General features: G+C 43.8%; 1 long non-coding RNA gene across 1 annotated transcript; it reads left to right on the top strand.

Annotated features, from left to right (window-relative positions):
* The first annotated feature begins 31,647 nt into the window (after positions 1 to 31,647).
* LOC132429172 (uncharacterized) lies at positions 31,648 to 54,977 on the top strand. The gene is made up of 3 exons (XR_009520302.1): positions 31,648 to 31,672; positions 41,623 to 41,788; positions 54,790 to 54,977. It is a non-coding gene; the product is annotated as an uncharacterized lncRNA (long non-coding RNA).
* The last annotated feature ends 17,112 nt before the right edge of the window (positions 54,978 to 72,089 follow it).

The raw sequence follows: 72,089 nt of genomic DNA, 5'->3' as shown, positions 1-72,089 counted from the left end.
CAGCTAGACTTCCCAACCTCCTTCTCGAGGAGTACAGCCCAGGGAATGGTGGGTCTTGTCCCCAGGGCCACGGAGCTCAGGGACAGTTTTGTTTAGACAGAACACTGCCCCTATGCCACATACCGTCAGGACTACCGTGCCTGCCCAGTGCCCTGGCTGGGGCCCCCTGCTTCTTAGATATTAGCTAATTTATGCTTCCCCAAAGGGCCCAAATACCACAGGAAATGCCATCATACATCGAAGGGGCACCTCCATGAGGACAGCTTCTCTTGTCCCATAAAGGGTGGGTCTTACCACATCTTCACATGGTAGTGACAAATGCAGAGGCAGCCCAAACAATCAAGTCTGAGAGCACCATGGCTCTGCTCTCCTCTAGCCCATCTCCTGGGCCGGTTACCAAACATCCCAGGAGAAGTTGGAAGATCAAGTTACAGAGATTGGATCTTCATTCTGCCACCAACTGGCTGTGTGACCTGGGGAAAGTCACTTCACCTCTCTGAGCCTCACTTTTCCTCACCTATAAAACAGAATAATGATAACAGCTGATGCTTACATTACCCCTTGCTGCGTGCCAGATGATACTGCATGATGCCACATGTCACATCGGTCACTTATTTAGTCCTGACAGTTCTATGAGTAGGTACTATCATCACCCCATTTATGGGCAAAGAGAGCTGAGGCAGTGGGAGGGCAGGTGAGCTGCCCAGGTTCTGTAGCCGGTCAGAAGTGGGATTCAGGCAGTCTGTGTACGAGTCAAACAGGCGCATCACTTGAGTGCCTCAATAGCTACTGCGAGCCCTCAGGCTTTATAGCCAACCTGGGAGATTCAACTGAGATAGGGAATCTGAATGCTTTTCATGACAAGTTCTAAAATGACATGAACTCTTTTTATCTTGCAAGAACAGAAAGGGATAATGTTTCCAAATCTCTCGCCAGTGGTGGCATTTCAGAGACTGTGGCAACACCTGAACGGAAGGAGACATTCGTGGGTAAGAGCGAGCCCTGCCTGGGTGGTTCTATTTCCTAGCTCTGCCAGGAGAAAGCAACCAGCTCTGCTCCCAAAGCCAGAGTGCTGTGTTATTGAGAGCTGTTCCCAGCTCACCCTTGACTGATAAACAGGAGTCACCTTTCTCCTCGGGTGATGGGGACACTCCGGCACCTTTCCCGCCCTGATGTGGGTCTCCACCCAGGCACTTCTCCCTGCCCCTTTTGTGGAGGAAGGGCCCCAGCTCCTCAGCCATGAGTGCTGTGTCCCAGGCTGCCGAGGACGCACCTGTGCTGTAGAGGTCTCCCCAGCTTCCCCCGCAGCCGGCCCTCAGCCCTCCCTTCTGCCTCTCACTCCCACATCGGCACAGGGATGAGTGGCAAGGGCTGGGAAGTCTGTGTCTTGTCTTTTAGTCTAATTAATACACATGAGGGCTCTTGCTTGGCTGGGAGGGTGGGGAGCTGGCACTAAAGATGCAGCACATGTGGTAAAGGGTTAACAGCCTGAGCTCCACAGTTGAAATTCCTCCATCACTTCCTGGCTGTGGAACCTTGAGTAAGTTACCTAACCTCTCTGTGCCTGTTTTCTAATGAGCAAAATGGAGGTTGTTGTAAAGATTCAGGGACCTGCAAAGAGCCTGTGATCATGCCTGGCATATACTAAGTGCTCAACAAACATGCACTATGATTATTTCTTTCCCTCTCTGCAACTACTTCAGATTAAGGTACCTCAAGAAGGTGACAGAAGCTTTTCCCACATGCTTTCATAATATCCTGCACCATAATGCATCCTTGATTCATCCGGTATGTGTTGAGGGCCTACTAAGTGCCAGGCACTGGTTAGATCTAGAGAATGCAAGGATCTAACACTCAGGGGGAGGGAGGAAGAAGACATATACACAGATAGTACACTGCAGCGGGGGTCGATGCTTTGAGACCCGTGGGCCCTGGGGAGGGAATCCTCCAACACTGGTGAGCCTGTGACGGTGGAGGGGGCAGGGGGCAGGGAAGACCTGCCAAAGGAGATAAACTTGAACTGAATCCTGAGTCATGCATAGGCCTCGCAGGAGCTGGGAGAGCATTGCAGACTGTGGGAAGGTGATGAGAGGGACAGCTCCGCGCATCCCGTCCACACAGCTGTCTTCGTGAGACTCCGTGGAGACCCAGCTTGGTCCTGAGCTTAGGGCCCAGGCATGGTCCATGGGGAAAGTGTGAAAGTTCCTCTTAGCAACTAACATCGAGATCGTGGCTGCCAGGACTGGACAGGGTTGGGGAGACAGCCAGAGCCACGGCTGGGAGGGAACGGAGAGAAAGTGAGAGTGCTGGGGGAAGGCCAGGGCCGTTCCATCCCAAGGCTGGCTCAGAGCGGCTCCGCCCTGAAGCCTGCTTACAGCCAAGGAGACTCCACAGGAACTGAGAGCAAGAAGGGACTGAAGAGAATAAGACCAACTTTCCCAGGTCTTCTGCGAAGGGAAAAGAACCAGTGGCGTTTGACTGGGAAAAGAGGGGGAACTTGTCCAGGGAGGTGCCATCCTAGAAGGCCAAGGATGGGAGCACCTTCCCGAAGCTTATGACCACAAGGAAAGCCGCCACCGTCTCCCCTGCAGGAACTGGAGGGGACCAGCGCAGTGGGGACCGATCAGCAAAGCTGGCAGATACCATGGCTGACGGCTCCGATGCCTGCGGCCCCCAGCTCGTCCGTCCTCCTTCTCCAATCCTCCTGCTTACCTGAGCCAGGCTTTCAGCTCAACCCTGCTGAACGTGGGCAGCTCATAGGCATCCACACCAGGGCGGGAGCTGGCTCTGGACAGGAGAGAAGCGCAAGCCCAGCATCTTGGTCCAGTGTTTGCCCCTAACCTGCAGTGTGGCCCTGGGCAAGTCTCCACCCTCTCTGGCCTTCTGTTTCCTTATCCTTATAATGAGACCACATACTTGCTTTCCCTTCAAGTTTGCTGGGAGGAATTAATATAATGTGTGAAAACAGTGAAATGCTTAAAATGGGAATGGTTGTGTTTTTGACGTCTTCACTGAATGCGGAGCCTCGGGGAAGGGGAATCTGTCTGGTTCCCTGTTGCAACCAACATGGAGCACACCCAGCCTGCTTGCAGGTGGGTCTGCCCGAAATGGGGGGAATCGGAGGAAGCGATTTCAGGCTTCAGCAGGTCCCCGTACCTGCTCCTGCCTTGTGATCACCTGCAACTGCTAGAGCAGTGAGAGCTGGAAAAACAAAAGCAAAACCCATGGAGGCTACAACACAGTGGCCAGGAATACAGCGCCTGCTTCCTCTACGTAACCTGGCCCCTGGGACAAGTGGTTGGAATCGCCTTCCCTGTAGCCACTTTGCCTTCTTCCTGATGAACGCAAGTCCACTTCAGCCTGACTTGGCGAAGTTTTGAGGCAAAAGCTACATTTCTCACCACCCTTGCATCTAGCGTAGCCATGGGACACAGCTGTGGCCAAAAAGACAAGAAGGTGCTGGATTGAGACTCTGGAAAACCTCCAACAGATTCATCTGGCATTTTGCCATCTGATCTTCCTCTTCTTACTACCTGGAATGCAGAATTGCGCCTAGAACTCTAAAAGCCATTTTGCAGCCACGAGGACACAATCCATACGCCAAGAATGACTGAGCAAAGGCTCTGATGGCATCTTTAAGCTGCCATATAAGCCTGGACTGCCTGCTTCTGGAAATATAAACTTCTTAGTTGTTAAAGCCACTGTTCTTTCCCCCTCCCTGGGGAGAGGTCAAGGTGAGGGGATGGAGTCTGCTATTTGCAGACCAATACACCCTTTCCTCCAAAGACTAGGTCAGTGCCACCTTGGACATCCTCTAAGACTCCACAAAGGTCTTATCATACTGCACTATAAGAGCCAATTGCTCATATACCATCCCTACCAGACGCAAGCTCAGGGAAAGCAGGGTGCACATTCTGTGTTGATCACTGGAGCATCCCCAGGGCATGACAGTTTCTGGCAAACATTAGCTTCTCTCTGTACTTTTCTTGAATCAATGAATGAAGGAACACTTTAGATTGTAATTCCAGGAGATGTAGCTAACTTGCATTAGAGCCAGGAACCATCATTTCTGGCCAGTTTTGAAACCTCTGTTGACGCATCTTTGAAAAAGTCAGTTTTAGAATGGTTTGCCTAAAATACCTAAAGCTTTGTAAATAACTCTACCAGCCTCCCATAGAACCACTGCCTTTTCCTAACCACCCACAGCCCATCATGGCTGCCCTCAACTTGCCACTACATGACCCAGAAGGCAACTCACGCAAACCCTCCGGCAGATTCTGATGCCAAGTGATTATCATAGCTGAGAAACGGCACATCCCACGATACATGGAGAGCTTGACTGAATAAACATAAATGTGTATAGGGAAACATTCACAGACATAGTTGTCAGATTGTCGTCCTATCCAAATATCTCAGTTATTTTTAGACTTGTAAAACTACTTTCTTCAAGACATCTGGAAGGTTCTAACAGTCTCCTCCTCCTCTTTCCTTTATTGTGACTTTATCCTCAAAACCTGCTGTTTTCACTGTGTCCTCAAAATATTCACACTTTTTCCGGATTCAAGTTATCCAACTTGGAGATCCAACTATATAACTTCTTTTTTTGTTTTTTAATATTTATTTATTTATTTGGTTGCACCAGGTCTTAGTTGCAGCAGGTGGGCTCCTTAGTTGCGGCTCCAGGGCTCCTTAGTTGTGGCTCGTCAGCTCCTTACTTTCAGGCTCCTTAGTTGTGGCATGAAAACTCTTAGTTGCGGTATGCATGTGGGATCTAGTTCTGTGACCAGGGATCAAACCCTGGCCCCTTGCATTGGGAGCGTAGAGTCTTAATCACTGTGCCACCAGGGAAGTCCCTATATAACTTCTTTATTTGCCTTCTTTTGGAAAAGCATGGGAAGTCCATATATAACTGATGGGAATGCAGAGTTCATGTGTTTCCTACAAACTTGAAGTTCATTTGTTCAAGATGTTTGATGACAGTCCCTTGAGGAAAATCACAGATGATGCAGCAGGGCTGCCTGCTAAAGCTCTCTCAGGTTCTTCTTTCTGGGTTCACACCCTCCCATGAAGTTTGGTGAGGGCCATACATCCTGAGGTCCTTACTCTCCTTCCTTATCCACCTGCTGAATGGGGAGGACTCCAAGGACTTAGAGGAGGATGGAGCCACAAGATGGAAGGAGCCTGGGTCTCTGGAGCAGCTGCATGAAGCAGAGAGTTGCAGATCTTGCACTAGGCTGTTGCAGGAGTAAAAGAAATAAATGTTATGGTACCAACGCTTTGGAAGTGTATCTGTTACAGCAACTAGCATTATTTCAGATTACTCCTTACTTATCTATAGCCTGTTTTAGTATCTTTATTCTAAAATGCTGTCCCACTTTGCTTTGTATTAGAGCTCCATGACTATACTGAATGTGAGCCTTTAGATCATTGGTCCCAACCTTGGCAGCTCAACAGAAGTAACTGAGGAGCTTCTGAAATCTCCCAGTGCTTAGGCCTTACCCCCAGAGGTTGTGATTCAATTGGTCAGTGGTGGGACCCGGCCTTTGCTATTTTGAAAGAGCATCCCGGGTGATACTAAGGGCAGACAGAATTAAGAGCCATTGTTCTAGAGCAAGTGTTCTCAAAATTGAGTGTGCACCAGAACACGTGAGAGACTTGTTCAAATACATATTTCTGGGCCCCACCCCCAGAGTTTCTGATTCAGTAGGGTCTGGGGTACAGCCTGGGAATTTTCATTTGTAATACATTTCCAAATGAAGCTGATACTGCTGGTTCAGGGACCACACTCTGAGAACCACTGGTCCAGACTTTTAAATCCCCCCTTAATAACAACAGCAATCACTGGTGTCATCCCTAGAAAACACTAGCCACTCAACAACTGAGTATATAACTGAGTTGAAATGAAGGCACATAGGCCTTTATACTTGATGACTCTTACTTTGTTTTTCAATAGATTCAGATTGAGTTTGCTTAGTTGTGCAATCCAACCAAGACACTCTGTAGGAACAGGAAGAGGGGAGAATGTTTGGATGAGGAAGAATTTAATACTTGGGTTTGAGCTGGCATGTGGAAGCAAATATTTATTTAGTATCATGTATGGTCATGGTACTACGTTGACCTCTCCCTATTTTATCCTTTAGTGAAGGGAGATTTCCAAAACAGAGAGGGACTTCCAGCCATCTGTGACTGAGTAGTAAAGCTCAATGAGATGGAGGCAGGAAGGTCTCCGTAGGAGGAATGACCTAAAATAATACACACACACAAACACACACACACACACACATATACACACACACATTGGATTTATAGGGAAAGTGGGAGAATTGGATATGATATCTCAAAGAGGCACAAAATAAATGATGGAATGAAGTAAGGAAGTCTGAGGACCCAACCATTATCATCTTTGTGAGTCCTTTAACACTTGAAGTTCTTTATTCTCCCAAAAAGGAGGACACACTCCCAATCAGTGTGTGCTCTAAATAGAGCACCGTTCATAGCCTACAGTCTTCTTTCATACAGGAGGACCTCACTAATGCATAATTTTGTACTTGTGATATATATACACACACATACATATACATGTACACATTATACATACAGACACATATGATATAAATGATCACCCGGCAGGCAGTAAAGCTGTTTAAATTTAGTGGACCAGACAACTTTGCACTTAGAATTTCTAACACTGTTTATTTTACTCATTAATTCTACTACAAATTCCAATAATTATTTTTATAAAATACTATGTATCTATAAAAGGCTATTAATGAAACCCTCCTTCATATTTGAAGATACTTATTTACAAAATACAGAAATGGATTCTGGCTATTAAAGCAAAAAAAGGGAGGGAAGAGGGAGAATTTATTAAAAGGTATTGATTAGCTCAAAAAACTGCAAGGGCCAATGAACTAGGATTAGAACCTACACATCAATGGACAACATCACAAATCGAAAAACTGCAAGGGGCAATGAACCAAGGTTAGAACCTACACATCCATGGACAACATCTGAAATCAAAAAGCTGCAAGGGACAATGAACCAGGATTAGAATCTACACAGCTTTGGACAACATCCAAAATCATGCCCAGACTGGTCACAACCAGACACCTCTACTGCCAATGCTCGGCACCACTTGTGCTGCTTCTACCTCCAATTCTGAGCATGGAACGTTGCTGCTCTCATTGAAACACTGCTGCTTTGAGGAAACAGATGAAGCTGCTCCTGCTGCCACCATCTTTGCTACAAGGATTCCTGCCTCTTTGCCTCACTAGCTCTCTCTCTGGTGGATGCCACGTATGGGAGTGTCTGAGTGGTGGAGCCTGAGTCACATGCAAATTTCCTTGTTGCAGAGGAGTCTGGGAAGTAGTCTCTCCTTTCTACTAAGAGTCATAAGGTGGGAAATTCTCCATACATAGCAAAGAGGTTTATATCCTGGGCAGTCACACAGAATGATAGATGTCAATGTCGCTAGTTTCAGGGAATTAAACATTATATGATTTTCATTTCCTTAAAAAAAAACTTCTGTTCCTGAGATATTTCAAAGTCATACAGAAAAAAATTTTTAATAATAAATTTGCATGCTACCTCTAAAAGAAAGCATGTGTAAATACTAGCAAACAGATCCAACAACACATGAAAAGGATCATAAAACATGATCAAGTGGGGTTTATCCCAGGAATGCAAGGATTCTTCAATATATGCAAATCAACCAATGTAATAAAACATATTAACAAATTGAAGGATAAAAACCATATGATCATCTCAATAGATGCAGAAAAAGCTTTTGACAAAATTCAACACCCATTTATGATAAAAACCCTCCAGAAAGTGGCAAAAAGTAAACTTTCCTCAACATAATAAAGGCCATATATGACAGACCCACAGCCAACATTGTTCCCAATGGTAAAAAACTGAAACCATTTCCTCTAAGATCAGGAACAAGACAAGGTCGTCCACTCTCACCACTATTATTCAACATAGTTTTGGAAGTTTTAGCCACAGCAATCAGAGAAGAAAAAGAAATAAGAGGAATCCAAACTGGAAAAGAAGAAATAAAGCCTGTCACTGTTTGCAGATGACATGATACTATACATAGAGAATGCTAAAGATGCTACCAGAAAACTACTAGAGCTAATCAATGAATTTGGTAAAGTAGCAGGATACAAAATTAATGCACAGAAATCTCTTGCATTCCTATACAGTAATGATGAAAAATCTGAAAGAGAAATTAAGGAAAGACTCCCATTTACCATTGCAACAAAAAGAATAAAATACCTAGGAATAAACCTATCTAAGGAGACAAAAAGCCTGTATGCAGAAAACTAGAAGACAATGATGAGAGAAATTAAAGACGATACAAACATGGAGAGATATACCATGTTCTCAGATTGGAAGAATCAACATTGTGAAAATGACTATACTATCCAAAGCAATCTGCAGATTCAGTGCAATCCCTATCAAACTACCACTGGCATTTTTCACAGAACTAGAACAAAATATTTCACGATTTGTATGGAAATACAAAAGACCTCAAATAGCCAAAGCAATCTTGAGAAAGAAAAATGGAGCTGGAGGAATCAGGCTCCCTGACTTCAGACTATACTACAAAGCTATAGTAATCAAGACAGTATGGTACTGGCACAAAAACAGAAATATAGATCAATGGAACAGTATAGGAAGCCCAGAGATAAACCCACGCACATATGGTCACCTTATTTTTGATAAAGGAGGCAAGAATATACAATGGAGAAAAGAGCCTCTTCAATACATGGTGTTGGGAAAACTGGACAGCTACATGTAAAAGAATGAAATTAGAACACTCCCTAACACCATACACAAAAATAAACTCAAAATGGATTAAAGGCCTAAATATAAGGCCAGATACTATAAAACTCTTAGAGGAAAACATAGGCAGACACTCTATGACATAAATCACAGCAAGATCCTTTTTGACCCATCTCCTAGAGAAATGGAAATAAAAATAAACAAATGGGATCTAATGAAACTTAAAAGCTTTTGTACAGCAAAGGAAAACATAAACAAGACAAAAAGACAACCTTCAGAATGGGAGAAAATATTTGCAAATGAAGCAACTGACAAAGAATTAATCTCCAAAATGTACAAGCATCTCATGCAGCTCAATATCAAAAAAACAAACAAACCAATCCAAAAGTGGGCAGAAGACCTAAATAGACATTTCTCCAAAGATATACAGATTGCCAACAAACACATGGAAGGATGCTCAACATCACTAATCATTAGAGAAATGCAAATAAAAACTACAATGAGGTATCACCTCACACCAGTCAGAATGGCCATCATCAAAAAATCTACAAAAGATAAATGCTGGAGAGGGTGTGGAGAAAAGGGAACCCTCTTGCACTGTTGGTGGGAATGTAAACTGATACAGCCACTATGGGGAACAGTACGGAGGTTCCTTAAAAAACTAAAAATAGAACTACCATATGACTCAGCAATCCCACTACTGGGCATATACCCTGAGAAAACCATAATTCAAAAAGAGTCATGTACCACAATGTTCATTGCAGCTTTATTTACAATAGCCAGGACATGGAAGCAACCTAAGTATCCATCCACAGATGAATAGATAAAGAAGATGTGGCACATATATCAGTGGAATATTACTCATCCATAAAAAGAAATGAAATTGAGTTATTTGTAGTGAGGTGGATGGACCTAGAGTCTGTCATACAAAGTGAAGTAAGTCAGAAAGAGAAAAACAAATACTGCATGCTAACACATGAATATGGAATCTAAAAAAAAAATTGTTTTGAAAAACCTGGGGGCAGGACAGGAATAAAGACACAGACGTAGAGAATGGACTTGAGGATATGGAGAGGGGGAAGGGTAAGATGTGATGAAGTGAGAGAGTGGCATGGACATATATACACTACCAAATGTAAAATAGATAGCTAGTGGGAAGCAGCCACATAACACAGGGAGATCAGCTCGGTGCTTTGTGACCACCTAGAAAGGTGGGATAGGGAGGGTGGGAGGGAGACGCAAGAGGGAGGGGATATGGGGATATATGTATATGTATAGCTGATTCACTTTGTTATAAAGCAGAAACTAACACACCATTGTAAAGCAATTATACTCCAATAAAAATTAAAGAAAATAAAAGAAATCATGTGTTTCCTTGGCATGAAAAGTGCTTTCTCAAAGTCTCTGGATCTTGAGGAGCCAGAAAGTTGATTCTGTGGCTCTGAACATTTCAATAAGGAGCAGATATGTGCATGGTGGGTGGCTGTAGAAATACTAGGCCTTGTTTAGTCTAGCTGTCTGGATTTTAGCTCATTTTATGTTCACTTCTGGAGACTCACTCATTCTATCTGTTAGAATTTTGGCACAAAACAGATGGCCACTCCAAAGGATGATTGGAGAGGGTTCAAGGAGGGGTTATTTACCAAAGCATAGTGCTCATAAGTAGAAACAAACAAGGGATGATGAAGGACCCTAGGGTTAGTAAGGGCAGAAGCTGTTGTGATGATGGGTCTGAAGGGGCAAAGGGTCCTGTAGCCATGAGAGAGTGAGAAGACACTGTGACATATTCCATCATAGACCCTCAGTCCACCTGACTTTAGCACAACATGGTGGACAGTTCCATGCATTTTGCCCACATCAAAGTCCCACATCAAGGGCAAAGAACTGAAAATAGAGATACCATATGATACAGCAATCACACTCCTGTGTATATATCTGGAGAAAACCATAATTGGAAAAGATACATGCACCCCAAAGTTCACTGTAACACTGTTCACAATAGTCAGGACATGGAAGCACCTTAAATGTCCATCAACAGAGGAATGGATAAAGAAGATGTGGTACATATATACAAATGGACTATTAGTCATAAAAAAAAAAGAGAGAGAGATTGGTTCAAGATGGCGGAGTAGAAGGACATGTGCTCATTCCCTCTTGTGAGAGCACCGGAATCACAACTAACTGCTGAACAATCATTGACAGGAAGACACTGGAACTCACCAAAAAAGATATCCCACATCCAAAGACAAAGGAGAAGCTGCAATGAGATGGTAGGAGAGACACAATCACAATAAAATCAAATCCCATAACCACTGGGTGGGTGACTAACAAAATGGAGAACTATTATACCACAGAAGTCCACCCACTGGAGTGAAGGTTCTGAGCCCCACATCAGGCTTCCCAACCTGGGGGTCCGGCAACGGGAGGAGGAATTCCCAGACAATCAGACTTCAAAGCCTAGCTGGATTTGATTGCAGGACTTTGACAGGACTGGGGGAAACAGAGACTCCACTCTTGGAGGTCACACACAAAGTAATGTGCACATAAGGACCCAGGGGGAAGGAGCAGTGACCCGATAGGAGACTGAACCAGACCTACCTGGTAGTGTTGGTGGGTATCTGGCAGAGGCAGGGGGTGGTTCTGTTTCACCACGGGGACAAGGATGCTGGCAGCAGAAGTTCTGGGAAGTACTCCTTGGCATGAGCCCTCCCGGAGTCTGACATTAGCCCCACCAAAGAGCCTGTAGCCTCCAGTGCTAGGTCACCTCAGGCCAAAAAACCAACAAGGAGGGAATTCAACCCCACCCATCAGCAGACAAGTGGATTAAAGTTTTACTGAGCTCTACCCACCAGAGCAACACCCAGCTCTACACACCACCAGTCCCTCCCATCAGGAAGCTTGCACAAGCCTCTGAGATACCCTCATCCACCAGAAGGCAGACAGCAGAAGTAATAAGAACTACAGTCCTGCAGCCTGTGGAGCAAAATTCACATTCACAGAAAGACAAACAAAATGAAAAGACAGAGGACTATGTACCAGATGAAGAAACAAGATAAAACCCCAGAAAAACAACTAAATGAAGTGGACAAAGGCAAGCTTTCAGAAAAAGAATTCAGAATAATGATAGTAAAGATGATCCAGGACCTCAGAAAAAGAATGGAGGCAAAGATCAAGAAGATGCAAGAGGGCGCAGTGGTTGAGAGTCTGCCTGCTGATGCAGGGGACACAGGTTCATGTCCCGGTCTGGGAGGATCTCACATGCAGTGGAGTGGCTGGGCCCGTGAGCCATGACCACTGAGCCTGCATGTCCGGAGCCTGTGCTCCACAACAGGAGAGGCCACAACAGTGAGAGGCCTGTGTACCACAAAAAAAAAAAAAAAAAAGAAGATGCAAGAAATGTTTAACAAAGACCTAGAAGAGTTAATGAAAAAACACATAGAAGAATTAAGGAACAAACAGAGATGAACAATAAAATACCTGAAATGAAAAATACACTAGAAGGAATCAATAGCAGTATAACTGTGGCAGAAGAACGGAGAAGTGACCTTGAAGACAGAATGGTGGAGTTAACTGCCACGGAACAGAATAAAGAAAAAAGAATGAAAAGAATTGAAGACAGTGTGAGAGACCTCTGAGACAACATTAAATACACCAACATTTGCATTATAGGGGTCTCAGAATAAGAAGAGAGAGAGGAAGGACCCGAAAAAAATATTTGAAGAGATTATTGTCGAAAAAAAAAAATATATATATATATATATGCTGAGACCCACTTCAGACCTAGGGACACATACACACTGAAAGTAAGGGGATAGAAAAAGATATTCCATGCAAATGCAATGGAAAAATGCAAAAAAGATATTCTATGAAAATGTAAATCAAAGGAAAGCTGGAGTAGCAATTCTCATATCAAATAAAATAGACTTTAAAATAAAGAATGTTACAAGAGACAAGGAAGGACACTACATAATGATCAAGGGATCAATCCAAGCAGAAGATATAACAATTATAAATATATATACACCCAATACAGGAGCACCTCAATACATAAGGCAAATGCCAACAGCTATAAAAGAGGAAATTGATAGTAACACAATAATAGTGGGGGACTTTAACACCTCACTTACACCAATGGATAGATCATCCAGACAGAATATTAGTAGGGAAACACAAGGTTTAAATGACACAATAGACCAGATAGATTTAATTGACATTCCATCTGAAAACAGATTACACTTTCTTCTCAAGTGCACACTGAACATTCTCCAGGGTGGATCACATCTTGGGTCACAAATCAAACCTTGGTAGATTTAAGAAACTTGAAATCATATCAAGCATCTTTTCTGACAACAACGTTATGAGATTAGAAATAAATTATAGGGAAAAAACACAAACACATAGAGGCTAAACAATACGTTACTAAATACCAAGAGATCACTGAAGAAATCAAAGAGGAAATCAAACAATACCTAGAGAAAAATGACAATGAAAACACAACAATCCAAAACCTATGGGATGCAGCAAAAGCAGTTCTAAGAGGGAATTTTATAGCAATACAATCCTACCCCAAGAAACAAGAAAAATCTCAAATAAACAATCTAAACTTACACCTAAAGGAACTGGAGAAAGAAGAACAAACAAAACCCGAAATTTTAGAAGGAAATAAATCATAAAGATCAGAGCAGAAATAAATGAAATAGCAACAAAGAAAACAATAACAATGATCAAGAAAACTAAAAGCTGGTTCTTTGAGAAGATAAATAAAATGGTAAACCTTTAGCCACACTTATCAAGAAAAAGAGGGAGAAGACTCAAATCAATAAAATTAGAAATGAAAAAGGAGAAGTTACAATGGGCACCACAGAAATACAAAACATCATAAGAGACTATTACAAGCAACTCTATGCCAATAAAATGGACAACGTGGAAGAAATGGACAAATTCTTAGAAAGACTGAACCGGGAAGAAATAGAAAATATGAACAGACCAATCACAAGCAATGAAATTGAAACTGTGATTAAAAATCTTCCAACAAACAGAAGTCCAGGACCAGATGGCTTCACAGATGAATTCTATCAAACATTTAGAGAAGAGCTAACACCCATCCTTCTCAAACTCTTCCAAAAAATTGCAGAGGAAGGAACACTCCCAAACTCATTCTACGATGCCAACATCACCCTGATACCAAACCAGACAAAGATACTACAAAAAAGGAAATTACAGATCAATATCACTGATGAATATAGATGCAAAAATCCTCAACAAAATACTAGGAAACAGACTCCAACAACACATTAAAAGGATCATACACCATGATCAAGTGGGATTTATCTCAGGGATGCAAGCATTCTTCAATATATGCAAATCAATCAATGTGATAAACCATATTAATAAATTGAAGAATAAAAGCCATATGATCATCTCCTTACATGCAGAAAAACATTTTGACAAAATTCAACATCCATTTATGATAAAAAAAAAAAAACTCTCCAGAAAGTGGACATAGAGGAAAACTACCTCAACATAATAAAGGCCATATATGAAAAACCCACAGCAAACATCATTCTCAATGGTGAGAAACTGAAAGCATTTCCTCTAAGATCAGAAACAAGACAAGGATGTCCACTCTTGCCACAATTATTCAACATAGTTTTGGAAGTCCTAGCTACAGCAATCAGAGAAGAAAAAGAAATAAAACAAATACAAACTGGAAAAGAGGAAGTAAAACTGTCACTATTTGCAGATAACATGATACTATATATAGACAATCCTCAAGATGTCACCAGGAAACTACTAGAGCTAATCAATGAATTTGGTAAAGTTGCATGATACAAAATTAATGCACAGAAATCTCTTGCATTCCTATACACTTACAACGAAAGATCAGAAAACGAAATTAAGGAAACAAACCCATTCACCAATGCAACAAAAAACCTAGGAATAAAACTGCCTAAGGAGGTAAAAGACCTGTACTCAGAAAATTATAGGATGGTGATGAAAGAAATCAAAGATGACACAAACAGATGGAGAGATATACCATGTTCTTGGATTGGAAGAATGAATATTGTGAAAATGACTATACTACACAAAGCAATCTACAGATTCAATGCAATCCCTATCAAATTACCAATGGCATTTTTTTAGAGAAGTAGGACAAAGAATCTTAAAATTTGTATGGAAACACAAAAGACCCCTAACAGCCAAAGCAATCTTAAGGGGCAAAAAGGGAGCTGGAGGAATCAGACTCCTTGACTTCAGACTATACTACAAAGCTACAGTAATCAAGACAATATGGTACTGGCACAAAAACAGAAATATAAATCAATGGAACAGTATAGAAAACCCAGAGATAAACCCATGCGCCTATGGTCAACTAATCTATGACAAAGGAGGCAAGGATATACAATGGAGAAAAGACAGCCTCTTCAATAAGTGGTACTGGGAAAACTGGACAGCTGCATGTAAAAGAATGAAATTAGAATACTCCCTATACACAAAAATAAACTCAAAATGGATTAAAGACCTAATGTAAGACTGGACACTATAAAACTCTTAGAGGAAAACATAGGAAGAACACTCTTTGACGTAAATCACAGCAAGATCATTTTGACCCACCTCCTAGAGTAATGGAAATAAAAACAAAAATAAACAAACGGGACATAATGAAACTTAAAAGCTTTTGCACAGCAAAGGAAACTATAAAGAAGATGAAAAGACAACCCTCAGAATGGGAGAAAATACTTGCAAAAAAATCAATGGACAAAGGATTAATCTCCAAATACAAAAACAGCTCATGAAGCTCAATATTAAAAAAACAAACAACCCAATCCAAGAATGGGAAGAAAACCTAAATAGACATTTCTCCAAAGAAGACATACAAATGGCCAAGAAGCACATGAAAAGCTGCTCAACATCACTAATTATTAGAGAAATGCAAATCAAAACTACAATGAGGTATCACCTCACACCGGTTAGAATGGGCATCATCAGAAAATCTACAAACAACAAATGCTGGAGAGGGTGTGGAGAAAAGGGAACCCTCTTGCACTGCTGGTGGGAATGTAAATTGATACAGCCACTATGGAGAACAGTATGGAGGTTCCTCAAAAAACTAAAAATAGAATTACCATAGACCCAGCAATCCCACTACTGGGCATATACCCAGGGAAAACTATAATTCAAAAAGACACATGCACCCCAATGTTTATTGCAGCACTATTTACAGTAGTCAGGTCATGGAAGCAACCTAAATGCCCATTGACAGACAAATGGATAAAGAAGATGTGGTACCTATATACAATGGAATATTACTCAGCCATAAAAAGGAATGAACTGGGGTCATTTGTTTGCCCTGATGGAATCCATCCAGACGTGGATGGACCTAGAGACTGTCATACAGAGTGAAGTAAGTCAGACAGAGAAAGAGAGACTGTTTAAGAAATGTCTCTGCTTTGCTGCTTGGGGCTTTCTCCAAGGCTGCCGAAGGCCACTTAACCAACATAGGTACAACACAGACAGTCATGGAGTTGGTATTTGCAGGAGCAATTTCAATCAATAGTGACTAGGAGTCAATGGATAAATGGCCAAACTTCTCAGTCTCCATGGAAATCCTTCTGGGACACAGGCTAACAGTTCCTCAGGGAATCCCCAAAGTGACTGAGCCCCAGTTGCCAAGGGCAGTAACCAGATTATTAATAAACACTCTATTGTTCCTTCTGCCTCCTGAGATCAATTCCCAAGTAAAGTTCCAACACTCAAGTTCTCTTCTCAGGTGCTGCTTTCAAGGGCACTCAAAATTAAACACAGAAAACCAATCTTTGCCAGAGAAGCAGAGTCACTGCCAATCTGAGAACTGACCTGGCAGGAACTGGAGGAATAAGTAACCCTACCTATCTCCTTCAACCCTGTGATGTCCTGCCAGGGCATCTCGGAAGCCAGAGGCAAGAAAAGCCAGTGATAGGGTCTCTAGAAGTCAGTCTCACAGGGAACAGAGAGGGAAAGATGAAGAAGGGCAGAGTGGATTGGGACAGGAAAATAGAAACTATTCACTTCAGCCCACCCCTTCTGTCTCTCAGCAGTTTCCAAGTCCTTCAAATATTGCATCATTTCAGGGTGAAGAATTCCATCACACTGTTGCCTGAAATCTAAAACGTTAGTCACCACCAGAGCTATTCTGATAAGGTAGTGAGGAAAACAGAGGCAAAGGAACAATTAACATCCTTCCTGCCCCCATTCTGTATCAGCACCCCACTTTTCCCTTAGAAATAATAGTGACTATCTTCTCTGTTGGTTCATGTATACGAGGCACCCCTAATGATCAGCAGGAGGTTCTGCTTATAATTTATTAGAACCAAGGCTGTGGTCTCTGGGGAAAGCATTCTACATTTGGGCCCTAGGACCTCCAAACACATTAAACTCAAGGACACAGGGAAGGGAGGAAAAAATTTTCTAAGTAGGTTGTTTCTTGTAATAGTGAGAGGGGATACTTCTACCTCCATCCCTGGTTTTCCAGACCTGTGAATTCTCTGGTGGGAGAGGTGGTACCACATGTTAGCTGTTAGTCATTTTTACAGACTGTAGGACAGCACCCTAGCCTACAGGACGATAAACAAGGCTTCAGCAGGCTGTCTTACTGCTATTTGCAGTGTAATAGGAAGCCTCTAAAATGGTTCCCAAAGATCACTGCTTCTAGGTACTCATATCCTTGTGTATTCCCCTCCCCTTGAACGTGAGCTGCACCTAGTCACTTGTTTCCAATGAATAGAATATAGCAAAAGTGATGGGATGTCACGTCTAAGATTAGATTGCAAAGACTCTGGCCTCTGTCTTGCTGGTTTTCTCTTGCTCTCTGTTTGTTTGCCCTGATGGAATCCAGCTGCTAAGCTGTAAGCTGCTCTTTGAGGACGTCCACATGGCAAGAAACTGATATCTCCAGCCAATAGATAGCCAGGACCTGAAGCCTGCCAACAGCTGTGTGTGTGAGTGAGTGATTCCTCCCCTACTCAAGGCTTGAGAAGACCACATCCCTGGCCCATATCTTGCTAGAAGCTTTGTGAGCAACCCTAAGTCAGAGGTACCCAGCTAAACCATGCCTATATTCGTGACCCATCAAGAAACTGGGAGATAAAGTTTGTTGTTTTAAAATGTGAAGTTTTGGGGTAATTTGCAGTAGATAGCTAATATATCCAGTCAGCTCTTTCTGGATGAGAGAGTATATGGAAACAGCAATGAATCCTGTAGTCACGAGCCCTATGCTATACTTTTGTTGTTCTTAAAAAATGAGTTCCCTGTTTGGAGCCAATATTGTGTGGAACACCATGGTAATAGATAAAGCTCTTTATACATCCCTAAACAATAGAGCTGGCAAAAGCATTGTGGGTAAGGAAAGCAAATTCTATAAATGAAATGGGTATCTCTTCCCACTAGGACAAAACCTTGCCTTCTCCATAATAAACGGGGTCCAATGTAATTATTCTGCTACTAGGTGGCTGTCGGTTCCTTGGGTAATGGTGCCACATTAGAGGCTTATATTGGCTTCCTTTCGACAGAATGGACTTGGCAGTGGTGACAGCTTGAGCAGCCTTGGTAAGGGGACCTGTGTGTTGTTGGGCCCACGTATGGTACCCACCCCTGCTGCCATGACCACTTTGCATATGGAGGGAGCACAGGGTCATCTGGAAAAAGGACTGACATCCCTCAGACAGATCATCTTGTCCATTTGATTGTTTGGAACCTCGTCTGCAGTTAATGCCCTTGATGAGTATATTCACAGGACATATAGATGTCTTTACACTTTGTACCCACTCCTAGCAATCCATCTACATCCATCTCCCCAGACCTCCTTGTCGCCAGTCTTCTAATCCTGCAAGAGCCAAAGTCCTTGCACTGCCAAAAGTTCTACCCACTCAGAGGATTTTCCATCACCACTATCTTTTAGGGCCACCCCTGAGTAGGTCTGTAAGTAGTGGCATCCACTTCTTGTTGGTGCCAGGATACTGTGTAGATCCAGCCATACACCTAGTCTAGTCTTTTCTTCTTCAACTAGCCATGAGAAACTTCCAGGGAGCCATAGGTATGGCTGTAAGGAGAAAGTGTAAGTGCTATGGGGGTCTGAGCCGCTTGCTTAGACAAGGCACTGTGCCTTCCAGACCACAGAGGCTTGCTGATTTTCTATCTGCATTCTCAGTTGGATATTCAAAACTTTTAATTTCTTCTTTTCTCTGTGAATACCCTTTAGGGTCTCCAGAGGTAGCCAGCCAGCACCACAATCTGAATAATCACCATTGTCATCAGAGTGACTAAGAAGCACAGCCACTGATCTCAAAACATAATACCCTCCGTGCGCATTGTTGCTGCAATACAGCAAGAGGAAATAGAGCTAACTCCATCTGGGCTTCCGTTATTTATTGCCTCTGTGTCAGGCACTGTGCTAAGAAAGAATGAAACCACTCATATCAAGACAGATGAGTCCTTGGACTTGGATGCCACTTACATTCTAGTGGGGGGAGAAAAACAAAAAGCAAGGAAGCAGATTGATTCGTCAACTCAGATACTGATAGGTGCTGCGGATAAAAGAGGCTATGGGAAAAGCAGGGCTTGGCAAACTCTTCCTGCAGACGGTAAATAGCTTCAGCCTTATGGACCATATGGTCTCTGTTGCTGCTCCACAGACATAGTCCTCAACTCTGCTGGTGTAACACGAAGGCAGTCATAGGCAACATGTGAATAGATAGGTGTGGACAGATTTGACCCTTGGACCAGAATTTGCCAAGCCCTGGGAAAGGGCAAGCTTGGCCGGAGGTAGGGGAGTGTGTTAAACAAGGGTGGAAAGAGTATGAGGTGATGTCACCAAAATAGGATGCCACTGGGTCTGGAGTTTTTCTAATTATGACAGAAAGCCACTGGAGGGTTTTGAACAGAGCGATAAGCAGAGAGACCTGTTCTTGTCAGAGAGAGGAAAGAAACTAGCAATCCCTTATTTACAGAGCACCTGGCCACCGCTTGGTTCGTAGAGGTAGCTAATACCTTCCTGGGTATTGGTCGCTAAGGCATTGTGCCTCCAAAGGGTCACCAAATCCTAGAATAGAAGGGACTATAGAAACAAGGTAGCATGTCTCTCGTGTTTTACAGGTAAGTGTATTGGAACCCAGAGAGGTTAGATGCTTTACCCAAGATCACTCAGCAAATCGGCTGCAGAGCTGGTACTAGAACCCAGAGGAGCAAGAAGCTTGGCCTGATAGCAAAGCAGTCATGGTGGGAAGGGCAGCATGATTCTGGGTCCTGTATGGTGATGTCACTTGGCCATATCGGCACGTCCAGCCCCACAGGGACTCAATGTGAGAGTTCCTGGGAGAGACGAGTTACGAGAAAAACCTGAGCAGAAAAGATTTCCAGGTGCAAAGGGACCAAGTGGTGGCCTTGAGTGCACAGAGGAAGTTTGGGCGTGACCCTTCTCGCCGTGGCTGTTGACTGAAGATTCACGGACGTGGGACTCCCCTGGAAGAGGCCAGAGGGGCACAGAATGACAATGGCAGGCACCAAGCGCAAACGACAAGGGCTTCTTTCTGAGAGCATCTGATAGAACCCCAAGAAAGCTCAGAAACACTCAAGTGCCACTTTGAGAAAAGTTGAAGTGTGTGACAGCAATTGAGACCAGTGAAACGCGATTTACTGCTGTCAGCGGCAACCCATTTTTGTCACCCAGTCTGGTGTGCTCCCAGGGAACACAAGTCACATTCCAGAGTCACGTGAGAAGATGAGGACACCTATCCCAGTCCATTCAGCAAATACACGAGCACCACCTTAAATGTCTGCCTACTACCTCCAACAGGTTGCTTTTTCTTGGAGCTGGTACACCTACTATCAATGACCCCAGATCCGTGCCAAAGGCAAGCTTTGGCAACCTAGCACACAGGTCTGGGCAGGATGGCGAGAGATGGACGGTCACCCCTTTCATGTGGAATACAGCATGGCTGGGCAGCAGGAGGGCTGAGCTCAGGATCTGGAGGTCAGATCTTACGAGACAGGGCTCCTGCTGAGCAGGGAAGCGGGTCTTACCAGGTCAAGACAAGGCAGCCTTCCTGTCCTTCCTGGGCTAGGGCTTCAGTCCCGCCTCTTGCACAGCAAAGCTACTTTTCTATTTTTAGGGGAAAAAACTGCTATGAAATGTACTTTCCAACTTTAGGGCTCTTTCCTGGGCTCTATTTCTAGTGACCAACTGGGAAAATACCTCTCATTCTGCATGTACATATTTGAAATCTGGCCAGTGGTTTCAGAGTCCACTCCCTGGAGAGGGTTTGCACAGTGAATCAGTTCCAAACAATGACAGGCCTTTGTCTTTAGGAGAATGTCGGCCTGCATTTTGCAGAGAAGATGTGAACCTCCACGGCACCAACCCTGCTACCTTCAGCCACACGGAGATTTGAATCATGTTTTATTTCAAAGATCCATGGATGGCCTTGGGGCTTCCTGCTGATGAAGATGATGAGAGGTCGGGAAGTATAAGTAAGAAAAGTCAAGGTTCTAAGAAAAAGAGGCACAGTCCTTTCATGGCTTTCTCCCAGTGGGTTCCATCTCCAATAGGAATTATGGACCGGGACAGGGCAGGGGCTTGCTGTTGTACTATAAACAAAATTGGACATGAGATGGGCTGAGTGGGCCTGTTCACCTTCACCAGATAGGAGCCAAGGCTCCATGGGAAAGGTTGGAAGGAAACCAACATCAACTGAAACGTTAGTTGATCTTCACAGTGGGACTGGTGACCAACGCAGTGAAAGGAGGTCAGCTCCATTGGTCCAATGTGACAGTGATGTAGCCAGCATTATTCAAATGTCTCGAACATGCTTCTGCTCCTAGGAGATAGGAACTGCGCTCTCCTTCTGGCAATGATGACTCTTTTTTTTTTTTTTTTGCAGTACGCGGGCCTCTCACTGTTGTGGCCTCTCCCGTTGTGGAGCACAGGCTCCGGATGCGCAGGCTCAGCGGCCATGGCTCACGGGCCCAGTCGCTCCGCGGCATGTGGGATCTTCCCAAACCGGGGCACGAACCCCTGTCCCCTGCATCGGTAGGCGGACTCTCAACCACTGCACCACCAGGGAAGCCCCAGTGATGACTCTTTAACCCCAGGTACACTTGATGAGGCTGGGGAATGCCTTTGGAGGGTCTAAGGCCTGGCTTTTTAGGCTGGAGCCCCTGTGCCCCTGAGACCATACACAAACTGTGACAAGTACACAAAGCTTAGGAAAACAGAGTGTATGTTTCTGGAACGTTCATTTCACTTGCTGATTGGTGGCTAAAACATAATGTTAAAGTAGATAGTGTATAGGTGAGGTCTCTTATGACCACTTAGTGTGTTCTGAAAGCCTTTTCTCTGTTGGGAAAACGTCCCACATGGTGGGTCCTGCCGGAACTGGCTCTTCCATCTTCTCTTTTAGCTGAACTATGGGCTGTGTCTTAGGCCAGGCCGTACAGACATTCATGTAAGACCTCAATCTGGCAGAAAGCCACTGAGGATGGGGCCTTGAGGAATCCAAGTTTCGGCAGCATCATGGCAGAAGCAGCAATTTCCATAGGCAGCAGTGGCGGTGCCTCAGTTTCCAGTCCCCAGTGGGCTCAGTGCGCACAGCTCCGTCTGGCAGCTGTGGTGTTTGTGTTCAAGGCCAACCCCACTGGGGATTCACGGGGGCAGCCCCTGAGGGGTGGTTTGGGCATGTTTCCTTTACAGAGAGGCCTCGACTCTCTGGTTCCCCTACAAAATCTACAGTTGCCCTTCAATTCCTGTTCTGTCTGAGCTACTGAGAGCAGGCTCTGTTGTTTTCATCCAAGAACAACAGTAACTGTTACACATGATAGATTATAGAGCCAAACACGAGAGTCACAGGAATCTTAACAATAAACATGAGATGCCAAAGAAATTTCGCACTATAATAGGCACTTTAGGCTAAATCTTTTTTACCCTTTTTGGTTGTTAAGGGCATTTTGGTGGAAATGTTTGAAAATCCCTGGCCTCAGGGATAAGCCTGGTAAAAAGGAAATAAATGAAGACAGGAGGGAGGCAGAGCAAAGAAAAAAGAAGGCACAGAGAGAAGGACAAGTAAGCAAAAGAAATATTTGTGCACATAATTGCCTGCCTTAAAAAGGCTGAGACATACATGATCTCACGCGATCCTTGTGTCAACTTTGTGACGGTCCCTATTTTACAGATATGGAAATTGAGGCTGCATGAGAGATGATGAGGCTTGTCCAAGCATATGTGGGTGGAAGGTAGTAGGGGCAAGTGTTGAAGCCAAGCTGCCTTGTCAAGCCCTGTGCTCTTACCACTCTGTCCCACGATGGGCATGATGGGTACGTGCTTTATTTTCCTGTTGACCAAAGGAAACGGAAGCCCAGAGTGCAAGAACCAGAGGTCATTTTCCCCACTTCCCTATCCAGTGTCACTTCCTCTAAAACTTATCCCCACCACCCTGTCCAGGTCAGGTGACCCAGCAGGGCAGTCTGACAGGGGTGGCTCTGCTGGGCCCTGTGGCTTCCGGTGTTGAAACCGTCCCCCTGGGTCCTGGGTAGCAGGTGCTGTCCGCGGCCGGGTGTAACCAGACAGGAGCACTGCTGGCTTTCGCTCAGCGGCTTCATTTCTTCACCCACTGCGCAGCCCTCTCATTACTCAGTGTCACAATGGCTGGAGCCTCACATACACACCGGGCTTTGTCTGCAGAGACACAAGCCAAAGAGGCCTGGAAATGGAAGCTGAGCTGCTTAGAAAGCGCATCTCCTTTGGGCATCAAGTGACCCCCACATGGCTTGTGTTTGCAGGGTGGCTTGAGGCGGGGCCCGGGGAAAGAAGAGGGGAAACCCAGGCCCCCTGGGAGCCTGCACCCAGAGCTTCTGGCCACGGGGAGTTAGAGCCTACTACCGCTTGTGAGTAGAGGAGGAGAAGGCGGAAAGGGGATGGGGTGTGGGTGATGCTCCCAAAGAGTCTAGAACTTAATTGCTAATAATCATGGCTGTCATTTATTGAGCACTTACTATATGCTGGGCATTCTACTGAGCGCTTTACATACTTGTTCTGTCTTCACAAAACCCCTGCAATAAGTACTATTTTTATCCCTTGTTTTTCAAATGAAGACACTGAGGGTTAAGGCATTTGCTCCAAGTCACACGAGTAGAGAAGGGCAGAGCAGACTTGAGAACAGGTCTTGCAGATGACAAAAGCCATAGTTAATTAAGTCTTTATTAAATACTCAGTCTTTTGAGTTCTAGATGGCTCACAAAATGAACAGACCTTCAGGAACAGGGCAGAGTGGTAAGTTTAAGATCTTTCACCTCCCCATGGTTGTCCAGTATTGTGCATCCAATCCAGCCTGGGGTCTCCAGAGGGGCTACTGAAAAGTCTCCACGATGTTCATTAAACGCCCGTTGGGAGCGCTGCCTGGCCCTATTCAGGATCCGCAGGCTCGCCAAGGCTGTCAACAGATTAGCCACATTCATACTAGATAAACACAAGAAACATGACTGGTTGGATTGTCTTTATTTCCTTGCCCATATGATGCCAAGTCAGGATGGCTTGGTACTATTTCAGTGCTTCTTTTCAAAGCTGGGTTATGGTCTTCTCATCCCCAAACCCTTTACCACTCTGCTGGAGGATGGTGGAGTCTTTTTTGTCACTGTACATAGGTTTTCCTCCATACTCCATTCTACCCCATCCCCATTCTGAGGACTGTGTTTCTGACTTATAGGGGAGGAGTAAAAAGACATACAGAGAAAATATCATGCTCCTTTGTTTGTCAAAAAAGAATACCAACTCAGAACCACCTTCCTTAGCATCAGCTCTTTGTCACTCAGCCAAGGCATGAAGAGATAGTGAGAGATGAATTTTACATATAATACATGTAAGAAGCTTAGTTTATGGATCTATGAGTAAATGGAGCCAGGACATAAAACTAGACCACCAGGATTACAACTATATGGCCAAAGCAGACATTGCTAGTCAATCACAGTACTCCTCTGAATTGGGATCTGGCCTCTCAAATGCCCCTCGAGTACTCTAGGCAGCCATTATCAATCAATCAGAGCACACAATATAAAACCTATTTTTAAATGTGAACTGGTCTGTGGGCTCCTTACAGGCAGGGACCCCACCTTATGAAAACATTTGTCTCCCCTTATCATAATCTAACACAGTGTAATCTGGATAGCCCTCAATGTTTGTTGAACACATAAATGAATGAAATAATGAATTAATGTAGCTATTTAGACAGATGTGACTCAGTCCTCTTCTGGGTACCCTATTTTTGCCCTATCTTTGATTGAGGTGCTGGAATCTTCTGGATACCAAATTGGTGCTTTGTTCGCATGTTCCTCCAATGCTGCTTTAGCTTTACAGTTTTCTACACTTATCCCAAAGCTGGGGAGCTGTACCCTCAATCATAAAAGTCAAACAAGAATTCGCTGACCCTAAGTCAGAAGATGCATTAGAGTAACAGACACTGTGGTGGATTTTCTCAGTCTCTGATGACTAAGTCATTATTCCCAGACTAAGCTTCTCTGCTCGACTTGTTCATTCCTTGGGATGAATTCTCTCCTGGGAAGGCCTCTCATGCAAATAGCCTTCTAACAGAACTGCCCCATCAGCTTCTCAGTTTCCTAGTCACAACTGAATTCCAACACTGGACACAGCTTATGCCTAATCTATTACCCTTTCTCTTTACCCCTACATGAGGGAGACCATGTGTAGCAGCTAGCTATTGCCACATAACAAACCGCCCCAATGTTTAATGGCTTAAAATAACAAACATTCCTTATTTCTCACAAGTCTACAGGTCAGCTGGGTGGTTCTGCTGGTCTGTGCTGGGCTTGGCTGATGGTGGTTGGGCTCACTCATGTGCCTATGACAAGTTTGTCAGGTGACTGGGATAGCTCAACTAGGATGGCCTAGGTTGGATGACCTGGCTCTCTTCCATGTGTCTCTGACTTACTCCCAGCAGACTAGCCTGGGCATATTCTCATGATGAGGGCCAGGGTCAAACAGGGAGAAGCAAAAATGTAGTTTTGCACAAGAAGAGAATGTAGTCTTCACTAGTGGGAAACATTTGAAACAGTGCCTGGGTGAGACCCTGAGCCCCTCATATGATGCGAAAAGCTTCAAATCAGTGACTTCATATTTCAGATGAATGTCTTGAGTACAAAGGCCTCAACAGAAATATTCTCTGGAGGTGAGCAGGCTTTGGCCTTGGTCTATCCGCCAGGTTTTCATTAAGGAGCTCAGCAGATGAAACGAAAATGAAGGCGTCCCTGGATAATCACTTCTCCTCTTTGTCCTGAAAGTACTTCCTTTGTAGCCACAATGACACAGACAACTGGCTTCCTGTCATTTCCCATCTTTTGGCTCCCGTACCAAGCTTAGCTAGTTCAAGGTGGGCATTCCTCCACGTGCTTAGATTTCTACAGCAACTGTCATCATCTGGTGGTTTTGATGTTATAGGTGTAAAGAGTGGGAGTGAGCAATACTCTGTAATGGCCTATATGGGAAAAGAATCTAAAAAAGAGTGGATATATGTATATGTATAACTGATTCACTTTGCTGTACACCTGAAACTAACACAACATCGTAAATCAACTATACTTCAATAAAAATTAAAAAAAAAAAAAGAGTGGGAGTGAGGATTTATTTTTGGTGCTTCTAGAAGATCACTTCCAATCTGGTTCCAGAAAACTTTCACAGATGAATTGGAAGATTGGGATGGACATGTATACACTATTGATACTATGTATAAAATAGATAACTAATGAGAACCTACTGTATAGCACAGGGAACTCTACTCATGCTCTGTGGTGACCTAAATGGGAAAGAAATCCAAAAAAAGAGGGGATATATGTGTATATATAGCTGGTTCACTTTGCTGTACAGTAGAAACTAACACAACACTGTAAAGCAACTATGCTGCAATAAAAAATAAAAAACAAAGAAACAAAAAAACACAAAAGTTCCCCTCCTACATTTTTTAAAAATTAAAAACAATTAAAAGCAAAAAAAAAAGGAAGAAAACATTCACGAAGCCCAGACTGATCATGTCTTCCTAAAAGTTTAACTCCCTTCACTCTCATTATGGAATAGTTGAGTCCTATTGAAGACTAAATCATCTTCATGGGCTGGGCTGAAAGGCCCTGCAAGGATGATTAAATGCAGTGAGACTACAAATTGGCAATCACCTTTTGAATACCATCTCAAATGGAGAGATCTGAAAAAAGCAGTCCTTCCTTCGCTTTTTGGTGAGGTTTCTGCTTTAGGGATAAGTAGCGAGACTTTTACATCTCCTGCTCCTTGCGTGAGCAGGCACGTGACAAAACCCGATTCCTTAAATCCTGTACCCATGGAAATAAAAAATCGGAGCCAATTCTAGTCACCTTTCCCATTAATCCTTGATGTCAACTCAACCCTTCTCAACACAGCACTCCAGGTAATCACTACAATTGATCAGAGCTGATCGTTAAGATGAAAAAGATTTACCACCTTGGATAAGGATGGACCAAAGATTCCAAGGTAGAAATTAGTAAAACAGGTTATTGTGGGTTGAATTTTGTCCCGCCCCCTCCCCAATTCATATGCTGAAGTCCTATCCTTCAGAATGTGAACTTCTTTGGAAATAGGGTTATTGCAAATGTAATTACTTAACATGAGATTACACAGTTAAAATGAGGTTATGCTGAGCTATATGACCTTATCTAGTAAGACTGGTGTCCTTATAAAAAAGAAATGTGGACATAGATGCACCTAGGAGAACACCAGATGAACATGAAGATAGAGCTGTATAAGCCAAGGGATGTCAAAGATTGCCAGCAAACCACGAGAAACTAAGGAAGAGACATGGAAAAGACTATCACAGCCCTCAGAAGGAATCAACCTGCTAACGCCTTGATCTCAGACTCCAGCCTCCAGAACTGTGGGATGATAAATTTCTGTTATTTAGACCACTCAGTTTGTGGTGCTTTGTTACAGCAGACCTAGAAAACTAATACAAGTTCAGAAAGAATCTTGCCTATGGAGCACAGATTATTTCTAGGATGTTAAAAGACACAGGCAATTTTAAAACAGAAAGGCACCTTGGAGACCAAACAGACAACTCTTCTTCCCCCAGGTAGATTTTGCAAATAAAGAAACCAGAGCCCAGAGATGTTGCAGGACGTGACTAAAGTCACAGAGCCAGCTGGTCAGAGCTGAGATTTCATATTAGGTCTTTTGACCGTCATTTCCCCATGCCCAATGTCCATGCACACTTTAGTCATTTGCTTACATCTGTATCTCTTCTAACTTACCATGACACCCTGAAAGCAGGGTCTGTATGCCTGGAATATGGCACAGTGTCTCACATATAACAAGCCCTCAATAATAATAATAGTTCATATTTCCAGGGTCTTCCACGGGGTAATCTTCATGTTGACCCAAGAAACGGTGCTTTTCCAAAAGCAATTCCTATGTTAGAGACAGAACAGAAAGCCAGGCTTCTCAATGTGTCAAGCTGTAGACAGCAACTCCCAGTGGCCTGTAAGTGATCAAGCCCTGTCCACAGCTAGTCTGGGCCAAGCAGCCTTCTGCCGACAATATGGTGCTCCGGGAGGGGTAAGCCATGAAGAAAGGCCTGCCAGCAGCCTGTGAGCTCTTAGCCAGCTCCCTTCAGCAGCTATAAATTTATATCTCTTCCCCAGCTGAGGGTCTTACTTGCTTCTTAGAGGCAGGGACCATCTTATTTATCTCTACATCCTCCATGTTGCCCAGGGCCCAGGGTTCAGCTCATATCATGGCAGATGCCCAATGAATGTGTGTCAGCTTGGATCAACTTCCTATGCCATCGCCTGGCAGCTGGGTACAAGGACAGGAAATTTTACAAGGTGTTATTTTGCTAAAAATATACCTGAGGGGAATCTCATCCCTTGTTATTTGTAACTCTTCCTTTCCAAAGCTGGTCGAGCGTTGAAAGAAATCATCGTCAAAATGACACTTTTCAACACTTAAAATGTCTTCCTGAGTTTAGAGAACAAAGCTTCAGTCAGTTCAGTCTCTGCAGGAAAGTCCCCCACAAGACACATTTATGATGTAAACTTTAAATGGTTCTTGGTTTTCCGTAACAAACAAATGCTTGCTAAAGCTTAAGGTGTGGGTCATATCTTAAAATAGTAAATTCTAAAGATCAGGATTCTTTTGAGTATGTTAAATACATCAAATATGTTAAATATGCCTAGGAGGTGACTTCAGAGTAATCACATCTCATTTCCATAATTTGGTATTTTTGTGGTTGACATGGGTTCTGAGGAACAGAACACAATTTTTTTTTCATTGAACTGATAGGAAAGCAGGACTGGCTTACACGAGCTTTGTTCATGACAGCTGTACAAAAGGATTGAAAGGAGAGAGTCGCTGGAGTCCATTTGGTCTGGCTACATAATTGTGGGCTTCAAGCACAAAACGAAAATGTAGCAGGGAAGTCAATCTCCCCTTCCCACTGCTTGCCATTGTGCCCCCCAAGGGATTACAACCTCCAGCACACACTGAGTACACCAATGGGGGTGGGTGAGAGACCCCCACCAAGTCAAATGCACTATGGCACTGACAGGCCAGGGCAGGGACAGCACTGTCATGCTGTTTCCCAAGACGCCATGGTGTACACACCCAACCACCACCCTTCCTGCATCGGCTCCCAGGTCTCCTACAGGGAGCAGAGGTAGAAGGGAGCTCCCCACATGCTGACAAGACCTGGTGGCCACCCTGGGTGGAGGGTGGCAGTGGTCATGGGATGGGGGTGGGAAAGAGAAGGTCGAGTTCTGGGACACCAGGGGCTGGAGGTAAGGGGCAGCTCCACCAGTGAGCTGAGCTTCATTATCCCATCAGACTTCACTTATGAGACACAAATACGAAGATAAACTAAGAAATGTGAGACAGCAGTGATAGTACATTAAACCCAAGCAAGTCCTTCTGAGCATGAGTCTTGGTCAACAACACCAGTTGCTCGGCCATGAGTCCAGACCCGCCAGGGACAGTTGTGTAGGGGCTCAGTTTTTCATATAGGGCTTAATAGATGTGTTGGTCTCATGCTGAGCGTGTAAAGCTGGGTTGAACGCTACATAAGAGCTTAGGTAAACTAGACTGTAAGATCTTTGGGGATCAGGAATTCTCTGATTCCTGTTTCCCCCAAAGCACTTGGAAGATTTTGACACATGATACACTAACCAACAGCACATAAATCACATATGACAAGTCACAAACTGAGATGTTGGAGATAAAATATTCTGGGGCACATACGGGGCACTGAATTATAGTTTTCTTTGCAGCAATGTAGACTTCATTCCTGACCAAGGAGCCCACGGAGCATGTGACGTAGGAAAGGTAGAAGGCATCATTTCAAGGTGCACCATGGGAAAGGAGGCTGGGGAGGAAGGTTTATGAGAAAGACATTGTTTGCTGGCTCCGAGCCTTAGCTCACATCACTGATACATACGCATCATAAAGCAATATCGATTCTCCAGGGAGAATTAGGTAATGATGTGCACTTGGAAACTACAAGGAAAATGGAGCCATGTCTTAAATGCTATGGTTAAAAGCTGGAAACCACAACTTCTCAGCTCCTTTCTATTGAGACTTCCGAATAACAAAATTCCTTCCTGACTCCGTGCTTAATTGCCTGGAAGAGGGAGCAGAAGATGAGATCCCTCCATCCTGCAAGTTTCAGATGCCGATTGGTTTGATCCACGGGTTCCCTGTTGTTTGAAACCTTCCTGCCAACTGGCTGCTGGGAGAAGTCACAAAGCCAGTGGACGGAAATAGCCCTGCCCGCTGAGAGAAAGAGGATCTCTTTTCATCCTCTAACAAATACTGATGATGCATTTTTGCACCTCTGACAGTTGCTACGGAGACCGTGTGGGGAACACATGTAAATATTCCGCCTGTGTGAGACACGCGAAGGTCCTCCAGAGCAATGCATTTTCTCTTCTTGACTTTTCTCTTGCTGTCTGAGAGCTGCAGTTTGCAGCTACATCAGTAAGCCCTGTAGTTTCAGGCCTCAGACTCGTGAGGCTCCTGTTTCAGGAACTCCTCTACCAGGAACGAGTGGAAACACCCCACATGTGGGGTCACGAGATCTGGGTTTGAAATGCTTTCCTGCTACTTTTATGGTAGCAGAAAGTTCCTCCACCTCTACCTTCTCATCTGTAAAGTAGGGGAAATAAAGCCCCCTTCTCTAGGGGAGAAGGCGGAAAATGGACACAAGCTTTGTAAAGATGAAAGCATTAGATGCGTTTAGTAGCATGATTATGGAATTACCGTAATTACCGGATATTCCCAAAGGCTTGTCAAAAGCAAACATGGTCTTTTAGGCCTTGGCGTGTACAAACGGGGCCGGCTCACCATCAGAGTTAGCCTTGTTCCTTCTCAAAGTTCGGTGTGGATGTCCCCATGCTATTACTTTGTCCTGCTAAAGGGGCATTGGGGCCTGGCTCCTGGCACCTCTCCTTCCAATTGTCCAGGGGCTCCGTGGTGATCAAGGGCCCCATCTCACAGCCTTCCATCCACACAAGAGCAGAACAGCTCAGCCACCAATCTCTTCCGACCCCTGAAAAAACCCAGGTGTTTTCTTACAACACAAATACATCCCCAAGGCTTAGAAAAGCCCGCCCATCCAGCAGCAAGACCCAAGCCCGCAGACCCTCTTGCTCAAAGGGGCACGAGGGCCAGAGAATAGGTGTGCGCAAGCTCTGGTCTGCATTCTAAAAGCAGCTCCTGAAACGCCAGCTCCTGTGTGGCTTCTTTCGGGGTGTGGGAGGAGAGGCGGAGCCAAGGATGAGGGCGTTGCCCTCACTGACAGTCAGCTGCCGCCCACGCTCCAGCGAGAGCTTCTCACAGGTCTGTTCCTTTCTATCTCCTTGGTAACTCGACATGGTGCTGTGGTGACAACCAGAAACAGAGTAAACAGGGTCAGCCAGCGGTGGGGAGCTAGGCGGCTTCTCCTTCCACCTGGCTCGCTCTCCATTCCGGAGGTCTAGATGTGTGTCTGTGATCTGTCATTCAGTCACGCAGAACAGCCACGCCAAATTCTGGTCTTGAGAAGAAGCATCTCGACACATGTATTTCTTGTGCTCCCCACTCAGCCAGTGAGGGGATCCTGGAAATGCTGAGCCCGCGGGGGTTCCAACCATCCCAGCCCAAATGCTACGGGCTGCTGGGGAGCAGAACTCAGCAGGCAGGAATGTGAGAGGAGGGTGGGGGTCAGGGGCGGAGGGAGGATGGAAGGGAGTTGGGAGAAGGGTAGAGGTCAGCCAGGTCAAGGATTCCCCAAATTCTCTTCCCTTGGCACTCCACACCCCAAATCTCCCATCTGAAAGGAAAATATAATGTGTGTATGTATCTAGATAGATAAAATGTATATATAAAACATAATGTATTATAATATATATGTGTATATAAAATATATATGATTATTAGAACTTCCATGAAGTTGAGAAGGGGTAACGAATAGCATCTTGTGGGTTTTTTTGTTGTGTGTTTTGTTTGTATTCGTTTGTGTTTGCTTTGCCAGGAAAGGAAGGAGAATTAAAGGGGAGGCTGAGAAAGGAAAGATATGATACTGATAATAACATGTAGGAATAAGCCAAGAGTTCATTATCCATTCAGGAAATACTGAGTGAGCATCCACTGCTTACCAAGCCCTGTTTTAGACGCTGGAGATACGGCAGTAAACATAACAGGCAGAAACTCCTGACTTAACGTAGCTTACATTCAAGGGAGAGGCAGGAAATAAAGATGACAAGTTTAGTTTTTCAAATGACAAAATTACAACAAAACATGACGAGCACGTAAAATGTATTGAGTGCACACACAGACATAAAGCAAGATGGAGGTCAGGGAGCTGCGGTCCAGGAGAGGAGAACCAAAGGAGTCCTCACTACAGAAGTGGCTCTGAGTCAAGTTGTGGCAGGCGAGGACTTGAGCTGGGCTGCTTTCTGGGCAAAGAGCATCCCGAGACCAATCAGGAGGTTACCGTGGCTGAAGCAGCGTGAGCCAGAGGGCAGGAGAGAGGGTGAGGCTGGAGTGTGACGTGTCACATGAGGTAGGGCCTTGGGGGCCACTAGAAAGATTCAGGCTTTTCCTCTGAATTAAATGAGGAGGCATGGGAGTGTCTTCAGCAGAGAAGTGGTGTGATTTGATTTCTGTTAAAGGATCATTGTGACTGCTTCATGAAGAATAGATTGAGGGTGGAGGGGGGCTGATACTCTGAATCTGAAATCTGCTCTCACTTTGTTAGCAAGTGGAATTGGCAAGTTTGGGGGAGGGTAGAGACGGGCACCCAGACTTCCTCTTATGTGATCAGGAGGACTGAGAGAAACTGGAAGTGGGATGTTTTGGGTGTGATTCAGTGTTAATGAAAGGTGTTTGCATACAACCTAAAATCATCTTGGCTATCACCAGTGGTTTATCTCCCACCCCTTGGAAAATGAGGTCTAGAGAGAAACCAAACATTCCCATACGTGGATGCTATAATTTATCTGGCCCATGGAGGTTCTCAGCCCGAATCTGCTATTCAGATATGGCTTGGAGACACTACGTCTGACCCTCCTTAACTCCATAGCTTGGACTAAAGTTCAAAATGTAACAAGAGCAGTGGGGTCACCAAGTGATTAACACACACTCAGACGTGCCAACACGTGCAGCTCCTTTGTTTTCCAGAACTGATCAAATCTTCCTTGTATCCCCTCAACCCTATGGGACATGTAGGAAAAGACTGAACGTACATGGTCAGCCGGTATATCCTGGCCTCTTCTGGTGTCCCTTGGTCTCCTGATGTTAGCACCTGGCTCTTTGGCTGGTGGGGGTGTTGCTACCATGTGGCTATGGGTGTGGAAACCAGCATGGTGACCTCTGGTCTTTAGGGGCATCCCTGCTGGGTGTTTGGGTCCTGTGCTGGTGTCCCATGAGTTACTCCCGGTCTAGTTTGTTCACTGGCATGCAATGGACAAACTTAGCCATGGGACATTGACACCGCTATTGCCTCTGGAAGTCAAACTACTTGATCTCAATGGCCTCCACTTTCCAACTTCAGGCCTCTGCATTTCCAGTGATCCATCTTGAACCGCCCTGACCTTCACCAGGGCACCAGGGAATACAGGGATACATCTCATCGTTATCTACCAAGGTCCCTCCATTTGTTAATGCTGCACTGTCCCACCCAAGCCATGTTAGACATGGTACCAGATACATGTTGGGCTTCTCCTAGTTGCTTTCAGCCTCTTCCAGGCTGTGCGTGGGAAAGGAGGTCACTTGCCCTAATATTTTTAGTCTCTCCATACCTTTCTGAATGTTTTCATAGTTCCCTCCCCAAAAAAGCCTTGGCCTCAAGGAAGAGGCAAGGCAAGACTCTGATGTGTGAGGGTCTAAGCTTGCGTCCACCTCTTTTTTCATTCCTGTGCTCTGCTGGACAGGAACGAGTGTGCCCTTTCCCCCTCTTCCTTTCGGGTGAGAATGTATCCCTCAAGATATCTTTTTCCGGGCTTCCCTGGTGGCGCAGTGGTTGAGAGTCCGCCTGCCGATGCAGGGGACACGGGTTCGTGCCCTGGTCCAGAAGGATCCCACATGCCGCAGAGCTGCTGGGCCTGTGAGCCATGGCCGCTGAACCTGCGCGTCTGGAGCCTGTGCTCCGCAACAGGAGAGGCCACAACAGTGAGAGGCCCGTGTACCGCAAAAAAAAAAAAAAAAAAAAAAGATATCTTTTTCCTTGCTAAAATGGTATCTGTTCCGTCCACTTCCCTGGGGCCATCATGGTTGGGTCACGTGTGCCCTCAGGGAAACAGACACTGAGGCAGAATTAAGATTGCAAGAGTTTTTTGCGGGAGTAACACTTGTGAAGAAGATAAAAGAGGGAGAAAGTACAATTGGACAGGGAAAGCCTCAGATCACGATGCAGATCTGAGTCATTTTGGCCAACCCAGTGAGGGATTCCAGAACAAAGACTGCTCATCGGAGGAGTACCATGTTGAAGAACTGGCCAGGCCTAGGACCTACTCTGTGCTCAGTCACTGGCTGGGGGCTGCCCCAGGAAGAGCATGGTCCCTGCTCTAAAGGCGCTGTGCATCCTAAGGTACTGACAGCTGGAGGCTGTAAGCCAACTGCATCTTTTACTGCTGAACAGCAAGTTCTTTCTTGAAGGGAGACCCACATGGGCACCTCTAATACTGCTACAACGGGGGGAGGGCTGTTAGAGAAATGACTGATGGGGGAAAGAATGCAAATCACATCAGACTGGTGTTTTCTACATGTTTTACATATTACCCAAGTCATCCCTGAGCACAATCTCAGCCCACATCCTTTTCCCTGCAGGTGAGCTTTAATCCACTGTGACCGCAGCATAAAACGATTTGACTGTTCTTGAAACTTTCCTAAGAACCTCTTCACAGAACACGGTGCTGGCGTAATGCTTTAAAACCATGAGCATGGCTTTTACAGAGCCCTTTGATTTTAATCTAAGAGGCTCTTTGTAAATTTAAAAAAATGTTCATTTTAATTCACCATTTGGAACCAGCAAGCGCCACGCCGTTTATCTAAACCCAGGTCCTCTACCAAGACAGTGATCTGTGTGCTGCCGGGGAAATTTCAGTGGTTTGTTGACAGCAAGCTAATGGTGATAGAGGACTACAGATCTCTAGCAAAGAAAGCTCCTGTGAATTAGGAGACTGGGATTGACATATACACACTAATATGTATCAAATAGATAACTAAAAAGAACCTGCTGTATAAAAAATAAATAAAATTCAAAAAACTAAAATAAATCATGGTTGTTAAAAAAAATCATCAATGGATGATAAAAGAAATAGGCGAGAGCATGATTAGATTAAAAAAAGAAAAAGAAAGCTCCTATGAGTCAGAAGCCAATCATCTAACTGTCTGTTCACCAGGTTTCCTTCCTGTGAGTCACTTTAAAAAGCTTCACTTCTTCTTTCTCAGTTTTCAGCCCTTTTCTGGTTTAATCAATGACAGTTGAAGCTATATTATAATTACTGGAAGTGTTGATAAATGCAATCGGTCCCCTCTCCTGGACAGCCCTTGGAAAGGAAGTGGTAGAGAAGAGATGGAAGGAGGTGGGAAAGAAGTCTGTATGTGGAGAAAGGGAGAAGCAAAAGAGACTAGAGGAGAAACCAAAAGACTAGAAATTTCTTGCTGTCCCAGGAGTCAAAATATTGCTTAGTTTAGTCATGATTGATCACAAAGATGGCCAGTTTCGTGGAAATAACATTGTCAGAAAAATTATAGGACTCAAGCTAAATTTGTTTGTTTGGTTTTTTTAATAAATTTATTTATTTGGCTGCATTGGGTCTTCGTTGCTGCGCATGGGCTTTCTCTAGTTGCGGTGAGCAGGAGCTACTCTTTTTTCTCCCGTTGCGGAGCACAGACTCCGGACGCTCAGGCTCAGCGGCCATGGCTCACGGGCCCAGCCGCTCTGCGGCATGTGTGATTCTTCCGGACCGGGGCACGAACCCGTGTCCCCTGCATCAGCAGGCGGACCCTCAACCACTGTGCCACCAGGGAAGCCCAGGAGCTACTCTTCACTGCGGTGTGCAGGCTTCTCATTGTGGTGGCTTCTCTTGTTGCGGAGCACGGGCTCTAGGTGTGCGGGCTTCAGTAGTTGTGGCACGTGGGCTCTAGAGCGCAGGCTCAGTAGTTGTGACACACAGGATTAGTTGCTCTGCGGCATGTGGGATCTTCCTGGACCAGGGCTCGAACCCATGTCCCCTGCATTGGCAGGAGGATTCTTAACCACTGCGCCACCAGAGAAGTCTCTTAAATTTGAATTTCAAATAATGAGTCAATTTTTAGCATAAACATGTCCAATGAAATATTTCAGATATACTTTTATTCATTAAATTTTTTCTTTGTCTGAAATTCAAATTGAACTCGGCCTCCTGTATTTTTATTTGCTAAATATGGCAACCCAAGCCAGGAGACATTTCAATCTCATCACGCTGGGTTGGTGAGGGTGATAAGCTACATATTGAAGAGGAAATGGAGAGTATAACACCATACTCCTACTTTCTAGCAGAAAGAGCCAGGTTATTTGGACTTGAAAGTTCCTTCCTTCTGGGTCAGCCTCTGCCTTCCCAGCTCTGCTCAACACTGAGCATTTCAAACTGACCATTGGTTCGAACCCATCAGCAGGTCACTGAAATTGGACTTGCTGTCCTAGACTTGGTATCTTCTATGACTAAAGGTAACTTGGATCCCTCAAGTTTACTGAGCCTTTTTCTTTCCTTAATCACCACCATGTTTGTCCAGTCAATAGGACCGAGCTTTTGCCTTGGTTTCTGCCTGTACCTGAGGTCCTGAACTCCAAACCATTCAGCTGTGGTTTTGACATCCTGCCTCGATCATGGGTTCCTCTCAGCCCATGCCTGGTGTATGTCTCCAAACCAAACATATCACCTGGGACCACAATGCTGATTCCAAGCCTCACCCTCTTGTAGAACAGGGGTTGCCAAACATTTTCTGTACAGGGCCAGATAGAAGATATTTTTGGCTTTGTAAACCCCAAGTCTCTGTCACTACTCAATTCTGCCATTGTAGCATGAACAGACGTGTGTTCCCATAAAACTTTATTTACAAAAACAGGTCATGGGCCAGATTTGGCATACGGATCATAGTTTGCTGACCCCTGTTCTAGAAAATCCTGTGATCTTGCTCTTCCTGCCCAAAAGTTTCCACTTAAATGTGGATGCTGACCTATTAGCTCATGGGAGCCTTTTCTACTAGACAGGATTCTGATGGAGACTCCATGCCCCATTGGGGGCCAGTCCTATTTTACAATCTTGGTGCGCTAGTCTTGGACCTGGCAGTTCCCAGCTTTGTTATCTTGCCCTCTGTCAGCCACTGAGGTCCCAGCATGTCTAGAGAATGAGTACACTTAAGTAAGCCAACATCTGCTTTTGTTTCCACACTGCAGCCAAGATTCACTCTCCTTCTTTCCATAAACACTATCTTAGTTCAAGATTTTGTTGCCAACACTTTGGACTGGTCTGTCTTCTCTTTGGACATCTGCCTGAGAAATCGTCTCTGTGCATCACTGTTGCATAAAAGTCAATGGGACTACCCTGCCAGTGCTAGGAAGGGTTTGTCTTATAATACCTATGGATTTAGAGAAAACCCTTCTCTCTTAGATGATTAAAAAACCCTGACAAAACCAGGTAAAGGCAGCCACAGTGCATGGCTTCAAGATTACACATTGAGTGCTTCAGGATGAAGAAAAACCAACATTATGAATAATATTGGTGCTGTTATTAAAAGTAACACTATGACCTTAGAAAGACCTTACTATGGTATGAAAATGCAGAACAAACTTCACAGGCAATTCAATATGGATATGACTAAATCCACTTCTTCACAAGGGTAGGACTTTGGGAACTAATTCATAAATTTCAAAAATAAGGTTTTAAATTAGAAAAAACCAACAGTTTTGAAACAACTCTGCACAAGCCTTTTCAAATAATGTTAATTGACATAGGCCGCTGCTCTGGATCAGTCTGACCACCGTGTTCTACACATCTTTTTACTTTATGGGATAAGTGTTTCTCTCAAAAGTTGAATGAAATTGAAGACTTTATAAATCAAATCCTATTTTAAATAGAGAACTTATTCTTTAATTTTGGAGTCTTCCTTCCCTCATTTAAAAAAATGTTGTTTTCTATTTATTTTCTTTCATTATAATAAATTTTTAATAAGCATTATATCCCCAAATTGAAACTGTCTATACTTGCTTAGGAAGAATACTTTCTGAGTTATCTGAACTCCTTCAAACCAGTATAACAGAAATTAACACAGTGTGGTAGGTCAATTATACTTCAAAAACAAACAGACAAAATCACAGAAAAGGAGATCAGATTTGTGGTTACCAGAGGCAGGGGTTGGGGGGAGGGGGAATTGGATGAAGATGGTCAAAAGGTACAAACTTCCAGCTGTAAGATACATAAGTACTAGGGATGTAATGTACAACATGATTCATATAGCTAACACTGCTGTATGTTATATATGAAAGTTAAGAGCATAAATCCTAAGAGTTCTCATCAAAAGGAAGGAAAATTTTTTCTATTTCTTTAATTTTGTATCTATATGAGATGATGGGTATTCACTAAACTTATTGTGACAATCATTTCATGATGTATGTAAGTCAAATCATTATGCTGGACACCTCGAATTTATACAGTGTTGCAGGTCAATTATATCTCAATAAAACTAGAAGAAAAATGTTTTACTTACACGTGTCCAGAAAAAAAAGTTCCTTCAATGACAGTGTACTCTAAGAGGTACTTTAATAGCTGCATAGTCACTCCCCAGAGATGATTCTTTACAGGACAGTTGTTCAGATGTGAGCTCATCCTTAGCAGTACTGTGGTTCAGCAGCAGATTCTAGATCAGGTTATAGTTGAGCAGGAAATATAAAGAGATGCTTCTATCCAAACACAAAATTACTCCACAGTGGAGAACCAGCCCCAGTGGCCTTTCCAGGTGAAGCGGCCACTGGCTGCCGCGTCATCTACGGCACTCAGTGGGCACTTTCTCATTTAGTTCAGCCAGAGCTTATCAGCACAGCCCTATTCTAACCATTTCTATCGAGTTTTCACCAATAGAGTCAGGATTGTATACTGGTTAAATTTTGAAGTCAGAGAGATTCAAATTTGAATTATATAATTGTCCTCATTCCCACTCTTATAGCTAAAGGTGGACGAGACCCTGTAACTAAGCACGAATAGGGAGAGAGACAGAGAAAGACAGAGACAGAGACAGAGGGGAGCAAGAAATGGGGAGTGTTTTCTCTCTAACAAAGGATGCTGAACAGCTAAACACAAAAGCCCACTGCACAAGGTCAGGAGGGAACATGTTAGTCTGAGTCTGAGATGCAGAGCTTGCAGGTTGAGGAGCAAGTTAGCTGGCAGAGAGGTTCCCAGGACAGGACTGGTAGGCAGCCAACATAGTAAGGAGACCATGGAGGTATGGGGAGAAGCGGAAAGCCTGAAAACCAGTTCAGGTATGAACTTTACAAGCATGACTCAACCACTGTGGCATCCCTCTTATGCTCAGCTCGGTATGCGTGGTCCGGGAAAGCAACACCCATGTTAAGTTCACATCTAGTGGTGGTGTCATAGAAGAAAGGAAAGAGCTGAAGCTGGTTAGCAAGTCCTGGGCTGATGGGATTTGCGTCAAGCGGGGTCAAGTATAGAGCTCTCCCTAGAACTAAAGCAGGGGGTTCAAATAAGGGCAAGTAGAGTCATGGAAGAATAACAAAACTGGAGGGGCCAGAGAAGGACTAGAGACTGAACTTGTAGGGTCAGGTCTGATGGGATTCAAATAGAAGCAGGTTGAGAACAGTAAGACAGGGTCATGGTCAAATTGGTCAAACATCACGGGGTGCTGCTTGTGAGGATCTAAGGACAAGAAGGCACAGAGATGTGGTTTGAGCTGGTGGGACAGTTTTAAGGACCAGGAGAAGAGTAGAAAAAAAGATACATCTTTTTGGATGGAGATAGAGGCCATCTCCCTACCTAACAGAGGGAAGCTTTAGTTTGGCTTTCTTACCCTGACTTACCATAGAATCATCTCCATCCTCTTTCCAGAAATGGGAAGGCTTGGGAAGACAACGAGGTTTATGGGTTTCTGGAAAATAGGATCACTCATCCCATCTACCAAGGAGAACCTCAGTTGTAAGCTATCAGACAGTAGGAAAACTGCCACCTGGCCAGGTTGCCACAGAAGAGAATTGGTGGCTCTGGGTCCTTTTAAGAGGAGCTGAGAAAGCAGAGGGCTATGGTATAGATTTCATTCTCTAAGTCCAGGAAAACAAGGTGAGAAGAGAAAGTATCAACCCACATCACTTCCTTTGGACCTTCATAACATCATCTCTCTCAAGGAGATGGCGTGATACACATTTCTCCCAAATAGGTGACCAGTAGTGAGTTTTAGACCATTCTCGCAGGGACAAGGTCACAAAGACCTCCCCACAAGATTATGGAAAAGGGGGCAGGCAAGTAGAGAACAGCTGTTGGGTAGACAACCAGTAGTGTCTGTGGCTGAGGCAGTTGGGTTGTTCCTTTGGTTTATTTCCCTCAAAGAGGCAAAGCCACATCATTTGAAGGCATTTTAGGAGCTGCAATCTGCCTTCATGAGATCATGGGTATTGCTGATTTCCTAGTTCCAGGGAAAGCAATTCCATTTTAAAATTCTGCTGTGACTCTCCAAAGAATATTTCCTAAGTTACATGTAAAAACAAGTCATTAAAAAATGCAACTTCCTTTTATTTCTATATTTAGCCTGTAGTTCTTCGAACCTCACCCTCTGGGCTAGCAGCCCACAAAGATCTCATAGCACTTACTAAAATACGTATTTATTCAGATGTATCTGTTTATTTATTTGCCTCTCCCATCACTTTTACTGTAAGACTTATCTACCTTGTTCTCCATTCTTTCTGAGGCACGTAGCAGCCAGCCTGGGACACAGTAGTCATTCAATAAAAATATATTGAATGAATAAATGAGCAAATGAAAATTTTGGGTGAGGGAACTATGAGGGAGGACTTTGGAATGGAAAAGGCACCTAGTATTATCAATGTCTTCACTAATTATTGTTGAGCACAAAAGATTATTTTTAATGCTTGCCTGATACCTATTCGGGAACATTATGGGGAGGAAGGGCAAGAAATGTACCCTTTCCATTGACTTCCATCAGTGTTTGTATGTGGATTGTAGCTACACCGAACACAGTTACTTTGTCACCACCTCCAAGAAGCAGAAAGTGACTTGTAATCCATTTTTGTGTTCTAGGATCCTGGTTGAAAGTAAGAGAAAGAGAGTTCCATCTTTCCAATTCTCCAGGAATCTAAACTCCCCAGTTTTCACTGCTGTGTGCCACGTTCCAAGAGCTGACCCAGAGGGAGTCCCATCCTGAAACAGGTGGGCACAGCTGCGTAAACACCGTCCTCACTTTCAGGTAAAGGGCTCCTTGGACCACCTTCCCTCTCAGGTGGAAAAGCGGAGAGTAGAGTCTCTAGTGACTGCGTGAGGAGAGGCAGGGTGGGGAGGTCTTCAGAGAGGCACCAGATGATGGAGACTTCAGGAGACCATAGAACAGCTATGTCTGTCCACTGCTCCTTTACCACAGAGAGAGGAAAAAGAAGGAAAAGATGGATCATGCAGCGAGTGGGAGGGAGTGGGTACAGAAATCAAGTTTATGTTAGAACCATTCCAAAGGATGGTAACAGAAGTGGGGAAACAATGGGAGTCTCTGGAAGGTGAGATGGGACACTGGAAAGTTGAGGTCAATAAACACCATCCCTGCGGCTATTGGTTTTTTTCCAATTTTCCTCCTCTCTGTTGATGCTTTTCTTGGCTGGAACTTCCTCAGATGAGTCCTGGGGAGCCTGAACGGTGACAGTAAAGCGAGGAAGGGAGAAAACTGAGAAGCATTTCAAAAGCTTCTTCCCCAACACTCTTCTTCACTTCCCTTGTAATCCAGTTTTAGGAATAAAGACCAGCCAGGGAAAGAGGTTCTGACTCGAGCCTGCCACGGCCCCAGTCAGCCATTTCTTCTCTTTGTTCAGACCTTAAAATCCTGTGAGGTTTTTATAAACTTTCTAGCAGGGGCCCTGCTGATCTGACGACTCATTAGAAGGAGAATGGAAAACGTTATGAGAGATTTTCAGCGAATGGGTAAAATGGGTAGGACAGCTCCTCTCCAAGCCCCTGTTGCCTCGAAGGCCGCCTTCCTCCAGCCTGCAAGCTCTGGCTCAGTGTGAAAGGATGCTCTGCTTGCCCAGGGACCAAGCACTCTTCCAGGAGAATAAAATGCCCTCGGCTGGACTAGCAGACAGACGAAGAGAATGCCAGAGAAGAAGGCCATGGGCACTTGGCAAACCAGGACTAGCATGGAGAAGTTTGCCCTCCAGGTCACTATTTTAAATCCCAACTGAGCTAGGGACAGGGAGAGGAGGGATGCTAAAGATGTTTGCTTGTTTCCCTCACGCGATGTTTGGTCTTCATTGAGGACCAGTTTCTGGGTCACAGTGTTGCCCCATGTATACTCACACCTGCAACACATCAGCCATCTGGCACCAGGCGAATGGGGGCCAATTCCTCCAACATGACGACATCCCCTTCCTACAGTGGAAGCAGGATTTGGGGCAGGACTGACCTCGGAGGGCCATTCCTCAGGCCATGACTTCTCTTTTCTGGCGATATCCTCTCCCTAGGTGACCTCATCCAGTCTCATGGCTTGAAGCACCAACACCCACGTTTACACCTCCAGTCCCAGCTTCTCCCTCGGGCTCTGGCTTCGTTATCTCCAGCTGCCTCCTTACAGCCTCCACTGGGATGTCTAGCAGACGTCTCCAACCAGAAGTGTGCAAACAGCACTTCAGAACCTTCCACCCACACCTGTTCCTCCCACATGTCAGTTGACAGAAACTTTGTCCTTCCAGCTGCTGAGGCCAAAACCCTGACTCCTCTCTGTCTCACAACCCACTTCCAAACGCTGAACGCTGTTCATCTCTGCCATGAAATACACCCAGTTCTCCCCATCTCCACTGGCCCTCCAAGGTGCTAGGGTCTCCCACCTGTATCCCTGTCACGACTTCCTGGTCTCCTTGTTTTCGCTCTTACCGCCCCCCCTTCTGTCTATTCTCTCCCTGCAGCCTGAGTCATTCTTAAAATCTAAGTCAGATCATGTCTCTCTTTCTACTCAAAACTCTCCAGTGGGCTCCGTCTCACACAGAGGGAAAGCCAAAGCCCTCACAATGGCCTAGGGGGCCCTAGTGGACTCTGTCTCTGTCTCCTGCTGCTCTGGTCCTCGTTCACTCCCCTCCTGCTGCACCGGCCTCCCAGCTGTTCCTCAAACGCAGAAACTGTTCCCACCTCAGGCTCCCTCAGCCTGGAGCACTCTTCCCTGTCACCTGCATGGCCATGTGGCCTTCTCTGACCACCCTCTACACAACAGCAAAACTTACCCCTGGCCCCCACTATCCCACGCCCCTTCACGTGTTTCTCTCCATGGCATTTGCTCATCTGGGGGTTATATTTTAAGTTCCACGAGAACAAAGATCTCTTCTCTCATGTTGACTGCTGTATCTGCTGTGCCGAGAATAATGCCTGACATTTAGCAACTGCTTAATAAATATCAAATGAATTTCTGATCCATTTTCACGCTCTGGTCCCAGAATGACTATTGTTCTCGGATGTCGCATGTCAGTTTTCTTCACCATAAAGGGAGGGAGGATGAGGTGTGATGGTTTTATTTAAAGGCAGAGGGTTTTTTTAATGACCTTACAAGGAAGACATTACACTTAAAAAAACAATCTTTGGAAATCCATTAAATTTGTTCCATTATGATTGATTCATTTGGTGAGAACAAGTTCCCGTGCAGTAGGGAACTTGGATGGGGGAGTGGTGTCAGAAACAGAGGGGAGAAACATTTTAATCATTTCTTAAAGTGAAGATCAGCCTTCCCATTTCATTTTTCAGATAAACTTTTTTTTGAGTAGAGCATACACACAGAAAAGCGCACAGACCTTAAATGAATTATTGATGAGTTATTGCAAAGTAAACACACCCATGTACCCCCCTCCCAGGTCAAGAAATAGAACATTACCAGCACCCAGAGCCCTCCTCCCACCCCTTCACACGACTACCTCCTGCTTGCTCCTTAAAGGGACCACTCTCCTGACTTGCAACATCCCAGGCGAATTTTGTTTGGTTTCAAACCCCATATAAATGGAATCAGACAACACGCATTCTTCTGTAACTAGCTTCTTTCATTCCACATTATATCTGTGAGAGTCATCAATGTCGTGTGTAGCAGTGGTTAATTTATTTTCATCGTGTACAGTATTCCACTCTATGAATATGTCACAGTGTATTTATCTGTTCTACTCTTGATGGACATGTGAGTTTTTCTGTCTTGAGGCTATTATGAATAATGTCGCGCTGAACATTTCTGTGCATGTCCTTGATGGACATAAGCCCTCATTTCTGTCAGATGTATACCCAGGAATAGACTTGACAGGTTTTGAACATATTATGTTTAGGTTTAGTAGATCTGCCAAACTTTCCCCAATGGCTGTATCGCTCTAAATTCCCACTGGTAACGTATGTGTCCTAGTTGCTCCGCACCCTCACAGCCACTTGGTATTGGTCTTCATTTTAATTATTTTCACTCTTGTGGGTGGTTAGGGATATTTCAATGTAATTTTCATGTATATTTCCCTGACGACTAGTTGAGCACCTTTTCTTGTGTTCATTGGCCATTCTATTTTTGTGAGATGCTGATTTGTTTTTAATTGGATGATCTGTCTTTTATAAGAGTTCTTTATATATTCTGAATTGAGCCCTTTATCAGTTATATGTACTGTGACTATCTTTTCTCACTCTGTAACTTGACTCTTTTTTTTTTACTTTCTTAATGGTATCTTTTGATGAATCCAAGTTTTTAGTTTTAATAAAGTTCAGTATGTAAATATTGTTCTTTATGGTTAGTACTTTTTGTGTCCTATTTAAGAATATTTGCCAACTCAAGTTAAAGAAGCTATTCTTGACCTGTGTTATCTTCTAAAAGCTTTCATATTGAAAATCTATGGACCCCATAGAATTGATATTTTTTGCTCTGGTAAAAGGCAGGGGTAGGGTTTTATTCTTATTTTTCCATTTGGATATCTATTTGATCCAGCATCACTTATTGATAAGATTATTTTTTGATAAGTTTGCACCATTGCTCTGAGGTACCACCTTTTTCATAAACCAAGTGCCTAAATATACATGGGCCTGTTTCTAGATTTTCTACACTGTTCCGTTGCTTTATTTGCCTGTTGCTGTGCTAATGCTACACTGCCTTAATTACTGTCACTTTATAATAAATCCTGATATCTGGTTGAGTAAGCTCTCCAACTTAGCTCTTCTTTGAGGTGGTCTTGGCTATTCACGGCTCTTTGCATCCCTACCTTACTTTAATATGGACTAGAAAGCATCTTTCGAGCACTGGCTGGGGGGAGACAGACAAAGGACGAGGCTGAACAATGTTCATGGCCCAGTGCAGATGGATGCCTATTGGACATATCAAATGAACATGACTAAACAGAACTCTCCATTTCTTTTTCCCAGCCAACCGCATTCCCTCTTCCCACACAGTTTTTCTCATCTTGGAAAATGGTACCATTGTCTCCACTGCTAAACCTTAGTCGAGGAAACCATCACCGCGGGCATGGGCCACTGAAATGGCTGTGAACTGGTCCCCTCACTCTCATTTTTGTTTCCTGTCAGTGTGTTCTTCATATCACAAGAGTGATTTTTGTAAAGGTAATGCAGCAATACTCTTCTCCCCAGCTCTGGGGCCCTGTTCCATCATTTACTCTCAGATCAAATTGTCCGCTATGAAAGCCTTTCCTTCACTCCCCTATTGAAAGAGGTTCCCCTCTCCTGACACTGTCCACATCCCCTTGTGTTATTGCACCCTTAGTTCTTACCACTCTCTAAAATCATCTTTTTATGTATGTGTTATACATTATCTGTCTTCCCCATTATAATATAAGCTCCATTCAGGTACAGAGTCTGTTATCTGTCTCCCTGTATCCACAATACCTAGAATAGTCTTTGATACATTGGAGGGGCACCATAAATGTTTGTTGAATGAATGAGTGATAAAATGAACAGTAGGTGGGCTGAGGGCCTAACTGTGTGTGGCAAGCAATGTATCTAACAATGTATCAATGTTTACCTAATTTTGCATCTGGTTACCTCTTTCGACAACTAAAAATTCTTTCAAAGCAAGGAATGTGGGAAAGTTGAAGGGCATTACTTAGGTCCTGGTAGAGCTCAGGATGAATTTGGGGATCAGTTAACAGTCTTTATCCTGTCTCTATTTATTAAAATTAAACTTTTACTTTGAGATCATTGTAGACACGCATCCAGTTTTAAGAAATGATGCAGATACCCTTCCTTACCCAGTTTGCCCGCATGGTACATTGTAAAAACCATGGTACAATATCACAGCCAGGATATTAACACTGATGCAGTCAAGATACAGAAGATCTCCGTCACCATAAGGATTCCTCATGGCATCTTTTTACAGCCTCAGCTACCTCTCTCCTGTTCCCACCACCTCCTTAACCCCTAGCAGCTCCTAACCTGTTCACCATTTCAACTGTTTGGTCATTTTAAGAATATCATATAAAGGGAATCATACAGTATATAATCTTTGGGGATTGGCTTTTTTCACTTAGCGTAATTCTCTGGAGTTTCATCCAGGTTGTTGCTTATACGAATAATTCATAGTGCATTCCTTTTTCCTTGCCGAGTACTATTTCATGGTGTGGATGGACCACAGTTCACTTAACCAGTCAGCCACTGAAGAACGCTTGGGTTGTTCCCAGTTTGGGGCTATTACCAATAAAACTGCTACACTTGAGTACAGGTTTTTGTGTGAACACTAAATTTTCATTTCACCTGGATAAATAGCCAAGAGTGCAATCTCTGGGTGGTGTGGTAGTTGGCGTATCTTTTTTTTTTTTTTAAGAAGCTGCCACAGTGTTTTCCAGGATAGTGGTACCATTTTGTACTCCTCCCGGCAATGTATGAGTGACCTAGTTTCTCTGCATCCTCACCACACTTGGAAAAATTGAGGGACAGTCTTTAGATGCTGCTAGAGTTCCAGGTGAGTTTGGGATTCACTAACATCCTTTCCGCTGTCCCATTTTTCAAAAAGGCTGACACTCTGTCCCTAGTTTGGCTCAGATGGGAATTAATGATAAAAGCCAACAGCCATCTAGATGCAACAGTCCATGAAACATTTTCCTTGAAGAAAGGATGATAAGAAAGGAAACGTACACATTTCCTGGGCTCCCCAGTCCATTTATAATAACGCCAGAAATGGTGAACCATCCCTTGAGTCTCTGGAGGAGCAGTCTGTGGCCGGATTTCAGTTGAGACGTTGGTAAGCCATAGGAAACCACATAGTTAGGCCGAATCAGATGGGTGGGGGACACCTTCACACGATCTTTATGAAGGCCAGGCAGAGAGATTCTGCCGACAGAAGCAGCAACAGCAGAAATGCATGTTTCTGTGCGTGTTACCTTGCGTGAGCCCAACATGGATTAAAGGCTGCTTCTAAGAAGGGAAAACTTAGATCTAATATTTGGGGCTGGGGCCATTCTGGAAGTTTCTTTCCCTGGGGGCTTGACAAGACAAAACCAAAAAGCAGAAAAGCCTGTGTTTAGCTCTTCTCGTGATTGCCCACCGTGTCCTACTGTTTCTGCTTCCTCCAGAGGCCCAGCCCTCCTTCTCCTCCCTGACCTCATCCTTCTCTCCTCACCTTCTCAAAGCTGTGTTTTCTAACACCTTAACTATTTGTATTTTATTTAACACATTCTTACATTATGGTTACTATTTCCCAGGCATTGTTTTATGATTTTATGTGTATTACCTTCATCAAAACTCATAACAACCCTATGAGGTAAGAATCATTAATGTCCCAATATCACAGATGAGGGAACTTAGCTACAGAGAAGTCGAATAACTTGCCCAAAGTCACACAGCTCATAATTGGCAGAGATAAGATTCACACCCAGGCAGTCTGGCTCCAGAATCCATGCTCTTAATCACTACATTAGGATGGCTTTCTATTATTGACAGATATGCCTTAAACTGTTCCCTTTTCGAGGCCACTGGTATTTCAGTAAGGAAAAAAGCCTTCCACGGAAGGAATAAAGCATTTAAATGTGGGACTTTGGATAGAAAGTAACAGGGATATATCCTGTCACCCAGGCTAAGGTGTGTACAAGGCCCTCACAAGGAGGGATTTATTGCATATGACAGCTCTATCTTGTGCAGGCTGTTTCTAAGTACTGCAACTAACATTTAGGAGATGGAATTACTATGTGCCAGAGACTGGGCTAGGAGCTGCACATACATTACGTCAACAAAAATGCATGACGGGCAATATTAATTCCCTTTTAAAGATTAGGAGGTTAAAGCATCCAGTGGCAGGTGGCTATAGGTAATTTAAATCGTACAACTTGAAAATAGCAGTCCTAGGTCTGTCTGGTCTCCTTTTACTACACAAAAACGATTAAAGCATTGAGTTTCTAGTTTTGTTTTGTTTGCTTTTCTATCTTTGGTCAGTATGTCTATTTTGGCAAATGACAAGGTAAGAATAGAAACTTCCATTTTCCTACCCATGAATCAGTTACTCCCCCAGATTTCACATCATAAGTATACGGCGCCACCACAGCCTAGGTGCTCAAAGAGAAAAACACAGGACTTGGCTTTTATGTCTCTCTTACCCTACCTCCTTTCTGCAATTTACCAGCAAGCTCTGTCAATTCTATCTCCAAAATGCATCCCAAGTCCATCTGCTTCGGTCCGTTTCCACCAGAGCCCCTGAGTCCAGGCCACCATCATCCACCGCCCCAGACACATTCACAGTTCATTCCTGTGCACACCCTACTTCCCTTGCAATCTATCTCCATATAGATGTGTATGCTCTTCTTAAGATATGAATTGGATCTTGTCCCTCTCTTATTAAATATTCTTCCAGCTATATTTGACGCCACTTTCCTGCCCTATTGCTAATCTCCGTCCACGGCAGAATAGGTCATGCTCTTCCACACTTGGGACCCTTCACCCACGCCAGCATCCTATCCCCCCACTCTTCCTGTGGCTGTCATCACCTCAAAAAGCCCACTGAACCTGCTGTATACATCCTCCCTCTGTTAGGTCTCTCTCTCTCAAAGTCTTAGACCAGTGGCTGGCATACAGCAAGCATTCAGTTAATGATAGTTCTTGTTTTTGTTTTGATCACTGTTGTTCTAGTATACAGTCTAAATTTGCATGCCTAGGCGACTAGATAAATGGAGTAGGAAAGATGGACACTATTAATATCTGAGCCCCCAGGAGCTTCTAAGAGAGGGAGGTTAGATACTTCTAGAGGGAAAAGAAATGTGGGCTTGTAAATCCTCTTCTCTGCCTTTAAAGAAAAAAAGTTATTGCTATTATTGTCACACACACAATTACGATGTGCCTAACAGAAGCATGTTTTACCGTAGCAATATAAAATATATTTTGAAAAACTATAAGAGCAGTTCCCATATTTTTAAAGCAGTGTCTAGACCTGTCTGATGGATTTCCTAAGTAAGTTTCACTCTGGCTCTTACAGCCCCCCAGGAAGTTTTTTCTACGACTTAGCAATAAGTACTCAAAGTTTGTCCTCTCTTTAATTTTCTAGTACCCTTGCTAACAATCTAGGAAATGACTTCCAGAAACATAAAAGGAGGGAAAAGAGTGAAGAATAATTAGGGTAGAATCACCTATGAACTGGATAATTAGACTTTGTCCAGTGAAGAGCTGCCTTTTAAGAGAAAAAAAAGTGACAGTATAAAAACCTCACCCCCAAGAAGTTGTGAGGCTGGACTTTGACAGATGGTGGCCCCAGTTTAGGCACAAAAATACCCATTGCTTGTGATAGTTCACGTGCGATGTCAAAGGCCTGCTTCGGTAAGTTACGGAGCAACCGTTTGGTGGAATATTATAAAGTCATTGAGAAAAAACTGGCAAAGAAAATTTCAAACATGGGGAAAACCTTATGTTGTATTAAGTGGATAAAGGAGGCTTATGAATGTCATGCATGAAAACCTGTCAGCACACCAGCTACACTGATTAAACTTTTACTTGATTCCAGGCTTCATTCCCAAGTGAGAGCAGATATGACAGGCGTGGAGGCAAGTTGACCCCTAAGTTCATCCTCACAATCTAAAAGCCAGGATTGGAAACACACCAAAATATTAATATTGTACATTGTTGCAGGCTTTTCTTTGTTCCTCGATACTTTGAAAATGTTCTAACACTTTTTTAAAACATGTTGTTCTCTTTTAAAGTTTCCCTGGAAACTTCTAAAAGGCAGCTGCTGTGGGCTCACGTTGTCTCCCCCTTCCCCCTGCAAATGTGTAAATGAAGAACCACCTCCATGTCTTTAATTTATAACAGGCTCAACTTTCCCCTGTGAGTTGATACTCTGACCAGAAGTCTGTGGGTGGGATGGGTGCTGTGTTTTTTTGGTCGTAGCTTCTTTTGGCTGATAAACTAGCACTTAAGTGTTTCCCTTTTCCAAACCCCCAAATGACAAGTGTCTCTGTGGTGAGGTGGCAGCCCAACTGTCATTGCCAACAAGAATGGTCCTGTGGACACTTATTTTTAGTTTGCTGCCTAAAGCAAGAACCAGGCTGGGTAACCAGGGCTCTTGGGGCACAAACTTCCAGAATCCAGAGCATGGAGCTATCAAAGGGAAGCCAGGTGAAGCAAGAGACCGCTTCAGGAAGCCCTAAGCGCCTTTTCTCCAGGTGGACCACAAAGACAAGGCAGAGATCTTGTATTGAGTGAGAAGACTGTAGTCCACTTTTAACATGGTTTAATTTTTATCAAGGATGCTATAAAACAGAAACACATTAATTGCATTTACATAAATGTAAATTCAGGCAGCCTTGGGGAACTAATTATAGCAAAGAGGCTGATGATAAAAAGCAGACTGGTAGAAATCTGCTCTACGACCTGCTCAGCAGCCCATCCTCCCTTCTAACAGAGCCTGAAGCAAGGTGTCTCACCTTCTGCGGGTCAAGTAGTTGGCATGTCACCAAGCAAGGCCAGTTTACTCTCTCCAGGGAACAGAAATCCTGGGTGAAGGGACACAGGGATCCCTAACTAATGGAGAGTCCGTTAGCCTCTCACACCTAGATCACCTAGTTTCCTGTCCCATACAAAGCCAGAATTTTTAGCTTTTTATTTGATTCTGTGAGCTGCTCTGTGGCCTTCTAACATGTATGTGTGCGTGCCATGATGTATACATGTGTGTATTTTTAGTTTTTTTTCTTAAATTAGCTAAAGTTGGTTTCTTTTGCTTGGAAGCAAAGAACTCCCCCTAAAATGAGAGCCCCAGTATATTTCACTGTATATGCAAATCTCTGCCTGGCTCTGGACAGAGGGCAATTTCTCCCCCCATCCCCCCACCTCCCATCCTGGCTCAAATATTTTCAACTTAGGGAAAAATGAGTCCTCCTCCTTAAACAGGAACTGTGACAGGCTGGGTTTTATGAAAGCATTGGTGATTGTTTTTTCCTTCCTTTTTCCACGAATGCAAGCTTCTTACTATTTCCCAACCAGGGGCAGCCAAGCAAATCCAGCCTCAAAAAGACTCTTTAGATGAGAGAGAGCGAGGGCCAGCCCACCGCCAGAGCCTGGTATATTGCTGCTGCAGGCCTTGGCTTTGCTCATCCTGTGGTTTTCTGAACTGGAAACCAGGCTCTGGCATTGACCTCTCAGAGACAGACAACTCCTAGCAAAAGCACCTCTGACTGCATGGATAGAAGTGTTGGGTGTCAGAAAACAATGCCCTCATATGCGTGCAAGTCCAGAGGGGTGGGACGGAGGTATGGGGTGGTGGTGGGAGGACCTTCCTTAGGAGGTAGGGCTCTGTATACTCAGAGTGGGTGAGGAGAAGGAATGCTGTGAAAAATATTAAGCAAGGTAAGAAATGCCCCTGAGATGCTGTTAATTGACAAGAGCCTGTAAAAGCGCACCATCAGTACGATGCCTCTGTGTGTGTGTCTGTGTGTGTGTGTGTGTGTGTGCATGTGCATACACATGTGTGTGCATGCACGGAGAACCAGAACCAGAAACAGAAGGGGAGGGCAGAGTGGGAGAGCACACAAGTCATCGGGTCTCTTAGTAATGGGATTATGGGTGATTTTAATTGCCTTCTTTAAGCTTCTCCATATTTTTAAAATTTTCAATAATGATTATGTGTTACTTTCAAATTGGAAAAAATCCATAAATACTACTCAAAAATGAAAGAAAGAAAAAGAAGGCAACGCCCTCATCAGCACGAGGTTCTGTCAAAGCAGTGCAGTAAGAACTAGTCCCACCTACCCCAGCAAAATCCAACTCTTCAATCACAGTCACATGCAGAGATTGCATCAACCTAAGTGGCAACAGGATGGACAAAGACACTCGACAGCTACCACTGCTATCGCTGCTGTTACTTGCACAGCATGGACAAGATCTCCTATCTCCATATATTTTTCAAGGTATCTCTCACTTCATTTGATGCACCACATAATCCACTAAGGTAGGAAGGGCCACCAACGTCAGTCCCACTTTATGGATGAGGAAACTGAAGTACCTGCCAGTATATCACATTAGACCTTGTAGTATTATTACTGACAATAACAATGGTGGTCTTAGACATCAAATTATCACACTTCTCCCCCCAAATCTCTCTAAAGCACTACAAAAACAATAATAGTTCATATTTATTGAGTGTCCCATGGCCTTCAAATTTATTGAAGTAGATGCAGTTGTTCTTATTTTAAAGTTTAAGAAAAGCTGGGGTGCATAAAGATTAAGTAATCTGTCTACAAACACATAATTAGTAAATGGTTGAGTCAGCGTATGAGCCCAAGCAGACTGCCTCCAAAGTCATGAACTGGACTAGAAAGTCACATGTCTATTAGCCCATGTTTGAAGAAAAATTCCATTTGAGTAAATTGGCCAGACCCTTAGACTCTGTTCTATTCTAATCTGACCCTCATTTGTAACACGTCTTAGTCTGAGAGTAAACATCCCATATCCGCTAGGGACAGAAGTGGCTCTTCACTTTTTAATATTTTCAGCTCGGAGTGAAAATGCAGAAGATCTCATAAAAGATGGTGTCCAAGTCCATTCCATAGGCCCAGATGGCTTAAAGAACTTAGGTAAACACTCAGCTCGAATACTTCAAAGCTCCTAGTGGAGATCAGTGACCTCAGCCTGGTGAGCCAGGCCTATGGAAGTAGTAGCCTGGAAGATGGCAAGGAGTAATTCACGCTCAAACCAAGCTTGGCTTCCTTCTGCAGTGTCTCTCTGCCACTTTGGTCTCCCTAGCACTGCAGACACCAAAATGTGGCAGGAAACCCAATAGTCTAGGTTAGCAACGTATTATTTTCAAAGCACTGTTTGGCGGCCAGGGAGGGAAGGCAGACTGGAGACAAACATAACATCAAGAGTTTGATAAGACTTGGTATCATTCAAATACATCCACGGACATTTGCAAGTTGCTTTGCTCACCTGAGCAGCCTGGGGCAAAGTGTTGAACTCAAGGAAGCTGGTCACAGGCAGCTTCTACCACCTTTCAGTGCCCCGTCTGCCCTTAGAAAGTCTTCTCCTTCAGACACTCATTGCCCTCAACTACCATCCATCACCAGAGCGGGGGCCTCCCAAGTGTCTTCCACACAACTCTGTCTGGCCAGCCCAAATCCCTCAGCTGTCTTTTATTAAGAGAAGCTCTTAAAGTGTATTTCCACCACAGCTGTCCAGTTTTTCAAAGTATTAGTGACTAAACCTAAACTGATGAACTAATTCATGATGTATGCTATGGAGTGATAATGACTTAATAAATTATTATTCTCAGAGAACTTGTGAAATTTACCCTAAAAATAACTAATGAAATTTTTCTGGCACTCTGAGAGGCTGGTATGGTAGGGATGTTGAGTGCTTTTTTTTTTTTTTTTTTTTTTAAACAACTTAGCCATTTTCTTCTCTGAGAATGCTCAAGGTGGTGATTTTTTTTTAAATTTATTTATCTTTGGCTGCGTTGGGTCTTCATTGCTGCCCACAGACTTTCTCTAGTTGTGGCGAGCAGGAGATACTCTTCATTGTGGTGCATGGACTTCTCATCGTGGTGGCTTCTCTTGTTGCAGAGCACAGGCTCTAGGCATGCAGGCTCAGTAGTTGTGGTTCGTGGGCTCTAGAGCGCAGGCTCAGTAGTTGTGGCGCATGGGCTTAGTTGCTCTGTGGCATGTGAGACCTTCCCGGAGCAGGGCTCGAACCCATGTCCCCTGCACTGGCACGTGGATTCTCAACCACTGTGCCACGAGGGAAGTCGAGTGCTTATTTTTATGCAGCTCTCCTCACCTTTTATTACAGATACGGTCTACCACCTGTGTCATGAGGGACGAAGGTGTTTAACTGCCAGTGAGACATCTTGCAGCATGCTCTTCCTCTGTTGTGGCAACTGTGGAGCCATTTGTTGAGATGGAAGTGTCATAAGATCAAAGCAGCCTGGAGCCCTGGGGCACAGGTGTCCTAGAGAACCATTCAGACCTACAATGGACTTCAGCTGAAACAGTAATAAACTTCCTTCATGTTAATCCACTAACATTTGGCATTATTTGTTATAGCAGCATAGTTCAGCACATCCTGACTGTTAGAGCTAATAAATTTTACACCTCAAACCATAAGCCATAGTTTGGTTCCTATCTACTGTTAAGAGAGACATATGCCACTTATTAGCTGTGGCTTTGGACAAGTTATTATATTTCCCCAGAATAAGTCTCAGTGTTCTCCTCCGTAGGACAGGAAGGCTGGTCTCTTTCAGTTATAAGATTCTACCCAAATAGTAATCCCAAATTACATGGTACCTGCTCCCTAAAGATAACTATCGTATGCTAAGACAAGGCAATTTATCCCAAAACGAATAGAGATGTTGAACCCAAGTCAAACACTTTTTACCTAGTCATGTCTCTGAACAGGAAGGTCAGAACATAAGCACATTTTAGGAGATTTGATATCGTACCAAGAGGCCGCACGATATCTCATTACCCTTTAAAGTTGACCATTCTAACACCCCTGAGCCATCAACATTTGTCAAATTAGAGCTATTCCATCTGAGAATTACGCAGCCTTTCCCAAAGTTTATCTGGAAATTACGTTGGAAATTCCCAGTTCATGTCTGAAGACCAGAGGGCCGCATCAACTAACACAGTGGTTCTCAGCCCTTTTAACATGAAGACACCTCTTCAATGCAAAAAATTCCCCTGATGTGCATATGTGCATGTGTGTATAACTATTAGAGTCCACTGATCTAAAAATGCACTATTTTAAAAAGCTACTTTAGTGAATTGTTATTTGAAAAATAGCACATATATTATTCAAAATACCTGAACATATTATGTATTCGGGCTATAGGCAATGTTGGGCACGTGGGTATATTTGCAGACCCCTTGCAATAACTCTGAGGTTCCCCAGGAGCTATTCATATCCACAGGCTGGGAACAGTAAACTCAAGGAATCTGGGAGAATATTGCAACCTGTATTTGGTTCTTGCTTCCTTCCCCTCCCCCTCAACCTCTAATTCTCCGGGAAGCAGACTCTAACACAGAATTAGGAAGCATGAGGTCTTGTGGGGAGTAACACCTGTGAAAGGAAATATGAGGTAGCAGGAATGGCCACGAGGAAGCCACCTGATTGTGGTACAGGCTCTGTTAGCCCCAAAGGTTGCTCCAGAGCAAGATTACCTGTTGGAGCGCATCCCCATCAGGTGGAAATGGCCATGACTTTATCCCATGGCCCTGCTCAGTTATGGGCTAGGGCCACTCTGAGCGGAGTGTGAATTTAGCTCAAAAGTTGCTAACAGGAGAGGCTGTCACCTAGTTATCCTCCTGGTAGCTGGGCAGTGAGTCCTTTCTGGAAAGGGGATCTGAGTATTTTATCTGCATCTGCTACACCGTATGTTTTCCCCTATTTCTATAGGCAATTTTCTCCCTCAAGGTTAAACATGAAGACAACATAACTTTATAAATGACAGTGTGAATTGCCCTTGGGAAATAGGCAATCTCTAAATAAAATCAGAAAGAAAATTATAACCATGCATAAGCATAATTGCATTAGCTACAGGAGGAGGTACTCCTCGGATAGGGGGTTGCATTTAGTTTAAGCAGAATCTCCTTCTGCAGAGGGAGCTAATTGCAAGTCTGAAATAAGATCAGAGAAATGTTTGCTGCAGAAGTCTGATCATACTCTGCACTGAACATGACTCTTCATGAATACATTGGCTGTTTACTGTGGGGAAGTCACTATGTTAGGAAAAATGAAGTAGTAATTGCAAGGCAGGAAATTACCTGGGGAGGGGCCTCCTCTTAGGAGGAAGAAGGAGTCTATTTACGATGTCAGTCCCTTTGCTTAGCCTGGGCTGTGAGGGGGTGTTTGGCACATGGCATGAAAGACAGACTGGGATGGACCCGGCTAGTGAGAAATATTTACAAGATCAAACCTGAGAATGGAACCATGTCCTGTTAGTCCAGTTTGAAACACTGAACCAGTTAATCTCCAAAGATGCATCTTTCAGGAGCTACCAAGGTGGTTTCCAAGTGGGAGTTTACACAGACCAAGGAGAGCAGAGGGGAGAACAAATGGAAGGGAAACTTTGGAGGGTGGGACCATCCCCTACCCTTGCCTTCAGCCCCCCTTCAAAAGAGTGGTCCCAGCTTTATCCTCTACATGGTAGGATTTTATGTAAGGTTACCTTTAAGGAAAGGTTCCTTAATGAAAATAAATGAATCAGATAACTACAGTTTCCTAGGTCTTACCTGAAGCCTACTAAAATAAAATCTCACATGAGTTTGACCTTCCAAAAATGCTGCTCAACGAACCTTGTGATAGAAGAATGGATAGATAGATGACAAATGAGATAGAAAGATATTAGATGATAGATAACATACATCTACCAATATAGTAACATGCAATGCATATTATAACATATACACAAAAAGAAAACATTTTAAAGGGTAAGATAAAAATGAATAGAATAGAGGCTCTAGTATTTTCTTGCACCCAGGGGATCATCTTGATTTCCCCCGATGTAGGCAAATCTTACACTGGAGCATTCTCACAGTCTTATCTGTGATAGAAAGACTGTGTGGGAAATAAGGAGATGACCTACCACGACTTACAGATGTAAATCCGTCCCACTTTTTTTTAATGGACTCTGAGCCACTGAGATAGTGGTGCTCTCCATCCCAGCCTGTTCCTTTCTCTGTACCAGTGCTAGGGCCTGGAGGGATAATCAACTACGGTGATTGTAGCTGATTACTACCAGGTGGGAAAAGGGTACACATTTTTTTACAAGCCAGATGGATTCTGCTTCCTCCTTCCCTTCAAGCACAGATGAAATCCAGTTTAAGCAAAGTTGAAATTTCAAAGCTGAGCTCTATTCCATCACCCATGTTTAGACCAGTGAGTGGAATTGCTGACACATTAGTCTATCAGAGGCCCTATAGCTCAACTCTGAAAGTCACCCATAAATATCTAGTCACTGACGTCTGGGAGAATAACTAGAGAAAGACCAATGTAATGGGGATCATCCCTGAGCCAGGTGTGCGGATACCAACAGAGAGGAGAATTGAAAACCCAAGCAAGTGAAGAGCAAACTCATCAGCACCCCGGGGAATTGGGAGGTCTGAGACAGGCACCAGATGTGTTTGTGTCACTTCTGTGACTCAGCTTCTATTTCAGCTACCGATAAATAAAGGACTGTTTCCAGGTATGCTATATTTGGTTAACCCCTAAACTTGGACATTAAGTATAGCCCCAAGGTGACCAAGACAACATTGCTCTAAACAACAATAATTTCACACATGCTGGATTGAAAAGAAATTAAAATTAGAAGCATGAAATAAAAATGAAATTAAGTCTGTGGGTTTCCCATACAACCTACAAACCAGCACAACACAGGAGTTCTGTTTCTGTTTTGACAACTCTTTCCGCTTGGAGTTCCACTTTCAGTACTATTTCCCCAATGTGTTTTTCCACCTTTTTGTTCATTCACACTCTCTCTGCCCCCACTCCTTTCCCTCCAAATTCCCACCTGCCAATCTGCCTTTCCAACCCCACCCCCAGATAAATGTACAGGCTTTGCCCCAAAGCCTCCCCAGTGAGCAGTACCTTTTTCTGGGGATAGTAAGCCCTGACTCATCGATTCTTTATTACCACAGTTTCCAAAACACAGTCTTACTTCACCCTTGTCTCTACCCAGATCTCTGTAGGTCTGGGCCACCATGTGCGTAAACAGACTCTTAATGGGGGATTCCCTCCTCACCTTCCCAAAACCCTCTCACCCTCTATCCCTCTTCTGATGCCTACCCTCCAAAATGTCTGAAGGAAGCAGAGCTTAAGGAACTAGGACTCTTCAGGATCCATTGTTTCTTGTATCTCAGACTTTTTTTTGATCAGCAAAGGAAAACACACTTCTGCTGTTAAAATAAGACTCAGAGATCCTTAGAGAAATGGCACAGTAAAAATAGAGAGACCACGGTCAAGTCCATCTTATAAGCTAAATAATATAAGCTAAAGACAAGCCAAGGCTTCCCGTGAACTGGGTAGCTAAGTGAGTTTGACTCTATTCTCCCAGCCCCAGGGAGAAGCAGCAAGAGACCAAAATGTGGATACCTGAAGATGAAAGTTCTCAAATTTTTATGTTAAATAAGTGTACATGCTCTTTTATCAGATCCACACAAGGCAGCCCCTCTAAGACATGGATTCAAGAGTAGCCTGTTGGTAGATGAGAAAGATGCTATCCAGCAAAATCAGTCAGACTGTCCTCCTCACTATTCCCAGGTTCCTACCGAAGCAGCTTGAACTGAGTGCTCCTACCTTCTGACACTCCCTTTTCTCTGGGTTGATTCTTTAGATCCCTCCCCAGCTGAGAAGTCAACCTCCTGATGACTCAGAATTAGTTCAGCATACTCCCTCATACCCCTGCCTCTCTGATCAAGACCAAGCCTGTTCCCTAGTGATTCCAGCAGTGACCCCAGCATGCCCTCAGGTTTCACCTCTCCCAGGTTGTACCTGGCTCTTTGATTTGGGAAGTGGAGGGAAGCATGTGTAGCAGCCTGTGCCTTTAGAACTCCTCAGAGTTGATGAGTAGTTGTGCGCCAGCCTTTGTGGAGGAATGAATTGAGGAATTCTTTAGCCCATCACACCTTCATTTTCCAGAAACGGAAGTGCCTTCTTATATTCTGGAACTTCTTCATGTCTTGGCTTAGATTTTAGAGAAGATGCCATCTTTCGCCTTTAGTAAGGGATTCCCACACAAGGGCCCATTACAAGACCACTGAAATAAAACAAAACAAACAGAAAGGGAGGGTGTGTGAAACAGTCCCCTATGAACGAAATGAGATGTTTCACCAGAAATGATGCTGGTGGGGTTATTGCTGGGGTACAGCCCCTGGAGGTAGCCTGCTTGCCTAGTCACCAGGTCTCAAAGAAGAATTTGTATTCCATGTGGCTTCCAGATGGTACACTGCAGGTCATCTAATGTCCTTTTGGAAACATGTTCAATCATATTTAGGAATTAGCTTCCAACTCGGGAGAGTTTCCCAGGAGTACAGAAGCCTGTTTCAGGGTTGATCCATGAATGTGTCATAAGCCTGGTGCTAGATAATGACAATGATTCAAGTAAACAGGCAAATCAATCCCTCTTCTGATGACTTACTTCTAGAACATATGAAAGAAGCAGAGCTTAAGGAATCAGGACTTCCAGGATCCAGTTGCCTTCTGCATCTCAAGACATTTATCAGATAAAGAGCATTTTTGCTGTAAAGTAAGACTCTGAGGCACTTATAAAGATACGGAGTGCCAGGTACAGTCATTCCCAACTGGGCAGGAAACTCAAATATGAGCCAAGTTTTCTCTGGAGACAGATTTCACTCATTTATTCATTCATTCAATTAGTATTATGTTTGTAGTCACGTAGATCTGAGGATAAACTGTTATTGATGCCCACAATTCTCTTATCTCTTTGGAAAGCACAGATCATACAAGCACCTCTCTAGCACCGCCCCCCTTTTTCTTTTCTAAAACCAGTGACTTAAGTGTGCCTTTGAGAATTTCTAGTATTCCATAGAGAAGAGTTCTGGGGAGGGTGAATTCACCTCACTTGCATTGTACGATCCAAGGTCCTTAAGCACAAGCAACAGAAATCAACTCTGAATTAACAGAAGCAGAAGAGTTCAGGGAAGTTCACAGAACAGAAAGGAAGGCGAGAGAGTGAGGTTTGGAAAAAGGCAAAGACAAGAGCAGCTCCCGAGATTCAGGGAACAGTAAGCACTGTCAAGACCACGTGTGAGGAAGAACTCCTCTAAGACATGCTGTGTATCCTGCCAGTGGTGCAGCTCTTGTCTCCTGCTGTGATAAACTTTTTCTACGTGTCCCCCCACCCCCAGCCTTGCGTCACACTCCATGTCCTACAGAGGAGCATCTGATTGGATAAGTATAGGTTACAAGCCCCAGAGGCAGAACTCAGAAGCTCCCTCTTTCAACTTCTATAGGAAGAGGTAGGGTACTGGGTTCTACCAACACAAAACACATAAGGGTGGGATAATGTCCCAAAATAGAGGGAGTGGAAAGGTGGAGAACCCAAAGAAACAAAAGGATAAGTGTCCACCACATATTTCAATTTTCTCCAAAACAGCCAAAGCTATAGTTTATTCCTTATACAACAGTCTCTGCAGTTGGATCTTCTTATGATCTGATATTGCGCATATCAAAGGGCCCGTTCTGAGCTGTAGAGTATAGCCCTTATCTCTCACATTATTTGGTGTCCTTTAGCAAATTCTGACACAATAAATAATTGTTTATGCTCACATCTATTATTCCCTCGGGCACCTCCGAGGAGGATTTGTGGCGGCTCACAAAATTTCACACACTGTAAAACAGTTCAATGAAAAATGGAAACAAATCAGTTTGTACCTATGGAAAATGCCCTGTGCTCTGTATGGTGGCCTCTCTCTCTGTACTTCCAGGGAAGCAGGAGGCTGACAAGGAAGGGGGTGTCAGCCTGGGCTCTTGTGTTCCCTTGGTGATCAAGGGTCTGGGTTGATAGGTGTTTTTAGGAAAAGGGCTGATGGGTACATCCAAAGGTGTTGCATGTGACTGATACGTGCTCAGGATAAGCAAGAACTAGGCCAGATAAGGGGGCTGGAGTTGTGGCGGGGATTGGCCAGGTAGAGAAGGCAGGACCACTGACAACGGGCCAGAGGAGGAACCCCAGCAGGCCGGCTGGTGGTTGATGACTCATGGCCAAAACAAAGGAACCAACAGGGTAGGAGAGCAAGGGCTGGGCTGAGATCAGAGAACAAGGCTGGGGCTTCACCTAGAGACAGGCTCCTGTTGACAATGCCTCTGCCAAGGGCCATCTCTTAGAAGGAAGCTGGAGGTGGTCCTTCTGAGGGTTAACTGAACCCAGAGCACTCGGAATCTTGCTCCACATGTTACTCTATCATCAGGAAAAATAATCAAATATTCTGTTTTGAAATGAGCCTTTCAGACAGTGAGATATGGTGGAAGGAGGCCAGACTTCTGTTTGACTCCAGCTTTTTCATTAACTAGGTGCAGGACATTAGACAAGTCAAATTTCTCAAGGCCTAAATTTCTTTCCATCAAATGAGAAGGTTACGCTACATATGCCTGAAGATTCTTCCAGCTTCAGAAATGATGAGGCCACTTCTAGTACATGCGTATGCACACATGTGTACACACACACACACACACCACACCAGGGATGATGGTGGGAGCGATGCGACAGTCCCAGAAGAAGTCATAGAATATTATCCTTGCTGTGCATCTCCTCTCTTCTGAGGCTGGCTCTGGGAGAGGCGAACTTTCTCAAAAACCACAGCTGTTAAAACGGTCCCAAGGGAGTTATACTTGATTCCCGTTTCCTAACATCCTGAATGGGAGGCCCAGCAGAACTGATAATGGGGTACTTCCCCAAGTTACAAACCACAAACTGAAAGGGAAAAAACCATGCTACCCAAGGACTTAGCCAGTGGGTAACTGGGGCCAGAAATAACAAGCCTGACCTGCGACAGACCAGTGCTGGGGAATGCACAGTGGTGGCCCAGCTAGGATTTCCTTTTTTCCAAGACAAACCATGTTGGCTCTGATGAAACTGGTTGTGGTTAAATTCCCCTCCTTTACTCGTAGCATTATTCCCAAATCGCACTGCGCTCCATCATCAGGGGTTTTGGGGAAGTCTTTGAAATTATTCAGTCATTCTAAGTGCCATGCACTTTATCAGTCTCTCCATTGAGTGACTACTGTCTGTATGTGGCAGGCCCTGTGCCAGGTGTCAGGAGCACCACAGTAAACAGGACTGGCAGGTCCTGTGCCTGCATGGGACTTCCAGACGGGTGTGGGAGACGGAAAGCATACATAACTACAGTGAGTGAAATAACGAAGGAAGCGGAGTGCAGTGCAGGGACGGGGAATAACGGGAGGGGCAATAGGAGCATGTTTTCATAGAGGAAATAGAGAAGGTCTCTCCATGAAGGTGACATTAAAGCAGAGACCTGAAGAATGACAAGGACCAATTTTTTTTTTTTTTTTTTTTTTTTGCGGTGTGCGGGCCTCTCACTGCTGTGGCCCCTCCCGTTGCGGAGCACAGGCTCCAGATGCGCAGGCTCAGCGGCCATGGCTCACGGGTCCAGCCGCTCCGCGGCATGTGGGATCTTCCTGGACCGGGGCACGAACCCGTGTCCCCTGCATCGGCAGGCGGACTCCCAACCACTGCCCCACCAGGGAATCCTGACAACGACCAATTTTCTGAAACAGGACAGGGTAGGAGTGGTGTGCAGGGTGTGTGGTGTGTGTGGTGTGTGTGGTGTGTGTGTGGTGTGTGTGGTGTGTTGTGTGGTGTGTGTGGTGTGTGTGTGGTGGGTGTGGTGTGTATGCTGTGTATGCTGTGTGTTTGGTGTGTGTGTGGTGTGTGTGGTGTGTGTGGTGGGTGTGTGGTGGGTGTGGTGTGTATGGTGTGTATGCTGTGTGTTTGGTGTGTGTGGTGTGTGTGGTGTGTTTGCTGTGTTTGTGGTGTGTGTGGTGTGTGCAGTGTGTGTGTGGTGTGTGCGGTGTGTGTGTGCGGTGTGTGTATGGTGTGTATGGTTTGTGCCATGTGCGTGGTGTGTGTGTGGTACGTGTGGTGTATGTGGTGTGTGTGGTGTGCGTGGTGTGCATGTGGTGTGTGATGTGTGTGATGTGTGTGGTGTGTGATGTGTGTGGTGTGTATGGTGTGTGTGTGGTGTGTGCGGTGTGTGTGTGGTGTGTGCGGTGTGTGTGGTGTGTATGGTTTGTGTGGTGTGCGTGGTGTGTGTGTGGTGTGTGCGGTGTGTGTGGTGTGTATGGTTTGTGTGGTGTCTGTGGTGTGTGTGTGGTGTGCGTGGTGTGTGTGTGGTGTGCGTGGTGTGTGTGTGGTGTGCATGGTGTGGTGTGCGTGGTGTGTGCGGTGTGCGTGGTGTGTGTGGTGTGTGTGTGTGTGGTGTGTGTGGTGTGTGTATGGTGTGTGTATGGTGTGTCTATGGTGGGTGTGTTGTGAGGGAGGCAGCAGCTTTATTGGCAGAGGGAAGAAGAGCATGTTGGTAGAAAAGTCAACTGATTCAAGGAGCTGAAAGAAATCTTACGTGGCTGAAGCAAAGGGGAAGGTAATATAAAATGAGACTGGTGAATTTGCAGAGGCCAGATCACACAAAGCCTTTGAAAAATGTGATAGTTTTCCTTAAACTTTTTTTTCCAAGTTCACTAGGAAACCATTAAGGAAACCATTAAGGCATTTTAGACAGAAGGATACTGTAACCTTATTTTCATTTGCTGTTTGTTTTTGTGGACGACAAAATAAAAATAGGAATAAAACTTGAAGCAAGAAGTCCAGGCAGAAGACTATTATTGTAATTTCAGTCAAGAAATGGTGAGGACTTAGATTAAGTTAGTGGTCCTCAGTCCTCCAGGGACACTTGGCAATGTCTGGAGACATTTTTGGTGGTCATGACTGGGGCTGGGGGTGGGGACCGGTGCTGCTGGCATCTAGTGGGAGAGGCCAGGGATTCTGCGAAACATCTTACAAATTGCACGTGAGAGGTCCCCACCACAAGGATTTATCCAACCCCTAATGTAAATTGTCCCAAGGTAGACAAAACCTGGACCAGGTGATGGCAGGAGAAATGGGAAAATGTAATTGGATTCAAGATGTGTGTTTAACCTGAAATTACCAGGAATTCCAAAGAAAATGTATGTGGAGAGTGAGAGAAAGAAATAATCCAAAGATGGCTTTCAGATTTCTGTCTTGTGTAACATGTCATGAAAACACGTTGGATGGATAGGTACTAAAATTTCTGTCTAGTAGATAAAATCAATTGCTTAGTTTAAAATTCCAGATCTACGCTTTACAAATTGGGAGTGGCAAGATACACAGGCACCTGTGTCTCAGTTTCCCCATCTATAAGGTGAGGATTACAGTGGATCTACTTCAAAGCTATGTGATAAAGATCAACGATTCAATCATATAAGTGCTTCACACAGGGCTGGCATGTGGTCAACAGTCCAGTGTTAGTTACTTTTGTTGTTGTTACTGTAGTTAATATTATTGTTATTGTTAGAACCCAGAACTCATGCGAGCTATCAAAGTGGGGCATATGAATTCGGGAACCACCATCATAGAGATGGCTATGCCAACATAGATGACTCTTAAGGTCTTGACATGAGTGTGTAGACAGAAAATGTCTAGGACTGAACCTTTGGTCCTATCATTAGGATATTGAGGGAATGAGAAGGGTCAGGTGATGAGGTAAGGAAAGTCAGCAAAAGGAAGCATTCCAAGGAGCAGATGCTCAACTGGGTTGATAAAGAAGAGGCTAGAAAAGTATCTCTTGAATTTCAAGGTCATCAGTAACTTTGATAAAACAATTTCATTTAAGAAGTGGGGGTGGAAGCCAGAATGAGTTGAAGATGAAATAGAAGATACAGGACAGAGTATGTCGGAGCTTTTCAAGAATTTTGGCTAAGAAGAGCAGAACTGGTGGAGGACTGTTAAGTTAATGAAGGATGGGAGTTTTTCTCTTTGTTTTTTAAGGTAAATACTATTACATTATATCCCATTATAGTGATGGGAATAACATGGTAGAAGAGAGATACATTAGAAATATAGAAAGGAGATGAGTAGAGTATCCTTGATAAAATGAGAGAAGACAGAAAGAGTGGCCCTTGGTTAGATGAGACACTTTGTGCTCTGAAACAGGAAGTTTAGAGAAGAGGGACAGCAAGTAGACAGGATTGTAGCTTTTATGTTATGTTAGGGAAATAAAGGTTGTGCATGTCTGGCCACCTTTATTAGTGAAGTTTGGGGGGAGGGACCCCAGAAATAAGGAAAGGAAGACAGTGTGTTTTGAATACTAAATAGTCACCTTGGAAACTGGAAAGGCCAGACTTCTATGCAAAAAGTGGTAGGATTACTAGATATCTTTTAAAATTGTGATCATGAATTTATAGTGAAACCAGTGAACTGCATTCTTTGATTTTTCTCCTGCAATGTCCAATTGTTCACATATAAGCATAGAGAAGGCAGAAGATAGAAAGCTGGATTCGTTCAGGAGTTTGAGTTGTGTCAAGTGAATAGGACAAAGGATGAGACCAGGAAGTTTGAGAGTATTTGCAAGAGAGATTAAAATGGTGGGCCATGAAATCTAAGCTAGGATAAGATGGGATGGGAATAAAGGAAAGAGCTGCTGAGTAGGGAGGGAGTGGTGGGGAATAAAAGGTTTGTCTCTGAGATAAAGTATGATATCTCAAATAGAGGAGGTGAGATGGAAGGTAAGAGGTGATGGTCAGAAAGAGTGACATTGACAGATTTCAAAGGTGGTATACTCTCTGGTGATGACAGCGAAGAGATGGGTGAGTGGCTGAGGTGGGGTGGAGGGGTGGTCATTGGTCATGAGGGATTCAAGGAACCAAGGAACTAGGAACAGGGTAACTGTCCACCTGAAAGTTGCGTCGCTGAGACTAACAATGGGATTTGACTTCGAGAGGAAGGCAGAGGTTTACATCCTCAGAAAACAAGGTATGGCCAGAAATACTGAGAGATAGACAGAGAGACAGAGAAAGGCAAAGAGAGAAAGAGAGGGACAGAGAGAGAGAAAATAGCACGACAGCATACATCTTAAAGGGACAGGTGGGAGGGCTTCCCTGGTGGCACAGTGGTTAAGAATCCAAAAAAAAGAATCCAAAGCTTCTTCACTCCCATCTCCCCACCCCCCTAATTCCAGTGCAGAGGGAGGATTTTCAAAAGTTTGAAGACTAAAAATAACCAGAGGGCAAGCCAATTAAATGTCATGACTGGTTTAAACAAAAACCCACACTTAGCACCAATGTGGATTAGGTGGAGGCTGCTTTTATGAAATCTACATTGTTTTAAGAGCATCCCCACAACCCAACCCCCCCGTCCAGCATTCAGGTTCAGAACATACTTTTAAGTTTTGTTTTAAATACTCTAGACTCAAAATGCCTTATAGGCATTGTCAGAAAAAGTGAAGTTGTCCAATTAACCTCATGTTCTTTGTGGCCTTTTATATCTGATCCTCATATTATGAACACCCCAAAACTGTTCAGGGCAGTGGTCCAAGATAAGGGACAGCACTGCAATAACGGTTAACATTTAGTGAATGCTGCCTCCATCTCAGGCATTGTGCTAGGTAATATACTTTCATTACTGCATTTAATGTTCACAAAACCTTTATGGGTTTTTAATCCCATTTTACAAATGGGGAAAATAAGACACTGAAAAGGTAAGTGACTTGTCCAAGGTCACCAGCCATAAGGGGTAGAGATGAGAAAGTCTGGAGAGTTCGCACTTTTAACCAGCTGGCTATACTCCCACATACTGGAAATACACTGTGCTTGTGGTTCAGAGCAGACATCACTGGTCAATTACAGAACAATCCCACCAAGCTTGATCCCTAATCCATTGCTCTAGTAGCTCCTATCAGTTGATAAATGTTGGCAATCTCTCTGCTGAAGTGATAGGAAATCTCTCTGCTCTTCCCTCCATAGACCCTTCTCCTTTGCTTGCTCCTATTCTCTTTGAACCTTGTCTTTGCCTTACTCCCAAGTTTGCATCGACTTTGACTTTGGTCCTTTACACTTAGCATATGGTCTTGGTCTCTTTCAAGTCTGACTCAGGCTGAGACTTGCCCCCAGGTCCCTCTTGCCCTTTGTCTGGTTCCTCTTCATCCCCACCCCATAATGAGCTGTCTCAGCTATTTTGTCAGGGTTGGATGAGGCATCTGAGGGGCAATACGCATGACAGAAGAGGAGAAGTCTCAGTGCAGATTCATCCTCCAAATCCTGAGCTCTGAGCCCACTATAAAAATTTCTGCGTGAACCGTATAGATACAGAGCTTCAGACATGGTGTCACATTCTGAAGATCCTACAGTTGGAAATATACCACTGAATTACACTGTCCATGTTTTTTTAAATGACCCCAACTTCCCCCCCACCCAGTTTTAGTCAACTGAATCAGAAACACAGAAAAATATTTTAATTTTGGAGGAAAAACTTAGATATTTGTTGTGCATCAAAAATGCTCAATGGGAGGACTTCCCTGATGGTCCAGCGATTAAGACTCTGTGCTTCCACTGCAGGGGGTGCGGGCTCGATCCCTAGTCAGGGAACTAAGATCCCACATGCTGCGCGGTGCAGCCAAAAAAACACACAATAAAACAAAAAACTAATTGGGGGCTTGAAAAGTAGTGGCTCCTAACCAGCTGTGTAATGCTGGAAAATCATTTAGCCTTTGTGAGGTGTGTTTGATCTGTAAAGGGTGACAATTAAATGTTGGATCTCTCAGGTCCCTTTCAGACACAGCAGTGTGTGGCAATGTAGCCTGTGTTTCAGAGGCTGTTGCTGTCTGCTTTGCAGGGCTACTAACTGCTGGCAGTGTCTCCCCAGTTACTCCCAAAAGTCACCAGGAGGTGCCCCACAAGTACACGTTCTGTCAGTTTCCACAGGTCAGATGACACTCTTTCCTCTTCTGAACCTGCCCTCTATTCGCCCTCTCTAGTGCTATTGCCTCTGTTGTTCCCTGAGTTGCTGCATCTGTGGGGTGTAAAGTCTATTGCCCATCACCACCATCACAGCCATGGGGTATTAATGTCCTTGTGATGCCAAGCTCTTTCAGGATTTGTACACTCCTGTGTTGAGACCTGAAGCAAGACTGCCAAACTCCACCACTGACATCTGAACCCTGGGAGCACTTGCTAAGAGGCATTGTCAAGTCACTGTGAAAACTTTGGAGACACCACTCAAATTCTGGACAGCGTGTCAGACTCTATTTCCACAAAGAATATCACGAGTTGGTTGAACACCCAAGACCCACAAAATATAGGACTGATCTAATCCGTCCCTGAAAGCCATTGAGACAAACCCATTATCTGAGAAGCCATGACAAGTTATACTTAGAAGCCCAGTGAGTCACAGCTCATGGGAGTTAGCTCAGAAGCTCTCACTCATAAAATGACACACCAGTTTGACGTCTGCTGAGGCTCATCCCAGGTGTCAGAACTCAGCCTCATACAAGGACCAAGGGAATACATTAGAGACGAGTAATATTCATGGAGCACAAGGACTTCATGCTGGGCCCGGCCTCACTATGAAGACAGGGCATCAGACACAGGAAGTCCAAAAAAGTGATACAATTTTTGCTAGGAAAAAATTTCCCTTCACCACACACAGTTTCTCTTTAATTTTTCTTAAGGTGGTACAGTTGCTAATTTCAGCCCTTTACATACTTTCCCAGCAGTGAATTTAATTTATGACTTTACTGTACATCCTTCCAGGCCCAGTGGACTCAGAAAGAATATGAACTTTAAAATCCCAGCTCCCTTACCTACTTGCTGGCTGTGTGACCAGGAACAAGACTGTCAACTTTCTAAACCTTAATTCCCTTATTTATAAAATGAAGTTTTTAGGAGGATTAAGAAACAATATCTTTTAATGCAAAGCACCTGGCTCAGGATCCTACATATGAAGGGTGTTCAATCAGTGTCACTTTCCTTCCTTCCCAGTAGAAGTTATCAGATGATACTAGCTTCAGGTCTTCTGCCAGGCACAGAACACACCCTTCAAAGTGTTAATGCCATTTCATTTCAGCAGACACCTTGTCTCAGGAAAGCCATTAGAAACCCCCAAAGTACTATATTTTTCTCCTGGTAAGTAGCTCACTTCCCACAACTTCCCACAACTTTATATTAAGTAAGCCCAACAAATGAGTCACACTAGTTACAGAAGCAAATTTGGGAGCCACACCCAAAACACAGGCATTTTGACTTTTCAGAAGAAGCTGTCAGTACCACCAAAAAGAGGGCTCAGGGGACCCACAGTTAGGAAACCCCAAATTCCCAGGCTACTTCTGAATTCATATGCAAACCAAAACCCTTAGTTCCTCATTTTTTTTTTTTGGTGAATTTCTATCCACGGTATTTAATGACAGCTGAGAGTCGCTGAACAATATTCAAATTTCTGCTGAATTTTCTGCTTTGTAGCGGGGTGGTGTGAGGGGTACAGGGGGATATATCAAGATGGCCCAATCACTTTTTAAATGAGCAATACCAAATTAAATTTAAAACAACATCCTACTTACTGGGTCCTTATTTATGTTTTGGTAGAGTAGAAAGTGATTATTTACTTTTTGAAAACATCTACCATTGCATTTAAAGTATGATTTTGATATTCATGAAAAATTTCAAGAGTTTATCCATTGTGTGAAAGTATAATGATTTGTATAAAAGTAAAAAAAGAAAAAGAAAAAAAAAGATAAAGGAAGCCTGTCATTTGTCAAGGACATAGGTGATTAATAAATTTGCACTTGAGATATAAATACTCCAAGACTGTAGAAAGCAAGGGTATGGTGATTGGATTTAAACTACCTGTGTCTTGCAGAAATCCTATCCAAGGAATTAACATAAAATTGGTGTAGAACTATTGAAAGCCCTCTTCCAAAATCCAGAGTACATGGGCCTCCTGCTGAAGACAAGCTCACAACATCAAAAGCAGTAAAATGAAAAACTATGTGAGCAAATAAGCTACCATAGGAGTCATAAGGCACCATAAACAAAAAGTTAGCCTCCTAGGAGCTGGACCTAGTAGAACAATCTAAAAGAGACAACAAAGCAAGTATGTTTCAAACAATTAAGAAGTTTTAAGAAGTGCAGGGGAGGATGAACTATGATCCAAAGTGAAAGAAGAGGACAGTAAAATAAGACACATTGACAAAGAACAGAAAGAAAATGCAGTCAAGAAAATAAAGAATTAATAGAAGGCTAGACAACGCTGCTGAGAAAATTAGTGAATTGTGAGATAAAACTGAGGAAACTGCTTAGACTGTATCACAGAGAACAGGTGGCAAATACAAATAAACAGATAGAAAATATGGAGGGTAGATTGAGAAAATCCAGCAGATATAAAATCGGGCTGCTATGTTGTACAGTTCTAAAGGTTACTCTTCACAAGGTGTCCAACATAAATGGTGTTGCTTGAATTTTTACATGTCATCCTTTATTTGATAGGAATTCAAGAAGATAAGACTAGAGAATATAGGATAAAGTGATAATTTGAAAAAGATAATAAATAAGAAATTTCCAAAATTGAAGAAAATCACAAGTTCTCAGTTCTCAGACGGAACAAGTACAGAAGAGTCCTGGATAGTATAAATAAAAATAAATTCACATCTAAACAATTTGTGAGGAAAATAAAAAACACCAAAGACAATGAAAAACAACCAGAAATAAACAAGATTACTTGAAAGGTAATGAACAGTCAAAATGACAATACTTTTTATCAGCAACAATGCATGCCATAGAACAATGAAATCATTATCTTTAAAGTGCTGAGGCAACAGTTCTGTCATTTAAAAATTCTAAACCAAGATATGTTTTCATTCAACAATAAAGTATGATTTATTCACACAAAGGAAGCTCACAATGGAGAGAGCCTCATAATACATTCTTAAATAGAAAATAAACAAAAGCAAAAGGTGCTTTTGTGTTAGGAAGGGGGAAAAGTAAGTATATACTTCAATTCATAGTAATGGTATATAAAACACTGGAACACTACCCAAGGAATAAATATAATTGGTTACCTGTGGAGGAATGTAGGAAATGAATTGATGAGGATAAAAGTGAGAGCAAACTTCTCACTGATTATACCACTGATTACCCCTTTAACATTTTTGTTTAATGGGCAAATTCCTAAAACACAAAACCTACCAAGACTGAATCATGAAGAAATAGAAAATCTGAACAGACTTATAATAACTAGAAAGGAGACTGAATTCGTGACAAAAAAAAACTCTTAAAGAGAAGTTCAGGACCAGATGATTTCATTGGTAAGTTCTACAAAACACTGAAAGAAGAATTAACATTAATCTTTCTCAAACTCTTCCAAAAACCAGAAAAGGAGGAAACACTTTCAAACTCATTTGTGGACAGCATTATTCTGATATCAAAACTAGATAAATCACTATAAGAAAAGAAAACTACAGACCAATATCCCTGGTGAATACTGATACAAAAGTCCTCAACAAAATATGAGGAAACCGAATTCAACAGCATGTTACAAGGATTTTACACTA

Source organism: Delphinus delphis, chromosome 8 (genome assembly GCF_949987515.2).
Source record: "Delphinus delphis chromosome 8, mDelDel1.2, whole genome shotgun sequence".
Lineage (NCBI taxonomy): Eukaryota > Metazoa > Chordata > Mammalia > Artiodactyla > Delphinidae > Delphinus > Delphinus delphis.
The sequence above is the reverse complement of the archived record's forward strand: the minus strand, read 5'-3'. Positions and strand labels throughout refer to the sequence as shown.